The 72,089-nt window shown below is 40.0% G+C and overlaps 1 long non-coding RNA gene across 2 annotated transcripts; it reads left to right on the top strand.

Moving 5' to 3' along the window:
* The first annotated feature begins 65,688 nt into the window (after positions 1-65,688).
* LOC101732582 lies at positions 65,689-68,943 on the top strand. Of its 2 annotated transcripts, none has more exons than XR_004222759.1 (3): positions 65,689-65,775; positions 66,010-66,173; positions 68,084-68,943. It is a non-coding gene; the product is annotated as an uncharacterized LOC101732582 (long non-coding RNA). The 2 variants fall into 2 exon arrangements; XR_209021.4 differs by having other exon boundaries at positions 67,974-68,943.
* The last annotated feature ends 3,146 nt before the right edge of the window (positions 68,944-72,089 follow it).

Below are 72,089 nucleotides of genomic sequence, written 5' to 3'. Positions count from 1 at the left end.
TCCGGAAAGGATTATATGGTCAGGGGAAAAAATCTTTCGCCATGCGCGCAGCATACAATGATTTTTGACTCCTTCTGATCCTAATTGGCATATGTTAATTAGGATTCAGTTCGGGATTCGGCAGAATCCGTCAGGGTGGGTTCAGGGGTTCGGCCGAACCCAAAAAAGTGGGTTTGGTGCATTCCTACTAGTTATACCACTGACATAACAAAGTCTGTCTTCACAATTCCATGCAGAATCTTGTTTTGACCTGATCTCATATGCAGTTGATTCAGTCTGTATTGACAAACCCAGGATAAGACTGTATTGGAAAATTCCCTTTGGGTCTAAATGTAAAATTTTACCTATATTGTCATATGACAATTCCCAGCTGTCTGCAGAATGCTAGGGAATTGCAGGTACACAAGCTAATATGCCTCTTGTATTTTATCCTAAACACCCAAAGTATGGACCCAGAGGAAATGTGCTTATATTGTGGATATTAGGTCTGTTGTTTGCATTAGCTGCTGTGCTCATCCCATATTGTTGTAGGGAGCCATGAAGGTCAGGGCCTCATGACTAGCAAGGAAAATGTGCAAAGTAAAATTGCTTTTCCCGACTTCCTGATAAAAAGCCCTGATTCCACGTTTGGTTATGAATCTGGATAAGTGAATGTTTCAGCAGAATCTTTAATATTGGTTTTATCCTCCCATCAGTAGAAAATGTGTTTTTGTGCTGTGCCTGCTTCCAGTGTCAGTCTCCAACCAGGAGGCTCATTGTCACTCAGAGTTGCCTGTCACATCCGTCTTGGTAGGGCAAAGCCTTCCCTTCACAACACATATGGAAAGTAAGCACAGAAGGCACTTGCTTTCCTTTCAGGACATCAATCTTTCAGCTGCTGGAGACAGCTCAGGACAGTTGTGCACAGCTATGTGACTGGGGAGAGCCTTTCGAAAATAGGACTTTTCCTTTTATCTGTTCTTTGCAATTCTCAAGTGAGGCAAAGGCATGCAAACCATCCACTGGTATAATGAAAACCTGACTCTTTTTCTGACAACTTGCCTGTAAGTATAAGCTGTTGCCAGTAAATGACAATATGGGAAATTTAGAATAACTAACTCAGTTACAGGGGTGCACAGCCTTCCTATAACTGATTTGCCTGCCTGCCCAGAATATGCACTGCAGCTGTGTGTGCATTGTTCTTCATCCCCTCTGTACAGACAAATCTTCACCACTAGACAAGTAGTGATTTCCCTGCAGATTTACAGCAGAAATTATAGCACTTAATTGTAAATCTACCAGAAAACATCACTTTCTGTGTTTTAGGGCTCCAAGAGTGCCTGCATTTCAAATGCTGTGGTTGGACGGGTGGCTGGTGCTCAGCATATCATATTCCACTGGGCCCGTAAGTCACATGGGGGCATGTGATTTTGGGGTAATCAGATAGCAGATTAAAGCTCAGTACATTGGAAACCACCAAAGTACCTTTATTGTCCTTTTCCACTATTTGCTGCTGAGTACCACAATACTATCCAATCAGATTAATCAAAACCAGTGGAGGCAGCATTATATGCTTATTTTATTGGTCAGATAGACAGGTGTTGAATTTTAAGGTAAACAGATGACAGATTGAAGCTCACCACCTTTAAAAACCCCTAGGTACATACTTTTTCCTTTTCTACATTGCTCTGCTGAGTAGTTCTGCAATACTAATTTCGTTCTCATTGGTCAAATGGAAAGAGTGTGATCAGTGGGGTAAGTACAGAGCACTGGGGACCCCCTCAAAAAAGAGGTCCTGGCACACACAAGGAGAGCAGCAAAGGAGGGGGATTCTCTACAGCTCTAGAGAAAGCAGATCCTATGCCCCCTCTGTGCTGGACCCCCCTGTGACCGTGGGGTCTGTTCCTTTACAGTTATGCCACTGAGTGTGATTTTGGGGCAAAGAAGTGACAGAATATGCAGGGCCACTGCATGCAAAGGGTTTCTGAATTTAACGTATCTGCTTTGAGTCCTCATGGAAAGTTTCACAGCTTTCAGTCACATTTAATGCTTATAAGGAACAAACAAACTCTCTTGTTTATTTGTAATATATATTTATATATACAGTATATCAAACTCAACAGTAGAAAGCACTCACAGCTACAGCATCAATCAGGTCCGTGATTTATTTCAGCATACCATCTACGCGTTTCGATCACCACATGTGATATATATACAGTATATATATATATTTGTCACTTAGTGTGTTACAGGTCAGAACGGAAACACCATGTGGCCTCCCAGACATGCAGGAATACATTACCCATGTGATTAGACTATAAACCTTAAGCCTAACAGTTAATAGATCAGAAACTTCTATACCTCCTGCCCAAAAGGTGTTAATTTATATTCCAGAACAAATTTCATCTGAAGCTGTCACTCCTCGTAGCCCTGCGGTCTGTTGGGACAAAGGCATGGTGGATATTTTTATGAGAGCGTTGGTTTCCTGTTCCCCCTCTGCGTGTCTTTAAAGGGCAGGTGCATGTGTCTAACATGTTCCTGATTCATTTGCTCACATCTAGCTGTGAAATGTGGGTCTGGCCCATCTCGAGGGAAGCGCTCTATAGGGGCCGTACCTCACACATAAGGAGTAATCGCCTCACACTCTCGCTGTTTGATGTGAGATTTCTTTCGCCTGGCGCTGTGTGACTGCTAATGATTTCACATAAATAAGACATTCTTTAAAACCGAATTAGGGCCAGATCATGCTGTGTGGGAATTAAGGGAGCCCTCGCAGGACAGGTACTGGAAAGCTGATTAACAATTACTGCTTACAATTCATTCATTCATTTAGCTACTGAACTTTAGATACAGTATATAATCCTGCCTCTGCTTTTCTACAGGTTTGATTTCTCCTTTTTTTATACCTTACAAAAGCCGAGCAACTGAAATGTTTTGGGACAAAGCATAACCCCAGCGCAATGTAACCACTTTGTAATTACTTTCATATCTTTCTCATTGTTTTCCTTGCTTCAATGTTGTAACCAACAAAGACATTGGGTTATTTCTCTGCCGACACTGGATTGTTCCCAAGGATATACAATGCACTGTGTATGTTACTGATGTGAAACTGAGGGTGATTAAATAATGTCATTTAGCAAACATTAGGGCTGACTGTTGCGTGTACGGTCAGAGCATCCCCACAGGGGCCATATAGAAAAGGTCATAAAAGTTTTTGCATAAACACTGAAAAAACACATACATCTCTTATCCAGAAAGGATAAGAGATACAGGAAGGCCATCACCCATTGAGTCTATTTTAATCAAATAATTCACATTTTAAAAAATAATTTCCTTTTTCTCTGTAATAATAAATCAGTACCTTGTACTTAAGGTATAATTCATCCATATTGGAGGCAAAATAAACCTTTTGGGTTCATTTAATGTTTACATTATTTTTAAGTAGACTTAAGGTATTGATGTAAATGAATTTTAATATTAGCTCCCCATATTAGGGGGAGATACTGTAAGCATCATAGAGAGGAGGTGATAGGTAAATGGAGCATCACATTTTGCACACAGCTTTCCAATTGTCAGGTAACAACGGCACTGTTTTGCACAGGGTGCTATTTGCCCTAAGGCCAGTCCTATATAGATGTCTGTCAGCACAATGTTGGGAATGTAGTTCAACAAAGGGCTGATGATTACTTTCTGTAAAGCCCTGAGTAGCAATTTACACAACTTTGTGCCCTGTTTTCACAAGAGGAATGGGAGCAGCAGTGGTGTAACTACAGCCGACAATGTGACTGCAGTGGGGCCCAGAAAGCACACTAGTAGGGTTGCCATGTGGCCGGTATTTGACAGGCCCAGATGGTAAATACTAGAGTTGCCACCTTTTACTTCAGCCAGGTCTGGATTGGGATCCAAAATAGGCCCTGGCATTTCATGTACACAGAGGCCCAAACAGCCCCCACCAGCCCAATAAATGGTGACGGCCTATGGCATCTTAGAGCAGCCCCTCTAGCATTTGCCAGAAACAGCAGATTGCCAGTTCAGACCTTAGCAATGGACTGGTTGAGGGCCGATGATGTCACAGGCAGAGCAGTGACATCAGGGTGACATATGGGGGCAGGGTCATTACATGTGGGGCATATTCTTTTTGTGTGTGTTTGTGGGGGTGACATCAGAGGCAGCTATTACCCAGATTCTTGTTCAAATTTTACAATGCTGACAACCAGACAGCTTTAAACTACACAGCCTTAAGGAAAACTGAACTATTTGGTACTAAACCAAACAAGTGGCAACCTAAAAGGACCTGCACCCAACTGGCATTGTTCCTCCTGCCTGCAACCATGCATGTCAAATCAAATCACTCAATAGCACAGAAGGGTGGGGAGCACTTTAATGCGATGTGGAGCATAAAAAATCTTTTGCAGGGGGGCACAGAAAAAATGAAGTTAAGCCACTGGGGAGCAGATTTAGGTAGCCTCTGCTGCAGCTGCTGCCTATTTATATGTATTTTTATATTTATATGCCTCTTGTATTTATATAACCTCAATCTTAAAATCCCTATTTGTTGAAGCTCTCCCTTTTAATGGCTCCATCAGCTGCAAATATCTTTTGGCTATCAAGCAGACCTATACAATTTGCCTATATTTACAGTATATGGGCTATATATTGTGCTGTCTTATATATCCTTTATATATATATCTCATAGATCACATTTGTCAAACACAAGGTCCCACTTGGCTGTTTTATGTGGCCCGTTGTTATTGTGCCTGACCGATCAGCTGACCAATTGCCTGTCTGCTCCAGTCCCAGTGGCGCTGTGACTGTGCCTGACCATGCAGCACGACCAATTGCCTGACTGCGCCGCTCCAGGCTCTCCAAGCGGCTGCTCTTACGTTCTACCCAGCAGGGTGTGTGGTGTATATTACATCATTCCGCGCCACGCACCCTGCAGGGCAGAATGTAAGAGTCATGCAATTGGTCACCTGCATGGTCAGGCACAGTCACCACGGGCCAAATAATGAACCGCTGCTCATCTGTGGCCTAGGTTGGCCAGGCTCTCATCCAGTCTTGTCCAGTTTGCTTTGTGCTTATTATTTTCAAAGCATGATTGATGCATAAGTACATAAAGCTGACCAGCCCACCCCCAACAATGATTGCCTGCTGCTATGTGTTCGGAGACATTAAACACAAAGTGGGCACTGCATTCATACTGCTACCCCAGGGTATGCAAGTCTTTCACTGTGTATAGTGTGTGCGAGGGGCCAATAATCACTGTTTATAGTATGCTTGGTGTGTCAGTGCCCAGTGCTTGGGGGCCATATTGTGCCATGAAATGTTGGGCACCAACGGCACAAGAGAAAGAGAGGTGAAAAGACAAGATTACACCAACAGCAGTGTTTTAGTCCCTCCTCCTATGCCAGGATTTCAAATGATGGAGAATAAGAAGAACTGTTTTGCAGCTGGATTTCAGCATATAAAAATGGTATTTATTCATTCTTTTTAAAGGAGCAGGTTACAGTAATAGGTATATTAGGGGCTTCTGTGTTGATAGGGACTCTTCAACAAATGTTGGTTTTGAAGCTGGAGTTCCCCTTTAATATTTTTGTAAATGCTTGTAGAAAATGGGCACATGTTATTTAACACGACAGCCTATTTCTACACTTACACATGAGGGTTACAATGGTTCAAGGAAAGATACTTCATAGGCAAACAATAACAGTGCCCCCAGTGGCTATTCCCTTGTATAATGGGATTGCTCCCTTGCCTTTAGCAAGCAATGAGGTTTGAAGCATCTCTCAGACATGGGAGCACTTATTCCGCTCACTAAGAAACACTTATGTTCTTTTCAAAGTGATTGACTGCTCAGTACATTGTTCCTTTAAATTAAAGGAATGTGCTTCAACATGAGAAATCCACAGAAGAAAGTAATATTTTATCCGGCAGGCACTTTTTTTTCCATTGGAGCTTTTATTAATAGCCTCATTGTATCTTTATTAATCCATTTGGAAATGTACAAATTACTAATCAGAGACAGCCGCGATCCACAAAAGAATTCTTCAGAGGGAGATGGCACGCTCTGCGCATGTTAATATAATTAGTATTTCTTTCAAGTCCAGTTTTGAGTTAATTAATCTGTGTAGAACTCAAACTCTTCATTCGCCCATGTCAAGGTTATAACTTTATTAGTAACAACTCATTTTTTTCTCCTGTTTTGAGCATGGATATCTGCCTCAGGGAAGAAGAGAAAAAGAGATGTAGCAGTGCATCAATCACAAAAACAAGATGTGTGCATTGGTTCATTTTGTGCTACATAACTAAATCCTAACATACAGGTATATGAGATAAAACAATAAGGACCCACATACGAGGCAGCATGAAGACAATAGGGGCTAAAGGCACTAAAGGTTATACACGACCTGATGCTCATGGTATCTGACCCACTGGCCATATGGACAGATACTGTATGATGGGCTATACATGTGCATGTCCACCTGTTCATTGAGGCCAACCACCCCAACGATCGGGACAGCAGGAAGTGGAGTCACTGAAATGCAAGATCTGAGGGCATGGTGACTGGCCATACATGCCCACATGATTGGCCAGTATGGTCAAAATCACTTAAACTGCCCAACCAAATCTAAGCATGCGTGGCCAGCTTGAAGGATGTAAAAGTGCATCCCTAAGTGTTCACATTAAAGGACATGAATCCTGGGTCTGGCTGAGCTCTGCACTTGGCACTGGATCTCCAATTTGGTGCATGGCTTCAGCAGCCGCAAGTAAGGTTGCCACCTTTCTGTACATGGAGCTCCAGGCAAGGGGGCCAGCAGCGATCTTAATGAGGACAGGTAACATCTGGGGTGGGACTATAATGCATTGATCAGTGATTGGCTGACTGCCGTGTCAATAAAGGAGAGTCCTGTGCAAATAACCTTATGTAGAGACCCATAGGGTTAATATGCCCCTATGGCTTTAAACCCTACCATTTTCTGTATCTTCCTGTTACCGGGCAAAGACTAATGTATCTAGTTTGATATTAGCATTTTGTGCCTTATTGGTTTATAGGTAGAACACTCCCTTTAATATAGTGCTTAGCAAAGAGGTGGATCCTCCTCTTTGACTGCATCTGTTGACTCAAGTTCCACTGAACATGGGATCAACAGGCCCCAGTAAAACCGTCTACATTAGAGTCTGCACCTAGCTCTAGTGAAGTCAGGGAACAGGGACCCCATGAACGAGGATTAGCAAGAACAGCAGAACATCTTTAAAAGCACTTTCTAGGAAAGTGAGATAGTCTAGTTAAAAAGAGCAGTTTCTGGCTCCAACCAGGAGAGATTAGCTGGAAGTACTCTACCCTACAGGCACTGTTGCCGTAGAATAGGACCACGGTTAAGACGCAGGAATCAGGTTAGTTCCTATCCCTGATCTATAGTCGGCCCTTTGGGATCCTTAACTGCTAAGGTACACTTCCTAAGGACCTGAGATACTTATCCAGACTACTCTCGACAGTGGTGCCGTGTTGTTTGGCTGTCTTTGCCCTGCCATACTCTGTAGATGTGGGATAAACCAGTGGACACCATCCCTTTCTAACCTCTGTGCCTTTGTCTGCTAACTTCTCTGAGTGAGTATTGCAATAACCCTGTGGATCATTTGTCTTGGACAATAATCAAGTTAAGTTCTGTTTTACTACAAAAGAACCTTCTGGCGTCCATTCTTTCAATTACTTAGCACAAGTGAGTTGTAGCTGCACTACACCCCTTGGATATTTCCACATAGCGAAAGCCCATCTTGTGTGTTAGAGTCCTATGTACCCTATGTACTCTGAAGCCTATCTAGTTGGTCTGGTCTGTAAATACAGCCAAATAGGGGTTACACTGATTTATAAAGCTAGGCAGGCAGTTTTGACCTGGACAGCCCTTCCGAAAACCAGAGTGTCTGGATCAAAACTGGACAGGTGGCAACCCCAGCCCCAAGGCATCCTGGTCCTTACCATATGACATGCAAGGGGCATGTACTGGGCTCTATTGTTGCCTGTGCCTTCTCCCTAACTTGTCTGAATGACACACAGTATAGGAGACAGGTACGGGGCTGCCTATATCCCTCCCCCTATAGGGTGAATGCAGGTCTCTGTGGCCTGTCTTGGAGTGCAAAAAACACCCATGATGGATTCTGTCTGTTTTTGCACTTTACACCCTGTCCTGCACTAAATGACCCCTAATGCATCTGCCTTGATAAGATTTATCATATATATCCTGGTGAAACATAAAATATTTCAGCTGGGGACCAAGGGATTTAAATGGTGTAGTAGGGATCTGATCTATGAATATCTGTGAAATAACTCATCTTCTCTGAGTTTTCTGGTGCTCTTTGCTGTGGGGCCCAGGGACATGTAAGCAGTTTATATACAGATCTGGTGTCTACAAGCCAGCTGCACAGCTGCTCTCTATATGCACAGGCTCTGCTCAGTGTAGAATAACGGTCCATATAGTTTTTACTCGCAAATTAGATTTATTGTAACTGAAATTAAAAAACTGACCAAAAGATCCCTTACATCTTTAGCAAGAAAAGTATGATAGAGGCTTTTGGACTGAAACAAAGCTTTGAACACACTGGGCCTTTAAACCCCTGCCAATAAATAAACGCCCATTGTGCTGTTATTACTGCCAAGGGAAACGCAACATGTGAACTGACTCCAATGATTCCTTGTATCTATAGTAATATGCAGCAGCTCAGCTCTTATGGACTGAATACAACTTTAGTCATTCTGGCTAGTGGCTCCTGGAGAGTGTGTCATGGGGAAATAATTTTGAATCCATATTTTACATGCAGAACACCAGTAACTAAATAAACCTGGCCCATGCACTTTGATGTGATGTGAATGATAAATCAGAATTTTAGAGTATCTCACAAGTGGCCAAATCTTTATCTATATATTACAAACCGGATTCCAAAAAAGTTGGGACACTAAACAAATTGTGAATAAAAACTGAATGCAATGATGTGGAGGTGCCAACTTCTAATATTTTATTCAGAATAGAAAATAAATCACGGAACAAAAGTTTAAACTGAGAAAATGTACCATTTTAAGGGAAAAATATGTTGATTCAGAATTTCATGGTGTCAACAAATCCCAAAAAAGTTGGGACAAGGCCATTTTCACCACTGTGTGGCATCTCCCCTTCTTCTTACAACACTCAACAGACGTCTGGGGACCGAGGAGACCAGTCTCTCAAGTTTAGAAATAGGAATGCTCTCCCATTCTTGTCTAATACAGGCCTCTAACTGTTCAATCGTCTTGGGCCTTCTTTGTCGCACCTTCCTCTTTATGATGCACCAAATGTTCTCTATAGGTGAAAGATCTGGACTGCAGACTGGCCATTTCAGTACCCGGATCCTTCTCCTACGCAGCCATGATGTTGTGATTGATGCAGAATGTGGTCTGGCATTATCTTGTTGAAAAATGCAGGGTCTTCCCTGAAAGAGATGACGTCTGGATGGGAGCATATGTTGTTCTAGAACCTGAATATATTTTTCTGCATTGATGCTGCCTTTCCAGACATGCAAGCTGCCCATGCCACACGCACTCATGCAACCCCATACCATCAGAGATGCAGGCTTCTGAACTGAGCATTGATAACAACTTGGGTTGTCCTTGTCCTCTTTGGTCCGGATGACATGGCGTCCCAGATTTCCAAAAAGAACTTCGAATCGTGACTCGTCTGACCACAGAACAGTCTTCCATTTTGCCACACTCCATTTTAAATGATCCCTGGCCCAGTGAAAATGCCTGAGCTTGTGGATCTTGCTTAGAAATGGCTTCTTCTTTGCACTGTAGAGTTTCAGCTGGCAACGACGGATGGCACGGTGGATTGTGTTCACTGACAATGGTTTCTGGAAGTATTCCTGAGCCCATTCTGTGATTTCCTCTACAGTAGCATTCCTGTTTGTGGTGTAGTGTCGTTTAAGGGCCCGGAGATCACGGGCATCCAGTATGGTTTTACGGCCTTGACCCTTACGCACAGAGATTGTTCCAGATTCTCTGAATCTTCGGATGATGTTATGCACAGTTGATGATGATAGATGCAAAATCTTTGCAATTTTTCGCTGGGAAACAACTTTCTGATATTGCTCCACTATCTTTCTGCGCAACATTGTGGGAATTGGTGATCCTCTACCCATCATGGCTTCTGAGAGACACTGCAACTCTGAGAAGCTCTTTTTATACCCAATCATGTTGCCAATTGACCTAATTAGTGTTATTTGGTCTTCCAGCTCTTCGTTATGCTCAAATTTACTTTTTCCAGCCTCTTATTGCAACTTTTTTGGGATTTGTTGACACCATGAAATTCTGAATCAACATATTTTTCCCTTAAAATGGTACATTTTCTCAGTTTAAACTTTTGTTCCGTGATTTATGTTCTATTCTGAATAAAACATTAGAAGTTGGCACCTCCACATCATTGCGTTCAGTTTTTATTCACAATTTGTTTAGTGTCCCAACTTTTTTGGAATCCGGTTTGTATATACAGACGTCCCATGGACTTTGCAAAGCACCATTCAGACTGTATGTGACTGTGTATGTGAGTCAATCTTCAGCAGTTCTCATTACACGATAAAGCAAAGATTTAGAAATTTTTGAAAATCTCTGTCTGATAACCACAGGCACTAACCGGAGTTAAGGTGTACATACAGCACAGACCTTGCTGTTGATTTGGCCTTAAACTGGCCACACACGGCAAATTTAAGCTGCCAATTTGACGACTTATCTGCCAGTGTATGGGGCCTTCTGATAGACCTACCCAACTGAAAATCAGGCAGATGTTGATCGGGCAGGTTTGTTTTTCCTGTCGGGTAGAAGACTGCACCAGCTTGTATTAACTGTCCTTGTGATCCAATTGTTTGGCTCTCCCTCAGAATCTAACATGTATTAACACATTATTTCTTGTACTAATTCACTCATTGTGCTGCCTGAGTGCCTGAATTTTGCTCAATGTTCTATAAGTGCCTATTGCCAGTACTTCATTGCCAGTGCTTCAAGCACTGCATTTCCAATAAATGACTATGGAAAGTAGTGACAGGCGCATGGGGGTGTTGCAACAACTGCTGTTTTACACCCCAAGGCGGCAGCAGCGGTCAGTGACATCAGCCTTCGTCTGTGCTTCCTCCTTCCTTGGTTTACATGAGCTGGTTTATCTAAGGAAGGAGATGAGCAAGACCACAGTGCATTTCACACATCATTATTACATATTATAATAGAAAGGCAAGCCCCAGCTCCAGTGATTTGCTTCAGTGAAGCATGCAGGCGTAGCTTTCCATATCATCCTTTGTAGAATTCCAAAAGTACACATGGACGACTAGAAAAGAAAGTCCATTCTTGCATTGTTTTCATAAAACTACCCTTTTGTTTTTTTGGGCCGTCTGTAAATATACAGATTAAAATGCTTTCCCCCATATTGAATTGTCTGTATTACATCAGGCAAATGAGGACTTTAATTTCATGCTTTGCTGCACTAAGTTGACATACCTGGCTCAACTGTACCTGTAAAAACTCCCTTTCTGTTGTTAATGCACATTTATGTCCTATTTATCATTCAGCCTACATTATATTTAGTGCCACCAACAGATGTAAAGCTCAAATAACTTCAAAAACCATACGGAGCCTGTTAGTGTTGGTTTTGTCCAGGCTATTGTTAACCTGAGTGCTTGGCAATAAGCATGTCTGGAGGCATTGCATTCAAACATGACAGGCCTAGTAGGGTTTTTTAAAGCAAGAAACAAGTAGTCTCTTGGACAAAAAACTACATTCACCTTAATCTTTGACATAAACCTGGCGAAACCTGGCAACATTTTTACTTATCACTATTATAAAGTGAACTAGGAAGCTGTGCTTGGTTTTCATTGCCTCTGCTTTCCATGAGCTCCTCAATACTCCATCAAAAAGCCTTGTGTGATACTTCTCTTAAGGAGGCCATAACCAGGAAGATTTAAGCTGCTGATTCAGCCCCTTCAGACTTGGCAGCTTATCAGCTCATGTATAGATCCTTCCGAAGGGCCTACCTGACAGATATTTTGGCAAAAATTGGGCAGGTGACGATCAGGAAGGTTTGGTTTCCTGTCAAACTAGGGGCCACTGAATCTGCACGTTGATGCAGTCTTCAATCTGACTGCCTGCATAGCTCCAGTTATGATCCAATTATTGGCCCAAGGGCCAAACAGTGGGCATATTGGTGAAGATCCACTTATTTAGCAACTTCACCAAAACTGTATGGCTAGCTTTTGAATAGGAGGATTTAAGTTAGTTCTCTTACTCTCTATCTAATGCAGCTGGGGCAAATGACTTATAGGACTAAAAAAAGCAAAGAAATCTACACTAGGAAAATATCCCATGATGATCACCCAGGACTCTTAAAATCTTAAAATCATATGCTTTGAAGGGCAAAAGGTATTAATTACATTTCGATTAGTGCTATTATGTCCTACAGTTGTTCATACAGCAAGATGGCAGCCAATTCATTGCTTTTTAATTGTTGCCCAACCATTTGAATCAGTCTTTGTGCAATCCCAACCATCTGTATTTTAGAAAATGGGATTAGCCCCCAATAAATTCTCCCAGTATTTTTTTGGTTAGTATAAGGGAATCAATTCACAACCCAACTGAATTTTCCATGGAAAAATGATTAATGATAAACCTATGTAAATTGTTATGGATCATTTCTCGGCCAAGGAATGCCAATGGGGGTGTTTAGAGTGATAGTTATGTCCCGTTCCATACTGGTGCTTCATGTTGACTGTATTAAGAAGCAGTGGCAACAACTGGGAGAGTTTTTTTTATATACCAGTTGGTCTCTATAACTCCCCAAATAATATACAAATACATTATAAAAAAATAGATCTTTTTCTCTAAATATATCTCATTTATTTTAAAGTTTATAGCAAGGGAAGGAATTGTTTTTTTTCCAAAGGTGCAGGATTTTGATAAATTTCGCATGCCTTAGCTACACTATACATTTCGCAGTATTGTAAAAGGTCAGAGTAAAAACCATAAAACATAAATATATGACAACAATTGTTTTATTCTACTGGTGAAAAAAAAAAGCGACAACAACAAAAACCCTGATCCATTATGTTCTTAAATTAAAGCAAGAAGCTAGTGTCATCCTGAGAAATTAGGCACCTACTGGGTATTTTGTTAGCAGAGAGGGAATACAAATCCATTCTACCATTAAACAATGTGCCATTCTCCACTTCATTATTCTTGCCTTCTTTAGATCAATTATACACCTCTGTAGCTAAGGAAGATGGATGTTATGTGAAAGCTGTAAAACACTGTGTATTAAATGCAGCGCTGTGTTCCAAATCTGATTTACACCTTGTTCGCTGTGGCTTTTTTTTCTTCTAGAGAATGAAACAGCCTTTGAAATGCAAGAGTGACCCAGAGACTCCTTTTCCTGTTGCTTGCATCATTTTAAGGGCCTGTAATAATAATCCTGATTAAGTGTCCCAGGGACAATACACTCTCCGCCGGCTATCTAGGGGTTTAGGAATCAGTCCAATCAGTACTTGCCTTGAATACACACAGACCTAGAACAATAGTGTTTGCCTCTGTATAAAGATAACCACTAGCTGTGTAATTATACAAGGGATCAGGCTCAACAGTTCCCCAAGGTAAAACAAACAATTAATCTTCTCTTTATAGTTCAGTATGTTAAACAGAAAACATTAATACTCACATCCCTCAAACCCCAGGTATATGAAATGTTGTGTATTTGTTATTAATTTGCCCATGTGTTCTTTTCTTTCCAACAAATTCCCAGTTGTATAAAGGGAAGCCTGCCGTTGTTTGATATAATAAATCTTTATTCATTTTTAACAGGGTTAGATTTAGGCTGAAAAGCTTACAGAAATTATCAGCCTCAGCTGGGTTAGTTATGGTGGCTGGCACACATTATTATTTGTATCTTATATACTGCTAACATATTCCACAGTGCTTTATAGAAATGATCAGTTACACGAATCTATGCCCCAGTGGAGCTTACAATCTAAGGTCCCCATCACATTCACACACATTATGGTCAGCTTTATTAGGAAACAACCTGTTTGCATGTGAGAGGAAACCAAAGGACCTGCAGGAAACCCACACAAGCATGCAGTACAAATGGCACTGGACTACTATAAGCAGATCACATAACAAACAAATAAATACGCTGTTCATAATAAACTATTTATAAATTGGGTTTATCTTTTTCTCATACTTCTATGGCAGGGATCCCCAACCTTTTTTACTTGTGTGCAACATTCAACTGTAAAAAGAATTGGGGAGCAACACAAGCATGAAAACCGTTCCTGGGGTTACAAATAGGGGCTCTGATTGGCTATTTGGTAGCACCTATATGGGCTGGCAGCCTACATGAGGCTCTGTTTGGCAGTACACCTGTTTTTTATGCAACCAAAACTATCTCAAAAGCCAGGAATTTAAAAATAAGCACCTTCTTTGAGGCCACTGAGAGCAACATCCAAGGGGCTGGTGAGTAAAATGTTGCTCACGAGCCACTGGTTGGGGATGACTGTTCTATGGCACATACAGAGATACTGCAGTGTCTATGCTGTCAAAAGAAAAAATGAAAAGGTCATCCATAGAAGTCCCTCTAAAGGAAAGATTACCAAGAAACAATGCTAGAATATAGGTTGACCAAGCAATAACATGTGAACTAAACAGCTCCTGTGCCTGGTAGTACTGTATAGTTCTTATCCGTGCAACCCTTTCTCCCTTTCCTGTAGACCTGAAACATTTGTTCAACTAATTTCACCCATGACTCAGTACTGTTTCCTTGATTCCTCCACTGATGGGTGATCTTTCTGCTCTCCATGCCCTAGCCAGTATCACCTCTACCCTGCCCGCCCTAAAAGGAAGATAATGGCTGTTTTACCAATATTGCCTCCATTGTAGATAAGGAATCCTTCTCTAGAATGTCTCCTTTTCCTACATAAAAGCCCATTGGATGTCCTTTGTGTGTGCTTTATGTGGCTCCTGTTCTTGTGCAGCTATAAGAATCAATAAATGCATTTATATTGTAAATATACTCCTATTTATGAACACAACTAAGTTTTGCAATAATATATAAAATAAAATAAAAAAAATTTATATATATATATATATATATATATATATATATATATATATATATATATATATATATTTATATATATATATATAAATATAAAAAATGCATTATACCCTTTGGGGTACAGATTGGTGAACAGTGATTTTTCTGGATGGCAACATTCTGAATTGTGGACCAACAAAGTGTATGTTAAAATCTTGCAAGCAGGTATGTGCCAGTAAATCAATGCCCAGTTCGTTCGACATTTTCTGTGTTTAAATCAATTGCCTAGGGTGACAAGAAACTATAAGATATGGACTGCTGAGGCCCAAACTCTCTCTTGATGCAATGTTAGCACAACAACTATTTATTCAGAGTATGGATTTCTATCGGCAGGCACCTGCAAAAAAGCCCATAACATCACCATAAATAATGCCAAGACTTCCACAGTGCTGGGACCCTTGGAACTATGGTCTCCCAGCACTCCCAGAACAGTGCCTAGTGGCTAGTGAATACTGTATATAAAGCATCATCACACCTATTCAGTCTAGAGGTAGTGTTTTCAGTGAATCTTCTAATGATACATATTAATACATTGATATAGTGGACTTTACAGAAGTGATGAAGAGAACTTTAAACATGCATTCTGAAAATTATGCAGAATGTTTGATGTGTCATTATCTGTCGGGAAACTTTACTGTTTTCAAACAGTTTTTGAAACTGCATTATTTAAACAGTTACTTAAAATCATAGGGGTCGTTTATAAAGGTGACGTAATGTGCAAAGTCACATGAAATCCCCTAGCACTATGCACAGGTTTTGCCATCAGCCTGTTTAGAAATACCACACTATAAAGTCCTAGCACAGGCTACAATTTAACATGGTCATGATAAGCCTGGCACTGATGAAAGAAGGTGAAAATAGACATTATGTAGGAAGATACGGGTAAGATATGTGGAAAGTGCAAGGTGCCCAGTGCTATGGACTGAGCTGCTGGTTAGTAAGAACATACTGAAAGATAGCATTCACATAGCTGGGGCACAGCTATCATCAGCTAAAATATGCATACAACACAGCTCCTTGTGCACCTGCATAACACTTACATATTTATAAATATCTATATTTATCTAAATTTAAGTTGCTCTGTGATAGCTGTACCCAGCTGTGTGAATGCCATGTTTTCCTGCGATTTGCACTAACAGCTCTGTTACCTTACTTAGCATAAGGCACCTATTAGGGACACCCTGTGCTATCCAGATGTGTAACCCCCATACAGAAAGCCCAATGCCCCCTTATTTCATTAGTGCCAGATTTTGCACAGGGCACCTTTTGAAAAAGTCAGTAGTTTATTGACCTGTGTTTTGGTAAAAAATGATGGCTTGCCCAACAGGGTTGGCTTAATATCTCTTGGGCAGCTTTAAGCTGGCTATACACATAAATCTCTGCTTGTTTTACAATGCTACCAAATAAGTGTTACTTTCTTCAGTATACCCACATTGAGCTTTGATCACAACGCTTAAAATGCTGGAGGCTGGTGAGGACCATAACCACTGGTTGATGCAGGATTTTTAATCCTGTCCAATCAATAACTGGCTTATTGTTGAAAAAAAATTTGTTGGACAGGCCCCACCCATACGTGGAGCAATAAGCTGCCAACTTGGTCCTTTTGGACTGAGTCACCATTTTAATCGGTGCATGTATAGTCACATAGCTGTGGATACAGATCTCTCCTGTCCTGACTGACCTAATTAGGCCTTTATTATGATACAACCATTGGCCCTGGCACAAAACAATGAGATCAACCCACTCTAAAGGTGGCCATACACTTAAAGATCCGCTTGCCTGGCGAGGTCGCCAAGCGAGCGGATCTTCTTCCAATATCCCCATCTATGGGTGGGCGATATCGGGGGAATTTAGGCTAATTCGGATTCGAATTATAACTAATGGAATAGGCGCAGTCGGTTCGGGGACCGCATCCAACTGAACCTTAACCCCCAACTTGGGTGGCAAGCTAGGAGAAAGCTCACCAACCAAGCAGATCTTTTCATGTACGGCCTGCTCCATTAATTACAGCAAAAATAGGGAGTGTTTAGATCACAGTAACGCCCTAAAGTTTGCTTTTTCCATAAGCCTTATATAAAGGGAAATGTTGTGAGATAACATGTACATCAAAAAACACAAAGAATAAAGACAATAAATAAAGTAAATGATTGAATCATCTGATAAACACAATGAGTCACAAAGTGCAAGGTCCCGGTCTTTTTTCCCTATCAATAATTCTCTATTGGGTGCAGAAGAATAGAAGATCAGTGTCCTCATTGTCACCACTAGGAAGGTAAACAGTGAAGTGCATTCACAGCCTCTCCTCATTTGGCAATAGCAAAATTACTTCCTAATCCCCTTCATGATAGAAAAAGTAGAAGGTGACTGCCTCTCCAGCGGTGTATGTTTAGCTTACTTTACAGATTTGCAGTTATTTGGCCAAATTTCAAATCTTTTAAAACAAGTGTTCCATTTTGCTAATGGACAATCTCAGGGGCCTAGGCACATTTTACATCTGTAATCCTGTTATCATTGTATCCTCCTGGCTGCTGTACATACACTAGGGGCCTTGTTCAGATCAGCAATACCGGTAATTTGAGAAAAAGCACTTTGCGTTGGGTTTGAAGTGAGAAAGCCTGAGAATTGTTTGCACTGCAAATGGTGTAATTCAGTCTTATAAGCACTCACTCAGGTGTGGATGCACGAATGTAGGTATCCACGCACCCAGGTCAAAAGACCAATGTGTATCTCAATAATTAAATAAAATACTATTCTACAATTTGTGCCCCTACAAGGTGTTTTTATTGCCCAGGGGATGAACAGTTTTCTCTAAATGACATTATTGCATTAATATAATTTGGCACATGCATTGCATCATATAATTAGTCCTTTGCACTGAAGAAAAAAAAGTTGGACAGTAATTTGAAAGGGCACTCTGAACCTCAGCTAGTTGTTAAGAAGGTGTATGTATAAGGCAACTACCATGCGTGGCGGATTCCCTGCCTGCTGATAAATGCAGGCCAAGGATCTACCTGGAGCCATTGTGTCGGCCCAAGTGCAGGTAAATCTGATCTGTGTTCCTGCATCCAAACTGATGCAATGACTCTGGGTGCAGGCACATCAGTAAGGTATATATCAGAAAGTACAGCTGGCCATACATGCACAGATTAGGTTGGGCAGTTTGGCCAGTTTTGACCAACTATTAGGGCATGTATCCAAGTATTGGGGTTGGGTTCAACAGATCATCCTATGAGCCTATCAGACTGCATATCAACCACCCCTTATTATTAATCCCATCTGCCGATGCACTAAACTGGCAGCTCTTCTTCTCTCCCAATAGTTTCATCCATTCTGAATGCTATCTGTCTTTTCAGATGCCATGTAGGATCAGCCAAAGCAACTAGGAACTTACGCCTTAATCTTGCAGTGAGCTGGGTAGCAGAATACCTGAAAAACTGCACACACTTTGCTTAGGGACTTGAGTGATGGTGTAGGCCCATTTTCTGGAATAAAAAAAACAAAACACAGGCCAATAAGGTGTTAGCATCTTTTATTGGGCAGCATATGCCCACCTTGATGCTACACCCCTGCCCCCACCCCCCTAGTTTTAAGTAGGGTTCCAGGTTGGCTTCTCCAGTTCTAAACTTATAAATATTCCTACTATTTTATTTATGTGAGATTAAATATATAGTGTTATTGCATTTCAGAGAAGCCCCTTGAGCACCCAGTAATTAATGAATTAAGCAATTGCCCTCCTTACCAGAGCTGTGAGAACAAGTAAAATGCTACTTGTAGAAACTGCAATGGCAATCAGATTCTGAAATTGGACTGCTGTATAGAGGAAAAGATAGCAACTTATTAGTAATGCCCAACCTGGTGTGCTTCAGTTGAAATACAAGTCCCAAGGCCAAAGGCTGCAATGTATTTAATTGATGTGAGCAATACGTATGAATTGGTATTGATTGATAATGTATTGCACTCATTAACAAAACATATATTGTCTTATATCTTCAAGGACCGTGATGTATTTTTATTCTTATCTTTAATTATAGTACAGTTTCACTGAAACCCCTTAAGTTCCTTTGAAGAGCCAAACAATTGCCCTAACTACTGAGTAATAGCAGCTACATATCAGACAAAAGCTCTCCTTAACAGATATGTTTTTAAGGGGTCAAGGGTACTAAGTTCCTGCATAACTTGCTACAGGTAGGGGCACACAGGGTGGATGATCTGCTCCTAAATACTGACATTGTCATTTGGCCTGAAAATATATACTTACATTTGTTTCCGGGTGAGATCCACTCAGTGCAGCTGCATGTGTGCCTGTCTGGGGACATTTACTGGTGAGCTGTTAAAAAGAAAACAATGAGACTATTATGGGTAACTAGACCAGGGCCAAATATATGGCGTAATTACAAATAGCAAATAAAGGGGTTCCTTGAAGTTTATTTTGCTCAGGGCTTTGCAACTACCAAAGACAGCCCTGTTCCCCATGCTGCATAAGTGGCCAGTAATCTATGTTGTGTGATATATGAGCTCTGCTCTGTAAACATTGGAGAAAAATTGCATTCTAATATGTGCAAAATGTGTGCTTTATTCAGAGTTTTGTACATTACAAACATTAGGTGTCTCGAGTTTCTTTTTTTTTTACTCTTTTTCTTATCAGTTTGCTTCATCCATCAAAAACCTACAACCTACAACCATTCTTCATCTGTTCTGTGACAGTGAACTCAAACCAATGAGAGCAGCCATTGGTCATACCCTGATTGCAATGCTTTACATTGGGTCAGCCCTGCCTGACCTTGCTATAGATGCTTTGCATGGTTAATTAGAGCATTAAAAGCAGACGAGCAGGAAAAATTTAGTTTTAACAAAGAAGGAGAACTACACTCTTGAGATTAAAAACATATTATCAAAGCCAGAATTGCACCCTTGGTCACTCTGAGAAACCAAGCATAGATGGAGGAACTGCGTAGATGCTGAGGGCATGTCAATCTAATTCCAAAATCTGCAGAATTGTGAGGAGCCAATGTGACCCAGTTGCAGTTGCCATCAAATAAATCACGTATATCATATAATTAACATGTAAGGACCCCCTAATAGACCCTTAGTGTTCACGGAAGAAGCACTTGCACCCTGTGGTTTGCCCTCAACGTGAAGAACCACTTACACTGCTACAAATGAAAGTTCTGTTCCTCTAATCTAAAGGAGGGGCCTTTGCTGCGCTCATCTTTTCTATGGAAAAAAGATACAACGCTATTAATCCCCTCTAATGTACTTGTAAAGAGAAAATCCTCCTTGTATAGAGTTTAAATCCTCCATCCCCTTTACCAGTTTAGTTTCAGTCTCTGCACTCTCTCCAGCTCATTAATATCCTTCTTAAGACTGCACTGCATACTCAAGGTGAGGCCTTACCAGGGACCTATAAAGAGGCAAAGATTAAATTCATGTGCGAATGTCATGTAGAGCAATCTATTGGCTATGCCTCAAATCATTCAGTTTTTAAAAATCTATAAATCAACAAATAAGTCTTAGAACCCCAGCCTTCCTGAGTTGTCTGGGGCCTCATTTTATTTAACTATTGCCCTTTTGACAAATACAAAATGCGATTACACTGGATGCCAGTGTAAGAGCCCGAAATTGCCACTTACGGCATATGCATATAGAGGTTGAATCTGTGCAGGCTGCAATGTGCCCCTTGTTTGAATAAAAAATCTGGAGCAAGTTGCAGAGTACAGCACTGTCAGGCCCATTGCCACATTGCTGCATGTACTGTCTTCCTTCTACACCTGCTATCCTACAGTTGTTTAACAGAGGCTGTTATCACCATCTCTAGAGGGCTTGCTATGCTGCCTGCAGCCAATAGGAGAATATAGAGCATTTTTTGAGATCATATGACCATAATCTTATAATAATCATAAAGTTATATGTCTGTAGTATGTTCAGAAGCAAGAGCAGTCACTAGATGCTTGAACTGCAAACATTTCAGGGAGCCCAAAATATCAGGATGCATGGGTAGGATGTTGGCTCAGTGGTTGGCAAACCTGTATTTCAGGGCTTCTAAGTTCAGCTCTAAATTTTGCTCTTTAGGTTCTCCTAATGTCTGCATGGATTTTCTCTCCGATATTAGATTTTAAAACCTAGATTTTAGTTTTGTAGAGCTTAGATTTTAGGCTGCACTAGAACATTTCATAAGTAACTACTAACCCATTTCTGTAAAATGTTGTACCTATATAAATAATGAATACTACAATAACCTGTTTTGCAAATATAAATTGATATTCTTTATCAGTCTGCCACCCCCCCCCCCCCCCCCCCAGTTAATGTTATTACTTGTTGGGTCTCTAAAGACAGATCTGTAAGCACAACTAGTACAAATAAATTAACATTTTCAAAATGCTTTCTTGCACTTTGTGCATATTTAAAACTTCAGCCTCTGTCTCTTACAATTATGACAGTAACCTGAATAAACTAGCAATGAATTTGTTGCCAAAATAAGCAGATTCCCGGTACCTAGGGGGGAGCCGTGAGCCTTTCAACCAATGAGGTGAAAATGTCAGGTTGATTCCACTGCTGTGTTTATTTTAGGCCTGATAAACAGTGCCTGCACCATAACCAAGTTAGCCAAGTTACTATTCATCCCTGCTATCAAAGGTAGATATGGAAGATATGGAAGGGAGTGCTGTTATTTTAGGTCATTCAATGGCAGATAGAGAAAGTGACCTAATAATATAGTAAGGCTTCTTGCTGCTGTGATTGAATACAAGGAAATTACGAGTCATGGTTAAGTGGCTCACACTCACTTCTATAAGTCCATCACCTCATTCTTCATCTTCATCGGACAGTCAATAATATAATTGGTGATGGATTTAAATGGAGAAGGTTTTGTGAATGCCCTAGGAGCCAGCAGGAATCGCTGACCCATAAATCAATGGCTCTTGTCAACCACAACAGAAACCTATTTCTCAAGTCTTTATTGCTTTCTCATTATAACACGCACACCGCAGTCCCAGTAACTGAGAACAGAACTTTGAACTGAATTTTAGCCCTTTTAAAGGTAAAATATGTCAAAATATGGTTATTTAGATCTAAACTATTACAAAGTCTTTATTTAATTCTGTACACTGACAGACCAGGAACGCACGGTGCATTTTCTGCCCTGTTTTATTAATTAAGGAAACCTCTTCATTTGTCCAAAACGAGACTTTATTTTAATTTGTATGGTTAATATTATTCTAAACGATCATAGAGAAAGAATGAGAGAAATAGGGAGAGCAATTTTTAGGCAGATATATTTATTCAATAGAGACATCAAGCTTTCTGATTAAATGGATAGACTAGTAGTAAATTCTATTAATAAGAGCTGAAATTCAATTCCCAGTGAATTGGTCACATATTTTTTTTTATATAATTTTTAAACCACAGCCTATTCCCAGGGTGAATGCCTTCAGGTTTGTAAATGAACATGTCAGCCTCCACTGGCCCCAGACCTTGGCAAGCATATAATATAAGGTAATAGTTAATATAAACCATTCTGGAGGCATCTCCAATTAGTGCACACATTCTTACTAAAATAACATTGCCCTGTAGACCTTCCCCCTGACCTATAGGATTATGTCCCAGATATAAACGTAAGGCAGAGGGAGGGACAAAGACTTTAATTCTTTTATAGAATTCATACCTAATCAATTTGAGGAGGATGGTGGGACCAAGACCTCCCTCCAGTGTAATTAACCTTTCCTCACCAGAGTGCAGGGTCTTATACAGAATATAGGACACTATCTGTGATGGGTTTGTACCAGAGGCATTGCAGGGGTCCTTGCCACCCCTGGTTTGTATGTTCTCCTAAGTTCATGAGTTTTCACTGAGTGATCTGATTTCCTCACACACATTTCCAAAAGATACAAGCAGGCGAATGTTCTTCTGATGAAATTGACCTATGTGTGTGCCTATGCTAGGAAAACAGACTGTAAGCTCCCGTGGGGCAGGGACTGATGTGAATGATTAAACATTTTCTGTAAAAAGCTGCATTATGCATTTCTTCGATTAAAAACAAAAGATAATAATGTGGGGTTTGTGATTATATAGGGATACTGTCAGCACATAATTACTCCTTGTTGTGTTATTTTTTGTTACAGAAAAAGTTCAGATTTCATTTATTTATACAGATTTTTAGTGCAATATATCTGTTTATGTGGCCCAATCTTAAACTAGCCATAGATGTAAAAAACACTAGTTTTCAGTGGTCAGCACTCGCATGCTGGACAAAATCGAAGTGATCAGATCATTTGAACCTTAGGCAGGGCTGTATTTACCATAAAGGCACTCTAGGGTCTGTGCCCTTCGAAAGCCTATATGGTAAGAAAAAACTTTCCACTGCCATGAAATGCTTTCTTATAAAATCCAGTGGCAGAGGTGGGGGGTATGGGTCACCTGTCCAGCACCGCATTGGAAGTGACATCATGCACGTGGAAGTGATGTCACATAAAGCACGTTGCATGATGATGTCCCTTTTGCCTTTGGGCACAGCAGCAGTCCGAGGCCTAGGGCAGCACAGAACTGGAATGCAACCTTGGCCTTAGGCCACTGATTGGATCTTATGCAGACCCATCAGGAGAGGATGTCAGTGTGGGCCTTTCCCCCAAGTGATTTTTTAACCTGCCTGGTAGAAATGACTAGTACACAGGCAAATAAGCTGCTGTCTCAATCTGGAGGGGCTGAATATGCAATGTATATCTTCAGTCACAGGCATTCCAAGAAGCAGTGTAATCCATGTTTCCGAGCCATTCAAATAATGGTTATTTGATCCTGCAAGTCTTTACAGCCCTAGTCAGGAGATACAAATACAAGACAAAAAGTTTACATGTACAAACATTTTACCAGAATAAATGTACAGTTACATATTTTTTAGGGGACTCTTCTCACAAGAACTTATAATCTTAAGGTGGCCATACACAGGCTGATAAAACACACTCAGTACCTCCAGACTAGTGGGCAAATAATTAGCCAGTGTATGGGGCCCACCAATGGGCCTGCTCAGTTGATATCTGGCTGAAAATAAAGGCACAGAAAGTGTATGACACGCTTCTCTCCACCTGCATTTTGTAGCCAGGCAGAAAGAAGTGGATCCGTTCCTATAAACTTCTGGGTTTAGCTGCATGGACGGGCACAGCTTTGGCCTGAGTGCAGCTACACCAAGCAGAAGAGATTGGCCCAGAAAACAAGAAAGCGTGTGTTTTTGGGCTGCAGCTGCAAGTCATTCATTAAAGATACTAGCACCCAAACACGCTCCTAAAGGTCCCCATACACTATAAGATCCGCTCGCTTGGCAATGTCGCCAAGCGAGCAGATCTTCACCCGATATCCCCACCTACGGGTGGGCGATATCAGGTAGCAAGTAGCTTAAAAAAAAAAAATTACATTTGCGGCCATGGGGCAGTCGGTTCGGGGACCGCATCAACGAGCCGATGCGGTCCCAATACGACTGGATTTTCTAACCTGGCCGATCGATATCTGGCCAATTTCAGGCCAGATATCGGTCGGCCAGGCCCCTTGTTTCTGCCCCTACACGGGCCGGTAAGCTGCCAAGTCGGTCCAAGGGACCGATATCGGCAGCTATAGTTGGCCCGTGTATGGGGGCCTTTACACTTTCATATAGTTGCCATTGTGTCTGTCTTGCCTCTTCAGCCGGATCATGTGCAAGTGCATCTGTTGATGTTGGGAAACCACACTGAAATTCTATGGTTTCCACAGTGGGTTGGGTCAACAGATGTGTCAAAAAGATCACACACTAATACATATTTAAATCCTTGTGTTGGAGTTAAAGCAGTATATTTTAAAAATATAGCATTTATATAATGTATTTATTTAACTCTGGGGTAGGGATACTATGGTACAGAACAGTAAACGATCGAGAGAGAAGCCATCTAGTGCATATACTTCGCCACTAAGATCCTGAATATTCATATATAAACTACACAAGTTAGCACTGAAATATCCAAACATTTAATGGTTATAGTTAACTACAAAAATCAGAAAATGAAACATTCTATAACAAAAAACATAAGGGTGCATCCCAGTGCCACAGGGTCCCAATACTCCACCCTCCTTACGCATTTTGCACCATTGGGTGCTTTATCAGTGCTGTATTAGTGAAAAGTGCTGTATTGGTGAAGTAAAAGTAAGTTTGGAGGAGGCACTCATGGCAGGCAGTAAGGACAGGGCTTTGCTTCCTGACACTGCACTCTACTCCTTTCGCCAGATCTTTCAATCAGGTCAATGCAGCCTTTTTTGCACACTGTGTTCTGCATAAACAATGTATTTATTATTAGATTTCAGGCGGGCAGCAAGTCTATGAATTTCATCTTTATTTCCCTCTGCATTGAATCTGGCTTCTGTTCTGCTGCCACTTTTATTTTGTCATCCATTTTATCTATTTTTTTGTCGCTTGTTTGGTGATTCATTTACATTCTAAAGCTGTGCCAGTACTTACGCGGTGAAGTTTAGGTGCTTATCATATAAAAGCTTATCGTGTTAAGCCAACACTAAACACATTTGGAGACTACATATAGTTTAAAAATTAAAACACAAATCTTCATGGGGTTACCATGGTAATGGACAGCAACACATTGCTAAAGCAGCATGTTCTTCAACCCCACGCCAAGCATCATTAAACCTCTCGGAAAACTAAAGTACAGCTTGGAGGAGGGAAGGTGGAGGGGGCGGAGGGGTATAACATAACATTTCAAATATGTTACAAAATTCAACAAAGAGAAATAGCATAATAAATATAACAGGGAGAATAGTAACAGGACAATTTTGATACGCTAGTTTGTTGAAAGTGTAGTGGATTTGGGGAGATGGCACCAGTACCAGTATTTCTGATCACCTGTGCCGACCTGTCTGAAGGCAACCCTATCCCTGCCTCCGTAATCTTTCAGCGATACCCACATGTGTCAGTACCACACATCTCAATGTTACAAAGCAACAGCTACAAAGCAGCAAGTTTATGATCCTGGGTTTACGTAGTAATTAACAATGGCCTGTTTGTTAGTCATTTGTCTTCCACTTGTTGGACTTTGGCTCTTGTCTGCCAATGATTGATTCTACATACACTAATAGGATCCCGTTAAATACACAGACTCATTCGGAATGAAGTCAAGCAAATTTCAGCTTAAGGTTTGATAAGGAGCAAGATCAATATATATTTATACTACCTCATAACAGTGGGACAACAAGCATTTCCTGTTGTTAGTGCCTAAAAATGAGATAGCAGATATCCATTGGAGTGGTGCATTGCACGTTATCTATAACATGACATCCATAATATATTTTTCAAGGCGAATTTACAGTATTAAGGACAGTGGCACACAGGGGATTCATTGCCCGCTACCACTAAAGACTAATCTCCCTAAAATGCCTTTCAACTGGCAACTCACTTTATTGCCGATGGGAAGGCATTTCAGGGAAATTAGACCCTTGCTATAGATGAGAAATAGTGCCTTGCTATAGCTAAGCTCCCTGTGTGCCCTTGCCCTTAAGAGTCACTATGCTAAAATGTTCTTTTAGGGGCAAAAGTATATTTGAAATGTGAAATAATGTCTAAAGGCTTATGATACATGTACTTAGCAAATTAGCACAATCTAACAGCTACTGCATGCCACAGGAGTCTAGGGGGGGCACATTAAAATGCCAGCACTCATGGCTTATGTTTTAATAAAAAAAAATCCAACATGATTTTAAAGGACAAGCAACAAAATAAAATATTTATATAGGGCTATTTTGGATTCACCGCAGGGAAATGCCTTCTTTTGAATTTCCCCACCATAGGCAGAATCACCACAGGCAATGCAGCCATTCAAATGGTAGCATAGGGGATGGCTTTTTTTTGTGAGATTTGTCTTTTGCGCTAGTGCATTTTAACTGTGGATGGCAAATCTTCCTGTATGCCATTGTCCTTACAGAGATGGTTCATCATTCACTGTCCTAGTGAATATGGCTAGAAATGCTATATTTTATATAGTAAAATGACTGCACTAGCCAAAAGTTTCAGAATCTCTATAGTCTCTACAGTTGTCACAGGATCTTTTTATATTGCATTCTGCTCTGAGCAGCTGCTGAGAAGATAAGCTTAGGGGTCGTCACAAATTATCAAGCTTAAAATAAGGTTGGCCTATCATATTAACTGATGCTACAGGGCTGGTTATTAAATTCTAATGCTAATTGCCCTGGTTTCAAAGCTGCCATGTAATGTGAATGCAAATGACGTATTAATCAGCCTTTTATTGTGACATTTATATTCTATGTTTTTCTGTATATTGTTAGTGGATCCCTAAGCTCAGGTAAGTGACAGCAGCACAGAGCATGTGCAGGGAATCAGCAGAAAGGAAAATGGGGGCCTACTGGGGCATCTTTGGGGGCACAGATCTTCCCTGCTAAAGGGCTGTGGTTGCCTTAAAGTCCAAAACATAATGTACAACATTTCTAACTTATTTCTTTAGTTAAGCTTTAGTTTTCCTTTTAGCTGGCCATACATGCACCAATATAATATATGATTTTCTGACCGTGTCCTGATAATTTTTGTACCATGGTGATTGGCCGTTTAGTCAATCAGACACTTTAGAAAATTTCGGTCGGATAAGCATAAAATCTGCACATGTATTGTGTACTGTGATATCCTTGGGGGACCTACAATGAAAGTTACTTTCATACGATTGGTGTCTGCCAACTATTTCATGTTCAATATATCCTCCAATTTGCTTTAGCCTACAATTTCAGTCTGAATCTTGTTTAAATGTATGATCGATATTTGAACATCAGAAAAAGACTAAAATCTGAACATGTATGGCCAGCTTTAGTGTAGAAACTGAGGTACCCAGAGAAAACCCACATAGATACAGGGAGAACTAGAAAAGTGAGAGTATGCGGAGAGCATATAGAAACCCAGAGACAACCATAAAACTATACATATTAAACCAGAAGCTCACAAAATAAATAAAGTAGCTGCAGGGTGCCCAGCCTAAATGCCAGTTTAGTTGAGATTTGGAATTGGATGTTATTGTGAGTACTCAAGCAATTAATAAGCAAAATGGCTGACCCTATTTTCATTTACCTCCAGCCTGAATTTTAATTGATTGCCCGGTGAAGGGGAGGTTAAAACAGAAAGTTTGATAACCTGTATTAAGCTGGTTAACGGCAACTAATTGCACCATGCATGCCCAACTGATATCTGTCTGTAAATTGGCTAGAAATATATCTGCATATTTTATTATCTTCTCATGCGAGGACCATCTCACCTGACGGGTCCCTGTATTTCTTACTGTTATAAATTCAAAATTTAGAAAATGTAAATTAGCAGAAGGTGGGAACAAACATAACACTGATAAGGATAACATAACACATAGTAGCAATGCAAGTTGCTTTGCACTAAAATCAGCCTGAACATTCCACACTCCCTTAATAAACAAACCCCTGGTGGTCTATCATTTAAAGCATACAAGCAGTTTTATATGCAGACAGAGCATTGCGGCACTAGGCTCTTCGGTTTAATTCCAGTGAGGGCCATATCTGCAAGAATAGTTGTCCATTGGAACAGGAATTTATGTATAATCTCTGTAAAATACTGCAGAATATGTTGGTGCTATAATAATAATAATATGCTCTTGCATTGCTAGACATGTACTGTAATTTCAATAAGCAACATCTTTTGTTTTCATCAGTTGAGAAAGTTCTATTGAGTGACAAATTTCCTGCCAATCCCTGTGCAACAGACACAGTATTCCTGGAGTCATTGCAAAGCCATGTGATGTCACTATTTGTCATTAGAAGTTTTTTTTTATCATTATGTGATAACAGTATGTACAAAGTATATATTTACTGTGTCTAAATATTTACATGGTAGAATAGAGCTGATAATAGAAAAATGACAATATATGAAGTATTTTTTTTAACCATATAACAGAACAGTGAGCCGTAGTATAAAGAGTTATAAGAACCAGCAAACATATCTAAATTAATTCCCCATTCATTAAACATATACAGTTATTCCATTCCATGACCAGTAATGTCTGATAATAGTCATTTTCTTTTAGGGCTCTGGCACACAGGGAGATTAGTCGCCCGCGACAGTTGCCTCGCGAGGCATTTTCGTCGATTTACCGAAATCGCCTGCGCAGCGTGTGCCATCCCACCAGCGACTTACATTTTCGCCAGTGGGATGGTAGTTCGGGGAGATAAGTCGCCAATGACAAGGGAGATTTGTCACGGGCGACTAATCTCCCCGTGTGCCAGAGCCCTTAGTCAGTTGAGAACGTTCTATTGAGTGACAAATTTCCTGCTAATCCCTGTGTAACAGACACAGTATTCCTGGAGTCGTTGCAAAGCCATGTGATGTCACTATTTGTCATTAGAAGTTTTTTCTTTTATCATTATGTGAAAACAGTATCTATATATTTACTGTATCTAAATATTTACATGGTAGAAGAGTGCTGATTAATAGAAAAATGACAATATATGAAGTTATATACTATAGCCCATTGTTCCATATAACAGAACAATGGGCTATAGTATAAAGCAGTGCTGTCCAACTGGCGGCCCACGGGCCGCATGCGGCCCGCGACCCCCCTCTGTGTGGCCCCCCACCTGTCTGGCTGCTTTGATGGCTTACTCTTGTGTAAGCTTTAAATGGTATCAGTACTGAGATTAACTGCCCCCCCTGCATGGTTCTCACCTCAGATTCAGGCTGCAATCAGGCTGTATTGTTTAAATATGTAATCCCCTGTGTTGTTCACACCTTTTAATCTCTGTATTGTTCACCCCCTGCAGTGTTCACACCTCAGGCTCAGGCTGTAATCACCCCCATTGTTCCCGTGTTCACACCTCAGGAGCTGTAGGAACCCACAAATAATCCCTGCATACTACAAAAAGAACATATACTGAGGTGGTACTGCAATTAAAAAGTTTTTTAATATATAGTTATTGTGCAGACTGTAGGAGCAGTGCCAGCATTGTGTCACTGTAGGCTGCCTGTGTGTGCCATACACACAGGCAGCATAGGGCAAGCAGAGTATGGCACACACAGGCAGGGTAGGGCAGGCAGAGTATGGCACACACAGGCCAAGTATGGCACAAACCAGCCAAGAATGGCACACACAGTGAAAGTATGGCACGCAGGCAGGGTAGGGCAGGCAGAGTATGGCACACACAAAGGCAGGGTAGGACAGGCAGAGTATGGCACACACAGGCAGGGTAGGGAAGGCAGAGTATGGCACACACAGGCAGGGTAGGGAAGGCAGAGTATGGCACACACAAGGGCAGGGTAGGACAGGCAGAGTATGGCACGCAGGCAGGGTAGGGCAGGCAGAGTATGGCACACACAAAGGCAGGGTAGGACAGGCAGAGTATGGCACACACAGGCAGGGTAGGGAAGGCAGAGTATGGCACACACAGGCAGGGTAGGGAAGGCAGAGTATGGCACACACAAAGGCAGGGTAGGACAGGCAGAGTATGGCACACAGGCAGGGTAGGGCAGGCAGAGTATGGCATGTTTTTGCTGTACTACAACCATTAATATGGGTATGGTCATGTGATAACATGGGTGTGGTTTCAAGTGGGTGCAGTTTCAAAAAGGGGAGTGGTCAAAACTGGCTTCCATTATCGGCCCTCCACCACGTAGGTTGGAAAAATTCCGGCCCTCGGTACAACAGAAGTTGGACAGCACTGGTATAAAGAGTTATTAGAACCAGCTAACATATTTGAATTCATTCAACATTCATTAAACATATACGATTATTCCCTTTCATGAACAGTAATGTCTGATAACAGTAATTTTGTAATCACTGGATCACTCCTGGTTGGTGTCTAGATAGGGTTCCTATTTGCTATAGTATCACCCATATGTTTGCAGACAAACAACACCTAAACTTTCAACTGCACCTAACAGGCCAGTGTCACAAATGTGTTCCTTACAGCCCTGCTGCACAACAGCTTTACAAATTAATCCTGTTTCACTTGCACCCAGCCAGTCAGGAATGTCCTGCCCCAGGTCGCACACAATGGTCCGACATTTAGGACCCATCTTCTGGTATTGAAACAGGTCAGGCAGCTGGTTGACAGCTTGTGAAAGAAAAAATTCTAAGCAGTAATAAGGAGAATATTCTCATGCTCCTTTGTTGAGTTTTGTACAAAAGCTTCATTGAAAAAACCTTGTATAGAAGTGCTGCAATTTAATGTTCATTTGTGCATGTTGTGCGAACAAAATTGTTTTATATTTAATTAATGCCCTTGTTAATAAATGTTTTATAAAAATCATTGAATGTTCGACAGGTCCAGACAGGGCCGGATTTGGATTTAAAATAGGTCCTGGCATTCCAAGTACACAGAGGCCCAAACAGCCCCCCACCAGCTTCATAAATAGTGCCTGTCTATGGCATCTTACAGCAGCCCCTCTGGCATTTGCCAGAACCCACATATTGCCAGTCTAGGCCTGATGCTTGACTACTCTGCCAGCAGCAGAACTATTTGCTTCTTGTTTTAAAACTTTGTGGTAGAAAATATTTTGGAGAGGGTAGAAAAGCATAAGACATTTAATGTGCACTACACCCTGCCAGACAAATTCAAATGCATTGGAGGACAAGGTTTACAAGCTGGGGATCACATGGAAGGCTCGGATGGGCACTTGTCTTTTTTGCAACTCAAATTAGTTATGTAACTATTTAACTATTTTATTTACATGGGATGATTAAATATTGAAATAATCCAAAGAGCACAGACAGATATTTGCATTTTGTTTGCAACTTAAGGTTAATAATTGTGAATAGACATGTTGGCTACAGGCAGTTTGTCATTTTCCTATTTACTATTGTGGGTGTTTTTGCTGTATATCACTCTCTTCCAGATATAAGGCCGGGCTGTAACCACACAGACAGCAGATCCAGTGGCAGGGGTTTTGGGGCCCTCCTGGTTGGGTTTCTAACTGACACCCAATATTGTGCTTAAAACAGAAGGTTTAGGGATGAGAGGCTTTTCTATTTTGCTGTGAGGCTCATCAAAACTAACTGAGAAGATAATTTTTCAGAATGATTGTTGTCCATAGTCAGATTGTTACACTGACAACAGAAGCAGAATCACACTCCGTAAAATGATTTTTTCTCTCTGATTTCATATCTAAAAAATGTGATTCCTCGTCTTAAATTCCAATGTTTAAACATTAACGGGACATATGATCTCCGGTAATGACTACACAGAGGAGTCCATTACAGTTGGCTGGACAGGAATGCGAACAGAATATGTGCCATCACTTGAAATAATAAAGGGATTATAAAATACAATTAATATGTCTTTCTTTTTGTTAACTATGACCCCATGCAAAACATTGTATTCTTCACGGCATGGTAATGAATAATACTGTCTTATAATTCAAGAAGAGATTAAATAAAGCATTGTTTATGTTACATTGGAATATTTGTGGACTTTGCAACCTTCCTTTTTTGAAGTCTAAAGTTTTCTTGACATGCAATACCCATTATACAAGGCTGGCATTTGGCCTTGGTTCCAGTTTTTATTGAACCGCAGCTCATAGATACCTCAGTTAAACCTTTTTCTTCAACTGCACAATTCAAGCTATGCATTGTTCTTTAAACAATATGTGCCAAGAGTAAAATAATCCAGTCTAGTAGAGTCTAACAACACAAGGCTCAGTGGTGTAACTGGACTTTTCTGGGTTGAGCAGCAACATTTTCTGGGCCCCTCAAACCTCGGGGAAGATGACCCATTTAACAGAGATATACTGAAGTTGGGCATCAATCATATTGGCCCTCTATACTCTTGGGCTCCCCAGCAGCTGTTGAACTGTAGCCTAATGCACCTGACAAGGCTGATGATTGAATTTGTGATGAGAAAACCATTCCGCTAGTTTAGAAATCCCCTATTCCCTATTTCTTTTATAAAAAAGAACTACATAATGCCAATGGGGAACATCATTATTCTGGTAAATATAGGTACTCTCCGGAGACAGAAGGAAAGGGAGGCACAAAGCTTTAGCAGAACAGGAGACTGGCAGAATAGAAACAATATTTTAAAAGACTGAGCAGCCGAGTATATTTAACATATTTGCACATTTCTGTGATTTTTGCCCCTGCCAGCTCAGCAGCTAGAGTGTGACTGCTTGTCTTTTCTTGAACAATCCAATGTATTCACTTATAAAGCAAAGCTATTACTCCTGCTTACAAATATTTAGCAAATTATACTTATAGGGAGATGAGACTAATACAAAAGAACAATCACAGACTCCAACCAAATGCTTTAGAAAGTTTTTCAATATGATTTCAGTATTGCTATAGAATATTGGGATGTTTGGTAAACAGTTTTAAAAGAAGAAATGCAAAGAACAGAAAACATGAATCCACAGATCCTACTTGAAAAAGGTTTATAAAAGACTCACAGTCGGAACATACAGTGGCAATTATAGCGTTATCTTAACTGTACTGTATGCACTGGATCAGTGCAGACAATATAATGACACTTTATAGGACACTTGGTTTGGGTTTGCATATGATCCCAAATATGAAGACACCAAGCTGCTTTATTAACCTATAGTGACCTATTTTTGGGCTCGGCACTCAAGGTAATAACAATACTTTTGGTGAAAGCTCCTGGTATATGTGATCTAACAATCAGAAGCATTACTGATCAGTTCCGCTCATTGATTCTACTAACAAGCTTGTCCACACTTCCTTCTGGTCTGCTGATTGCCAAAGAGCATTACTGTGCAACAATGTCCCCTTGGTCCTGAAAACAGACTCCTGTTCAGTTATAGATATTAGTCACAGCAGATGTTATTGTACCTTTTTCACTTTGCAGTTACTAAAAACCTAGATTTCTGACGTTTTCTGCAATTATGTATTTGTCTTTGATAAAGGTACAGTAACCTACTGTGAAAAGTCTTTATCACAGGAGGTTCGTATGTCCACTGCATGCCTTTCCAGCATCAAACTTCCCACACTTTTATAATCTAAAATGTGTTATAAATGTGCCTGTATATTTCTAGATAATTAATCATGGTCCAGAAGAAAAGAGTAAAAAGTGAGTGAGTGAGAATGTAAAAACCAAGACACTGACTGAGACATCAGAAACATGTTTGTTCCACTTAGGGGGTCAGTACAAAGACGTATTGGACCCCTGTGGCTAATCACTGTTTATTATAGCATTACTTGTCAGGCTGTGAGTAGATCCAAGTAGTTCAACGCTGCCTATACAAGACATGCATTCCATGTGTAAAAACAAAAATCAAATTCACATTAGCTTGAATCTGGGTCTAAACCCGTGCCTCTAAAAGGAAAACTATACCCCCAATATAAATACTTAACCAAGTATATATTTTATGTTACGTGATCTATCAAAGAATCTCACCAAACTGGAATTTATATATGTATGAGTAAATACTGCCATTTTACTTCCTTTCCCTTGATCCACCATTTAGTGATGGGCTGTGTGCTCCCTCAGAGATCATATGAAATAATGCAGCTCTGTAACAGGAAATAGTGTGGGAGCAAAAGGCACAACTCCATTAATTGGCTGATGGGACCTAGCATGTGTGTGTGCCTTGGCTTGTTTGTGTGCACTGTGAATCCTAATTTATATTTAGGATTACCCAATAACTAACTTGTCTACTAGTAATGGGTCAAAACTACCTTTGCACTACAGTTCAATGTGCACTACATATCTATGCAGAAATAGAAATGATACTGCAACTTGCAATGCTATCCAGAAACAGACTTTCTCTAATGTAACGGTCCCCATACACAAGCCGATCCGCTCACTTGGCGATGTCGCCAAGCGAGCGGATCTTCTCCCAATATCCCCACCTACGGGTGGGCGATATCGGGAGAATCCAGGGCCAAACAATCAAATTATAACGTAACCATATTGCTAGAGAATGTATGATCTTTATGGTACAGACTGTTCTTTATCACACATTAGAAAACTTTAGCCAAATGGAGCAGCCAAGACCACTTATCCCACTAGTATTATTAAGTGCAGCCAGTCCTAGAGTGACAGGCATTTGGAACCTTGTGTTTCACAAGGAATGTGGGAGAAACGAGCATGAATGGTTGCTTTATCTTCCTCAGCCTGAACTTATCTCCTCTTCACTTCAGAAGGTATCACTTAGTGACCCAATCAACTCATTAATATAGCAATTAGTCAACAGACTGCCTGGAACTCTTTGCTTTTATAAACCTATTATAAATCATAGCTGCACAGCTAACCAATACCAGCGCGGTATGATCCCCTAACTGAAATGCCTTATCAGTATTTACATAGCTTATCAGTATAAATGAACCCTCCTGCTATCAGCTGAATCAATCAACTATAAGAGTCAATACTCCAAAATGCCAAACTGGACTCTCCTTGCTGATTGATGGATATATATCCAGACAAATGAGGAATCTAGCCAGTCAGCTTTTGATGTCAAAGTTGTAAACTTTTATGAATATTAATTATGTCTCCATTACAAAAGAATAGAAACCGTGCCTATGGCTTATGCTACAAACATGTTATTGTTTAACAACAATGGAATTGAAAACCATATAACTTGGAGATGCTGAATATCTAACTATAAAGTAGAGTGCAGTCAGAGGGAATACATGAAGAACCCCTTATAGTGAAGCTGCTGAGAAAGGAACAGAACCAATAAGTTTGGTGTCTAGTGAATAAGATGAATAGGGACAGGGGATGGGGTGGCTCCAACGGGTTTGCAAAGAATGTTAGTGAGAGAATATAGAGGAGGAGTGAAAATGATGAAGCATGAAGAAGGAGTACAGAATAAGCTATTCCCTTTTGTTTACAAATGTAGTGGTTCCAGGAAGTATATAGGTATTTAGCAGGTAGTTTGAACCCCCAAATGAGGACCATAGCACCCCAGTGTAATTATTTCACCAGGACAGTGGGTTAGGTGCATCTGATATCAGGAAGAGTGGATAAGGTACCTTTAAATTTATCTCACATGTCTAAATAATTTCATTAAATACATTTCCTTACTTGCATGTGCCCTCTGTCTCCTCTCTGCCATTCCTGCCATGTTAGGTTCAGTATTGCCCAGTTATACCCCAAAATGCTGGTGGGAAAATATCAAGGGAAGAAAGAAATGAATGAAGAGTTTCACAAAACTGAACAAATGTCAATTTGTAGTGCAGTATATGGAAAAGGTCCCAGAGAATAAAGAAACACTTTCTGTTTTAGTTGGTGTGCAAAGCAGTAAAAACTGGAGAAAATAACTTTCACTTTTCAATGATATCTTTAGAAATATCAGGGGAATTCCCCTATGGCCGTGGCCTTATGGTGAGTGTCACTAGAGCCACTTGCTGAGGAATGCTGCAGGCAGTACCACACTTGTGTTAATCACCACAGACCTGTTCATTTATCTTTGGCCTTCCTATGATTTCAGCCATGAGCTAAATAAATTCCCAACATGCTACCTAGTCATAGCTGTAAAGTTGACACATACACTGTTCCATACACGTGCCACAACCTGTAGTGTATGGCTGTGTTGGAAGTGTAACAGAGACATTACATGGATTGATCACTTTTGGGCTTTTTTATCAATTTTCTAATTTTGTGAATTTGCGTTTGTTTTTCTAAATCGAATAAAACTTGCATATTGGATTAAAAAACTTGAATAACTCGAACTTTTCGCGTTTGCAAACTCAAAAAACTCGAAAAATTCAAGTTTGCAAATATGGTTTGACTTTGCCTAGGACAACTCCCATTGACTTCTATAGTAACTCACAAGCTTTTAGACGGCGAATTTTTACATTTAAGTTTTCATGTTTTTTGCACTAAATAAATACCAGACATTTGAGTTTTTAAAAGATCATTTGAATTCGACTTGAATTGTGAAAAAGAATCAAACTCAAATGTTGATAAATCACCCCTTTTGTCTTTTTGCATTGTGCTTTATGCTAAGGGTGGTCCTGCAAAGAGCTGGTCCTGTAGGGACCCTGTAGTTTTTGAATGGTCCAAGCTACCACTAATAAAATGGTTCCCTTTTGTGCCCTGTGTTTGCTGTCGGCAAGGCACCAAGGAATTTCCGCACAAAAAAGGGTTTTGCATAATAAAAAAAAAATTCTAAGCAACGTTCCAATATACACAAATGTAAAGGTTTTCATTGTTTTCAGTGTTATTTGTAAATGCAATGGCTATTAAACAGAATGTGTCTAACTATTTACATTCTCTGCATATCTGGTTATAAAGTTGGCCATACCCGAGTTAGCAGCTTATTGGTGTATGTGGCCATCCAGCATATTTGACAGGAAAATTCAGTTGGATGAGGACCACGTTGGTGTAAAGATGTAGTCCTTGCCAGGCCCGGATTTGTGGAAAGGCCACAAAGGCCCGGGCCTAGGGCGGCACAAGTTTAGGGGCGGCATACCGCTCCGCCGCAACAGAATTTTTAAATTTGGCTCCCATACGGAGCAGTCGGGACCTCTCCCCACTGCTCCGTATGGGAGTTTAAATGTGCGATTGCGCATGCGTGTTGATCGTGCATGCGCACTCGGGGGGAGAGGGCGCCGCGCGTTTGCGCATGTGCACTCGGGGGGGGGGCTGGGCGGGGGCGGCCTCGGGGCGCAGAGAACTTAAATCCGGCCCTGGTCCTTGCCTGGTGAAAGTCTGAACAGGGATACAAATTGGTCCTGCATTTCAATGCACAGAGGCCCAAACAGCCCCCCATAGGCCCAATAAATAGTAACTGCTGTCTTACAGTAGCCCCTTTGGCATTTGGCAGAATCTATAAGAAAGTTTTAACTGATGTTTTTAGAAAGTTTCATAGAATTACATATTTTTTATTATGAAGAATGGTTAGCATTGGGTTGTATTTTCCTGCACAATATACTGTACCTTCTTGCTAAGATGAAAAAAGTTTGCGATGTAATATAAAAACGACAATGTTTAGGCATTTAATTGCCTGATAATGTATTCCACCCTTAGGCACTATTCTGAATGAATTACTGAATCTGCTTCATCCCATTAATTCTCCACTTTCCATTCTTTTTAAATAAACCTTCAGATATCAAGTTATTTGTGGAATCCCTTGTTTCTTTTTAAAGTACAGGCAACAGCAACGATCTCTCTATTTTACATCACTGAATGAATTATTAAAAAACAATCTGATATATTGTTCTAATAAACCTATTTGTTTCTATGTGATCTGTAAGAGGAACAGCTAAAGTACTTCCCAGTAGACTTCAATTTATGTGGAACTGATACCGGCTGCAGATTATGGTCCAGCTTAAAGGAAGATGCCAGATGTCACTGTGAAATGGTGTAAATTGTTGAGCTTGCATCTAATGTCTCAGGGTAAGGTTCATTAAATGCACAGGTCATCAGCCGCAATGACAGCTGTCCTAGAGCCCAAAGGCTCAGTGCAATTAGTCTGACAAAGGCAGAAACCCAACATTCTAGGGGAGGGGTGACCAACTTGCAACCCCCAGATGCACTACAACATGTAGCATGCCAACTGTATTCAGTCAGGTATTTTGATGGTGGCAGAAATTAGAAATTTAAATCTCCCAATCATTTTGCCCTTGAGCCAATGATTTAATTGAGTGGGAGGCCCGTGCAGACTAGAAAAATCATATCCATGTCATGATGTGATCTGAAGGCAACAGGATTTTTTGTTTCCAGCCTGATCAATGTGTGACCAATCTTCAAGTAGACGCTTGCCTTAGGCAACACTGGGCATATTTGGCCCTGGGAAGCATCCCATAGCAATTGATCAGTAAATCAAAGATTCATTTGGTCAGCTGCAATGTGATTGGTTGCCATGGGTTACTGCACAGGTGCAAATGTGTCCACTATTTTTTTTGGCTAACACTTTGGCCAATGGCCTGCTATAATGTTCAAGAGAAGCCAAGTTGAAATTAAGTATCGGCCATTGTATGGGATGATCGTTTAAAACAGCTAGAATAATAGTCATGAAGTATAACAGTACTATTGTTGTGTTACTTATTTTAAAAGAGAATTAAACAAACTACTTACACAGTTGGAATACTCTAAAGGCCACATTAACAAAGTAAAGGTAAAAAATAGAGTGCATAAAAACTGGTACAAATTGCCACTCTTTTTTTCCCTCAGTGCTCCCCCCAAGGATCTCTAGGTGCAATACTTTACAACTCTTGTATGGAGCACAAAAGTTGAAGCAGATTGCTTTCCAGAAGGTGCAGCCAGTAGATATCAGAATAGCACTCAATAGTAAGAAATCCAAGTCCGGCTTGGGACTCCTCGCCTACACACCGATAGTACAATAAAAAAAAAAAAAATACATTTGTTGGTTCAAGCATAAAATTTTAAATAGTAGAGTGAATTATTTTCTATGTAAACAGTGTAATTTTGAAATAAAAAGTATACCATAGAAATCATGACACAATCCCTTTAAATTCTCACTGCTCTAATGGCAAAGGGCTCACTTGGCATTACTAGAAATTGTTTTATTTGTATAGTTGCAAGAGTGCAATCCCTTTCCCCCAGAAACGAAGGGCCATGATATCACAGTTGCAGCTCAGCAGTAAAGTGTGACTGAATTTTAACAGAGCACAGGTCACATGGCTGTGGCACCCTGGGAAATGAAGAATATGGATAGCCACATGTGAAGTTTCAAAATTAAATATAAAAAAATCTGTTTGCGTTTCTGAAAAATGGATTTCAATGCAGGATTCTGCTGGGGAAGCTCTACTGATGCGGTTTGAAAAAAAAACCATGTTTTCCCATGACAGTATTCCTTTAGGGCAATTGCACATGGGTAGATTACTCGCCCGCTATCTTTGCCACTGCAAAATGCCATCCTACCGGCAACAATGTAAATCATCCATGGGATGGCATACACGCCGCTCCAGTTTTGTGAAGGCCACTCCCTTAACCACTGGGAGGGATTTTGTCATTATAATCTGCGAAAAAGTTAACCTTGTCAGAGCAACCGTATCTGGACCCATTCTGATGAATAAGTGCAAAATATGAACCTTCAATGGGATCCCAATATGACGTTTTTTATTTACAAAATGTTATATATATACCTATGCTATATTGATACCGCTATATGAAGTATTGGATACGTAATCTTGTAGTCAGTTCCTACATTTATCTTCTTGCCTGTATTGCATTGTTAAAGTTGGATGGAAGTTAATATTAAGTTCTTACAAGACATTTACAGGACCTGTGTGTGTTGTGGGGGGGGGGAGGTCATGAATAAACATAACTTTATTCAGGGATCCCCAACCTTTTTTACCCAAGAACCACATTCAAATGTAAAAAGTCTTGGAGAGCCCCTCTGTGGACTGGCAGCTTACATGAGGCTCTGTTTGGCAGTACAACTGGTTTTTATGCAATCAAATCTTGCCCAAAAGCCAGGAGTTCAAAAATAAGCATCTGCTTTGAGGGCACTGGGAGCAACATCCAAGGGAGTGGTAAGCAACATAATGTTCACGAACCATTGGTTGGGGATCACTGTCTTAATTGATGTATAGAATATTAATAGTGTCAAATTTTGATCCATACGTGGAAAAGTGGAACAGCGTCTGGTTCGTCAATGCAGGAATGTTTTGCCCTTTGATATCACTTTTTGAGCACCGTTTGGGCATTACACCAATGCTAGAGCAACTTATGACAGTTTAAAGTTGGAATATGTTTTGGTATTATTAACTGCATTGTGCTTCTGCTCACAGATGGAATGAAAATTGTATTTGGCAAGGTAAGCTAAAGCTATTTGTGGAATATTTAGCCCTTTGTTCGAGAATATAATGTGTATAATGACTATAATGATGACATAAGGGGTGTCAGATCATGGCCCACAACGCAGAGAAGCCAAAGATTAGATTGTTCCATCCATCCAACAAGCATTTCAGCCAAAAGAGCATGCCTGAAAGGCTTTGCTGAAATAAATATGAATCCCCATGAATACCAGTGTTGCCATCCCTTGTATCTGCTTGCCATGATTCTATCATTTATGGGGCACCTGGCCACAATGTAATTTATCCTGCAAGCATGTATACTGTGCATACAGGGACATTTTTTTTATTGGTAGAAGTGCACTATTTCAAACAAACCTGCAACCTTATCTTAACTATTATAGCTGGCTCGTGCCCATGAGAGTCTGAAAATTCCAAGTGCTTTGGTTAGTCTTTAATTGGTCCTATGGTTTTCAAGTCTAATGACAAGATCTGCCTCCCAGTATAATTTTCATGCAATACCACACTGCAATTTATTTTATAAAAAGAATACTACCTCTTTCCAAATAGTTAATCCCAGCATATATCTTCTATAGATTTTATTTTTATTATCTTTCCTGAAAAGATTTAGTATCATGTACCTATATGTAGCATGGGTTCCTAAATATTCTCCAAATGCATCATGCATCTACAAAACACAAGGCTCAGAATATTATGTGGTGCCTTTCTTCACTTTTTTTTAGGACCATACTTTGATCACTGAACCATAGACATGTTCCCTGTATTACATTCCATACAATGGATTTTCTGCTGCTGGAAGTGAGGTGGGTGGATAGATTCAATTGGCAATTAATGCTCCCATCCTTAAGCCTCTGCCTTGGGCTATTGTGCAACCAACATCTCCAGCAGTGAGGCATCTACTGGAAAATAGGAGAAGTTTTCTCTGAAGAAGCCTTTGTGTGAGAGGTGAAGCAAGCTGGAGGTAGAATGACACGTGTGGGTGGAAGGGGCAAGGTTCAGAGGATTCAGCTGAAGTGAGATGGAACATTTCTAATCTGGCCTTACTTTTTCAGATGAATAGAATGGATCTTCTTGCAGCCCTGGGAAATACCTCAAATTCCCTCTAAAATAAAGAATGCAACAGAATTAGCAAAGTGTTCTGTTTTAAGAGTTCTACAATAGATTTTCTTTAGTCGGATCAGTAATGATATGCAGGACTGCTAACCGCATAACAAAAAGCCATAGCAGCTAACTTCAACTAGTGCTCTATTATAAAACCTTCTGGTCAGAGATGATCTGAAAGCAATATTTTATCTGTTAGGTAGGAAAATGAAGGCTGAATGTTAACAAATAATATAAATTGCTTTGTGTGGCTTTGACTTTCTTTATGTATCTAATCACTAGACCCCAGTCGCTCATATGCTAGCGTCTCAGATTTCTTACATCATATATCATTCAAAATGTATTTGACAGAGAAACATTGAAGTTGTTTTTATAAAATCTTCTGCAGCATGATATTAAGATGCATTTCCATAACTTTAATCTAATTATCAATGGGTAATACACTATCAATGATTTCTTCTTGCATTTGTCCATAAAAATTTCTTAGGAAAAAATGGTATTTAGCCAGGGCTTACCTGACCATTTCAGTGACATTTTGGTTGAAGACGTTGCTGAGATTTTTTTTTTTTTTTTTAAATGGGGAGAGGAGAGGAATATGGTTCCAGCTGAAGTTCTGTTGTGTCAGTTCATGGCAATTATGAAGTTTTACATAATGGTTGAGAAAAATTCTACTTTTTTTGTCACTTTATAAAAAGGTTCCACAATGTTTAACAGTGTCTGTCTGTCTGCCTATCCATCTCATCTATCATTCTTTTGGATCTCTATTTATTTATATTAGGACACCCACAATCATGTAGTATATAAATGGCCAAATATATGGAAACAGTTGGATACCAGGTTATATCATTGATAAATGGACTAACTTCTTCTTCTCCTCATGAAGTAAGTGATGTGTTTTCTCTGGTTGATAGTAACTAAAGTCCAAATAAATGCTACTACAAGCTGGTGCTGTTGGACAATCATTATTACCAGGGGAAGATGTATTTTATGCATCTAGGGCCGATGGGCAGCATGAGTGGGATTTGAAAGGAGGAGTCTTTTCTTTACAAATAATTAGCAGTATGGGGGATGGAATCTCGCTCCTGATGCTAAACCAGCAGAAGAGCCTGAGAACCTTTGCAATAAAGCCCAGAAGTATCCATTGCAACAACAAAGTAATCATGGAGTTTACGTGGGTGTAAATAAATCAATCTTTGTTAAATAACAGACAAACATCCTTCTGTGCACTGGCTCTGGCAGAGCAGGAGGCAAACAGAACTCTATGAAGTGACCTGGCCATTAGCTTAACAAAGCAACGGAACTATTTTTGGAATAGCTCAATGGAGAATTTTGTTTTCTCATTTTAGCAACTACTACCCATTGATCACTTGATTAACAGGAGGACAGAAATAAAACCAAAGTGCAAGGATGTTGCCTTCTGTAAAAAATTACTATTACTGTATATGGGTTATTTTCTCACTTCTGCAAAAAAGTTAGGCCTGTGAGCAAGTGCCACCTAGGCACGAAATGCGTTAAGCTATTTGCTATGTCCTATGTCCCCAAAATGCCTTCCCATTGGCAATAAAGTAAATCACTGGTGGAAAGGCATACGCTTTGCTTCATTTTATGAAGTTGTGCAAAATTTCCTGCATTAGGAAACTTCACCTGACTGGAAAATGAAGCAACGCATACGCCTTCCCACCAACGATTTACAGGAAGGTATTTTGAGGAGGTGACTTGCCCGCGGTAGCTAAGTTTGTTCTCTGCTACGTTATTAATGTCCCATTAAATTGTATTTTGCACATGTATGGATGTTTATTCAGCTCCCTAGGTATAGTGTTTCAGAGAGATATCATTAAGACTGTAAACGGTAAATATCATAGTATAGTTTTATTGGGGAAGTTGCTTTAATATGCCATTTAAGTGATTATATCAATTTCCATGTTTTAGCCCATGCTCAAAATCTAAGTCAAGCACAATGTGCCACATGTTCAATTAAAGAATTTGAATTTAATCTAATGTTAAAAAAAATCATTTCCCCAGAGTCTGAATACATAAATTACCCGCAAGTAAAAGAAAAAAGGAATAAGCAACAGTAATGAAATTGAAGGCTTGACCAGCATGCTTCCAAGAATGTGGCCTCTTTCAGTAGAACCTCGACACAATGGGAATGTGTGGGCAGATACCATCTGCAGCTGGAGGTGATGTCCCAAGACATAGGCAGACTTGGAAGAAGGGTAATTCTCAAAGATATGGAATAATGGGATTTATCTGAAAGCCATTTATCACCAGACTGACATAAATGACAAGTACAACAGCCATGAGACCATAAGGCGTTAACACCGCCCGCACACTGTCAATCCAGTTGGCATTGGCGCTTTGTTTGCTCTGGCACCACTGTTTTGCTGTTCATTACATCCGCGGGCTGGCGCGTTTTAACAATGATGGCCTACCTCCCTCCGGTCATTCTGTTCGAGTCTTTGTTAATGCGCATCCAAACGTATACGCTAGACACATTAGGGCCCCTTATACGCCTTTGACAATAATGCAATAATTCCCCCTTTCTCTCTCAGTTGCCTGGTTGACCATATGTTGAATGATATCATTAAGTTAGCGAAACTGAGGCTAAACAATTTGTGGGGCCCGATATTGCCTAACTCGATCCCCTGGCTTCGTTCTCACGATTTTGGCTTGAGAGGTTAAAGAAGGCTTTGTGCTGCTCTGAACAACACGCTTTATATTTAGTTTCCTAATGCATTTTATGAAAAGGCAGAAGAATTGGAAAACCGACTTTCTAAATTTCTTTGTCATGCTTGGATGGGAAACAAAACTGTGACTGAGTCATGTGCCACCACTTTGAAATTTACTACGTACGGATGCCAAAAATCTATGTTGTTGAGTTTACAGCATGTACTGTGTGAATGGCCTTGGTAAAACAGCACTGAGATGAGAAACATATTTTCCTTCCAGAAGAGGTTTAGAGCTGAGCACCAGGAGTAACAGAATATGCAGCTAGTTAATTTATAGAATTGATGCTACATTCCAAGTTAAATCTCTTGCTTTATACAGGCCCATGCCCATGTATATCCATACGCACCTTTATTAGCACTTTATAGAGCTAAACTACATGAAAGAAAAAAAATAAAATGTGCAGGTATGGGATCTCTTATGGCAATGGGACATGCTGGCACTCGCGATATATATCAGACACAGTATATAAACAGCCCAAAGATGTCTCACGAGGAAATCTGGGCTACTTTTTGACTCGTATGTTTTCCCACTAGCAATCCACACTACTGCCAGTGGGAAGAAAACGAGGCACGTTTTGTCATCCTGGGTAATGCACATTTATCGCTGCCGGCAAAACATCCCTTGTGCCATTGCAGTCATCTGGAAAACCAGATATCCAGAAAGCTCTAAATTACAGGGAGACCATCTCCCACAGACTCCATTTTAAGCATATACTTCTACTACCTTCACTAAAAATATATTTTGCATAGTGAAAGAAAATTTAAATCTAAGCAACCATGTAATATACATGAATATCACATTTTCAATGGTTGTTTGGAAAGTTCAAAGTTGTTTGGAAATGTAATTGTTGTTGGATGCTTTATCTGTCTGGCTGGTCACATTTTCTGCACTCATGAAACAATGTTGCAAGCCAACTGATGATTAAAATACATGAAGGAGACCTGACTCCTGTTACATTTCTCTAAGGCTAAGAGGCACATGGGGCGCAGTGGAGGCTTCTCTCCACATGCATTTTCTCCATAGGCGGAGCTCCCCATCTTCTGTTCTGCTGATTCCCTGCACATGCTCTGTGCGGCTGTCACTTACCTGAGCTTAGGAACCCACTCACAATATATTGTATATATAGAATATATATGTCACAATATAAGGCTGGTTAGTAATTAATACAGATAATTATTATATAGAAAGCTCAGCCATATTCATTTCTAGGGTTTCGCTCGCCTTTAAAACCAGTTTTTGGATGGTGGACCCCTTTAAGTGATTTCTTTGATAGTACTAAGCTGCATAAATCCATATTGGTAGCAAAACAATCTTAATGGGTTTGTTTAATGTTTACATGTATATTAGTAGATGGGCTATGGTAAAGAAAAAATCTTTTATCCAGTCCAGATCCCAGACATTCCATGAAATAGCCCCCATACCTGTACTGCTATATTAATGAATATTGCACAAAAGAATCATAAAAAAATAATAAACCCTTGCCCTAGGACATTAAAAAGTTATTCATACAGATTTGGTTGGGCAGTATCAATGGTAAATACAATTAATGGGGGACACTCAATAGCAGAGATATATTTCTGCCATATAATGGAAAAGCAACACTTAAAAATGTGCTGGAGTATATACCAACTTCCTCCACCCAAAGATAAGGCAGAAAAAATATACACAATTTGCTCTGCATACTTAATCAAACAAATAGTGTTATGTTTTTGGAATCAAAAATGGTTTTTAATAGCAGCAGTACAATAAAGTGACAGTACACACCTACCAGCTTTTTGAAAAATATTTTTTCTATGTCCCTTTATTGTACTGCTGCTGTTACAAGTACAAACAATACAAACTTATACAAAGGGTGGTAGAAGTATGAGGACTGTCATATTTATATAGTAATGCTTTCCAAATTAACCTGCGAATCAAGGTCAAGACTTACTTCTTTATTTGGATCTAAAAGCCAGTGGTCTTTATGCCACCCCAATATAATTCATGATGTGCACCTACCTTCTACTTTGATGGCCAACAGGTAGCCCAGTGCGTTATGTGGCCCCTATATCTTTATGATCTGCTGTGGCCCCCTGGAAATGGTCCCACTGGGAAACCTTTGCCTGCCACCTGCATGGATAAGTAATGCTCATATGTTGCACACATTATGCACATTTCAAAAAAGGAAAAAAAAACACAGAAAAAAATCTTCTGTCCAGAACAATATGTGGTGCATTATTTGTTTTCAGTTGAACTTATGACTTCCTTAATGGGTTTTCTGGTTGTGCCTTGTGCCCTAGACCTAAAATGAATCCCTGGTTGATTTGGTTGGTAGCATTCTAATGTGCTCATGGACTCAATTTTTCACTTTATCTTTGCTTGCAGTTCTACCATGCCTTGTTTTGCGTCACCTTTATTTCCGAGTTAGGACCCCACTGCAGGCCCCCCCTCTCATTTAACTCCAGCATTGGAAATAGGGAGTCCAGCCGCCTTTCCCTCAGTATGTGCTTAGCACAAATCAATTTCTGCAACAGTGGGGTTAATCTCCCTATTCCTTGCAATGGGTACCCTGCTCAGCCATCTCACTGAAAAGTATCATTATCACCTCATTCTTCTGACAGGCTTCTGTCAAACAAAGCCTTTGTTAACTTGCCTGGATCTGTCGGTAAATCGCAGAACCGTCTTTCTCTATCTTACATCCCACTGTTCCACCATCCATCACATTTTAATTTGCAAATTAGACCCTATTGTGCTGTAAAACAATAACAGAGAGGAAGAACTGAAGTGCCCTTTAAAACTCAAAAGAAACTGTATGGTAAATAACATTGTGAGAATAGTTAATTATTTTATATAATGTATTCCAGCTAAGAATACGTCTAATATGCTACTCTAATATGCTACCTAATCTAGTATACCCTTAGCATATTGGGCTAACTCATGAATTTGACACAAATACTGATGCCCACACTGGAAGTAACGCCATTTGGGCACTAGTGCAGTAAGAAAAAAATGTGCACTGAAACGTGCAATTTATTCACCAAAGTGGGAGCTTAACTGCAGCGCTGGCCAACCCCCACCCACCGCACCAGCAACTAGTAGCACCAATTGCTGCCCCACTCCCCTATTGCAGCCTGCTCCTTTCTAAACATAGGGCAAGTCAGGGCAGACAGGTGCAGAGAAGCAGAGAGACTATACTGTCATTTCCGCCCTAATTGCAACCCCCTCCCCTCAGTTGTGCCCTAGGCAGCTGCCCACTCTTTCTATCCCAATTTTCAGTCCTGCTTAATTGCTTCCGCATTGGTGAATTGTGCATGTTGCAGACACATGCTATTTAGCAGGCTCAAACAATGGCACTGGAATTCTGGGGAAAACATTGAATTGTGGGAACACAATGATAGTGTAGTTCTGTGTTGCCCTTTGCATGGTGTGTTGCTTTGGTAAATGAGCCCTAATGACCAGTCAAACATATATGTAAAATGTATATACATTATATCACACAGAATACCACCTAAGTTCAATAAGAACATCTGCTGTATACAAAAATAAATAAAGGGAGATAAAAAATCACGATCAAGTCAACGCAAGTCTGCATCTACAGTGGATATAAAAAGTCTACACACCCATGATAAAATGTCAGGTTCCTGTGCTGTACAAAAATGAGACAAAGATAAATAATTTCAGAACTTTTTCCACCTTTAATGTGACCTATAAACTGTACCACAAAACAAACTGAAATCTTTTAGGCGGAGGGAAGAAAACCAAAAAAACTAAAATAATGTGGTTGCATAAGTGTGCACCCCCTTAAACTAATACTTTGTTGAAGCACCTTTTGATTTTATTATATTGATTTTTATTACTTTTTGGGTATGAGTCTATCAGCTTGGCACATTTTGACTTTGCAAGATTTGCCCACTCTTCTTTGCAGAAACACTCCAAATCTGTCAGATTGCGAGGGCATCTCCTGGGCACAGCCCTCTTCAGATCACCCCACAGATTTTCAATCGGATTCAGGTCTGGGCTCTGGCTGGGCCATACCAAAACTTTAATCTTCTTCCGGTGAAGCCATTCCTTTGTTGATTTGGATGTATGCTTTGGGTTGTTGTCATGCTGAAAGATGAAGTTCCTCCTCATGTTCAGCTTTCTAGCAGAAGCCTGAAGGTTTTGTGCCAATATTGACTGGTATTTGGAACTGTTCATAATTCCCTCTATCTTAACTAAGGCCCCAGTTCCAGTTGAAGAAAAACAGCCCCAAAGCATGATGCTGCCACCACCATGCTTCACTGTGGGTATGGGGTTCTTTTGGTGATGTGCAGTATTGTTTTGGCGCCAAACATATTTTTTGGAATTATGGCCAAAAAGTTCAACCTTGGTTTCATCAGACCATAATACCTTTTCCCACATGCTTTTGGGAGACTTCAGATGAAGATGAAAACGCGTGAGAATGCAAAGTCTTGCGTTTTCATGCGTATATCGGCTACATGTGCCTGCACTCGAGCGTATTCCATTCATTCGGGTGCAGGCACAAGTAGCAGGCGTAGGGCTGAATTTTCGGCCAGCGTTTTTCCGCTTCCGGAAAAATTAGCCCTACGCCACGTGTGGCATCAACCTAAGGTTCCATAGACATTTACTATTTAGTGGGCTGCTGGGGGCTGTTTGGGCCTCTGTGTACTTGAAATGCAAGGGTCGATTTTGAATCCCAGTGGGATAGGTACATGACATTCTGTATAAGATTTCTTCCACACCTCTAGATTGTACTCTTTTTGACCTAATTTTTTATTCATAGAAGTTATCTTTTCAAGCTGATTTGCACTGCACAGTGAACTCCAATGGACCAATTAATATAGGACCTAGGTGCAAAGTTCAAAGGACAGACTCAAAGTACCTTGTTTTTTGCACTTTTTCACCAGCAGAAGAGCCCAAGGTCGCAACTCTTTCCCTGGTGGTAACCAGCACTAGTGGAAAAAAATGACCAATAAAAACAATGTTTCCCTTGCTCAAATATTTTCTTTGTATTCAACACCGACAAAAAAAAGATTTCCCATTTTTTGTGTTAGTGTTCAGTCAATGTAATAAACTGTCTTACTGGAATATTTTGTACAAATAATACATCAATAATAAATGACACTTTCAAGCAGGTACTGAAAATACACACTGCTCAATCAGAGTTCAATACCTGCAGAATTTATATTACTACATTTTGAAATGCAAATTTTTATTCTTATTTTTGCAAAGTTCAATCCCAGTTACTGTTTGTACTTGGCAGTGCTGAACATATAAGTGGCAGAGCATGGATATTGCCTGTTTATTGTAGACATTAAATGAACAGTAACACCAAAAAAATGAAAGATTTTTAAAGTAATTAAAATATAATGTACTGTTGCCCTGCATTGGTAAAACTGGTGTGTTTACAGGTTTGCTACTATAGTTTTTATAAATAAGCAGCTCTGTAGCCATGGGGGCAGCTATTCAAGTTGGAAAAGGCACAGGTCATAGCAGATAACAGATAAAGCCCCATTATATTCTACACAGCTTATTAATTATGTGCTATGTAACCTTTTTTTCCAGCTTGAATGGCTGCCCCCATGGCTACACAGCAGCTTATTATATAAACCAAGGATCCCCAACCTTTCTTACTTGTGAGCCACAGCCAAATGTAAAAAGACTTGGAGAGCAACACAAGCACCATAAAAGATCATGGAGGTGCCAAATAAGGGCTAAGATTGGCTATTAGGGAGACTCTATGCACTCTATCTGCTTACAGGGACTTTATTTGGTAGTAAATCTTGTTTTTAATCAACCAAAACTTGCCCCCAAGTCAGGAATTCACAAATAAATATCTGGTTTGGGGGCACTGAGAGCAACATCCAAGGGGTTGGTGAGCAACTGCTCACGAGCCACTGCTTGGGGATCACTGATATAAACTATAGTAGTCTTTCTGAGGCAAACACACCAGTTGTACCAATACAGGACAACAGCGCATTATGTTGTAATTACTTTTATACACTCATTTTATAATGTTACTGTCCTTTAAGTCAGTGATCCCCAACCAGTGGCTTGCGAGCAACATGTTGCTCACCAACCCCTTGGATGTTGCTCCCAGTGGCTTCAAAGCAGGTGCTTATTTTTGAATTCTTTGCTTGGAGGCAAGTTTTGGATGCATAAAAACCAGATGAATTGACAGAGCCTCGTGTAGGCTGCCAGCCCAAATAGGACTGAACTACCAAATAGTCAATCAAGGCTCTTATTTGGCACCCCCCTTTTCATGCTTGTATTTCTCCCCAACACTTTTTCCATTTGAATGTTGCTCACAGGTTTAGGACCCCTGCTTTAAGTACATCTCTCACACAAGCTTTGCACTACAATCTGGTGCAAGATATAGAACCTGTACTGCAAGTCACAGTGTAAGGAGAAGTGCCTTACCGGCACGGCGGGGACGCCCGCCGCGCTGCCATCGGCGGGGACGCCCGCCGCGCCGTCTGCTCCCTATGCCTGCTCCTTCATAGTGTGCGCGCGCGCGCACTTCCGCATATTTAAAGGCGCAGGCACGCTGACGAATGACGTCATGACGCATGGCGCATGACGTCAGCGTGCAATGGCGCCAAATTTGAAATATTTAAAGGGCCTTTCTATTGTTACTCATTGCCCGTGATAGGATTTGATTCCTGGTGCCTTTCTGAGCCTTGTGTATTTTGTTCCTGTATCCTGCTTGTTGCCTTCCTGTGTTTTTGACCCGGCTTGCTCCTGACTATCCTGATTATCCATATCTGACCTCGGCTTGTACTTCGATTACGATTTCGTCTCATCCTGCTGTATTGATTATTCCGGTTTGACCCTTGCCTGTCTGACTATCCTTGATTGCTGCCCGCCCCGACCTAGCCTGCCTGACGACGACCTTGTTTAACCCTATTTGTACCGTGATCTTCGGCCTAACTGACTTTATCTACAGTCGTGCCCCTTTGCTTGCCAGAACTCCTGCCTCGTTCCCCTCGTTAAGTCCAGGTGGCATCTGAGTAGCTGAGGGCTCCTCCCGAAGCCAAAGGCGGTCACAATACTGGTGAAGCCGAGCCGAGACAAGGGAACTTGGCATCTGTTCTGGTTTAGGGTGCCGACCGTGACACACAGAAGCCAGACAAAAGTGTTTTGTGTAGTGGGCTGAGCCAGGCCCAGACTGGGATACAAAATAGGCCCTGGCATTTCAAGTACACAGAGGCCCAAACAGCTCCCCACAGGCCCACTAAATAGTGACTGTCTATGGCATCTTACAGCAGCCGCTCTGGCATTTGCCAGATTCTACAGAGCCAAACATCAAAGGCAAATTTACATATTGGATTTTCAGTATTTTGATAACCTATTAAGGTGTCAATATTTGTATGGCTTCTCTGGTTCAGTAACACCTAGAGAACCAAAGGCTGGAGATTCCTCCATTCACTGTTTTCAGTAGAGATGGAGATTCCCGCTTTGAGTATAACGGCAATGTCAGCACGTCCTATTTATGGTACAGCTGAGTGTGGGAAGATCAAACGCTAAACTGTCCAGGAGAGAAAAGGGGATATTAACTACATTACTTATTGACATGAACTATCCTGTAATGTTTAACTGTTTCCCATTTCTCATTCCTTTGCCTCTGCAACAAGTTGTTTTCCTTTGGTCAGTGTGGGGTATCTTAGAGCAGCCTGGATAAAATGAGCCGGTACCGCTTCACTGCCTCGGTGTCCTCTGATTCTGGGTTAACCTTGTGACATCAAAACACCAAAGAGTCTCAGCACCAAGATAGCAGAACGCAGAGGAGACAAGTTATTAACCTATTAACTGAAGGTATCAATGATTATTTCCCTACAAATTTGCTGATGGTAATTCCTTTTTGTGGATTTAATGAAGTCAGATGGGCCATTGTGCATTTTGTTAGCAGTTAATTTTATCAAGGTTCATGCTTGGGATCTGGAGTTTTCTTGATAAGGGATCTTTCCATAATTTTGATCACCATACTTTAAGGGGCACATTTACTAACCCACGAACGGGTCGAAATGAGTCCGATTGCGTTTTTTTCGTAATGATCGGTATTTTGCGATTTTTTCGTATTTTTTGCGATTTTTTCGGCGTCTTTACGAATTTTTCGTTACCAATACGATTTTTGCGTAAAAACGCGAGTTTTTCGTAACCATTACGAAAGTTGCGTAAAATCTGGCGATTTTTCGTAGCGTTAAAACTTGCGCAAAAAGTTGCGCTTTTTTCGTAGCGTTAAAACTTACACGAAACTTCGCACCTTTTAAGTTTTAACGCTACGAAATAGGCGCAACTTTTCGCGTAAGTTTTAACGCTACGAAAAAAAACGGGCGATTTTACGCAACTTTACGCAAAAATCGTATTGGTAACGAAAAATTCGTAAAGACGCCGAAAAAATCGCAAAAAATACGAAAAAGTCGCAAAATGTTCGTTTTCAAGTCGGAACTTTTCCAATTCGGGTCGGATTCGTGGGTTAGCCCCTAAGTCTACTAAAAAATCATTTAACCAAACAGATTATTTTGCCTCCAATAAGGATTGTTTATAGTTTAGTTGGGATCAAGTACAAGGTACTGTTTTATTATTACAGAGAAAAAGGAAATCATTTTTAAAATGTGAATTATTTGATTAAAATGGAGTCTATAGGAGATGGCCTCTCTGTAATCCAAAGTAATAAAAGTGGATAATGGGTTACTGGATAACAGATCTCATACCTGTTTTATAATTATTAACACAAATGTATAAAATGCAAACATATTCTGCAGCACTGTGCAATAAATTTGCGTCTACGTTGTATATACAAAGTTCATACACATATTGATCGATATAGTTAAAAATGGCCCTGCTCAATAACTAGGTTTTTTTTGTGGCTCATTTGACATGCAGGTTTAGTGTTGCCTGTTGCCTCCAGATTCAGTTACATTTTTGTTACATGTAGATGCCTGCATATATCCAATAAGATAAAAAAATCCTTTTAAACATATAAACAATTCAACATATGTGGCATGCATGGTGTGAAAGGCGTATAATCTCAGCAAAGCAGTGTGGAATATGTTGTCACTATATAAATAAAGAGTAATAATAATTAACAATAGCAACTTGGAAGGAAAAGGGTCCTACAATAAAAAAATGCGTATTGCTCCATTGTTCAATGCCTGTTCATTTCCCATTGTCTACTGCTCAGTAATAGTACTAAAGGCAAGAGGACTGGAACCTTTCCTGTTTATTCACCTGAATACGCAACTTTATTATTAAAATAGTACAAAAAGGAAAAATCAAACTATATTATCACTAAGTTTCTTATTTTGTAGCATTCTAACACAACCGGAACACTTTGGACTTCACATCCCCAGTCATTTCAGCTTGTCTGATGTTGTCTGGGTATTTTTTAGGCCAATCCACACTCACCAGCACACCCTGGCCTTTCCACTCTGTTCTGCCTGGTGCACAGTATTTGGAGAGACATCGGCACTCTCCACCATATTCCAAATAGCACAAAAATATTGGCACAACAAGACTTATTTAAGCGGGATAAACCCTGCTAGTTTTTAATAGTAGCAAACCATATTTGGGTATTTTTTAGGGGCATGCTCACTGGCCTGAACCTCCCTCCCTTTGGGGGGGGGGGGAATGTTGATAAAAGTACAAAGTGCATATACTGTATAAGCTATTATTACATTTATATAATAGACACATTAGTAGTGTTCAACATGTCACCCCCCCATATGTTGCATTATTCCTCTCTTAGGAGGCACAACATCCCTAAATTCACATTTCCCCTGTCGATTCAGAGCCTAGACTTCCTCTAAAGCCCATGACCCCCACATCTCTATCTCAGGCCCATACACTGCATGTGCTTGGTTGGCAAGGTCGCCAAGCGAGCAGATCCTCTCCTGATATGCCCACCTACGAATGGGTGGCCCTAGGGCCAAATGATCAAATTAAAACAGTGGGCATAGGCAACATCGGTTCGGGGACTACATCAACGAGCCAATGCAGTCCCTGATCCACCAGAAAAATCAAACCTGTCTGATCGAGATCTGACAAATTTAAGGCCAGATGTCAGTCAGACAGGCCTATCGTTAGTGCCCATACATGGGCAGAAAAGCTGCTGATTCTGTCTAAAGGACAGATATCGGCAGCTGAAATCATCCCGTGTATGGGCACCTTAATTCTCTCTCCCAGGTGCCATAAGAAGTGTATTTTTAATTAATGGAAAATGATTTGCAAAACTCCTCAAGAATTCTCAGTAAAATAAGTTACAAAAATGCCCATGAACTATTTCTCCAAACACAAGATACTATATTAATCCATGAGTGCATTATTTCATTAAAAGTGTTGTTTTTTTTAAAAAATAGAGTGGGGCAACTCTTTTTCTCCATAGGGCTGGCCAAATATACAATATCATGTAAATGGGGCAGATTCCTAGAAAAATAATAATGCCATGCAATTGGACAGCGCTTTTTTCACAATTATCATTTGTATCAACACAGGATCTTTATAATGTATAAACCCAGGAAATTAAGACACAAAAGAATGCAATCAGCTCTAACAGCAGGGAGGGTTTACCAATATCTTTAATTTAATACTCCCACTGAAAGTAAGGCTTTGACATTTCCTGTAAGGGATTTCTTCTCTGAAGCAGTTAAACTATAGTAAATTTAAATAAAAGGTACCCAGCATCTAATATGGAATCACCATAGCAACTTTTACAAGTAAAGGGGCAGCACTTACAATTCTCAGTCACTTACATTTTACATAGAACAAAAGAAAGCAGCAATAATTATAAGCATTTGCCAATTTGTGTGGGAGAAATTCAAAATTATCCTTCATTTATAAAGTACACTGAGCACAAATAACAAATCCATATATAAATGGATATGCGGGACTTGTCTGTCAATCAGTCTGTCCATGTTATCTACGTATCCATTTGGGTGTAAAGGATGGTTATAGGCTATAGGCATTTCTTCTGTATAACCTTATACAGATATAGGCTCCATCTCCCATAGACTCCATTTTAAGCAAATAATTCTAATTTTTAAAAGTGATTTCCTTTTTCTCTGTAATAATAAAACAGTACCTTGCACTTGAAACAAACTAAGCTGCAAGAATCCATATAGGTGACAAAGCAATTCTATTGGGTTTTTTTAATGTTAAATTGATTTTTAGCAGACTTAAGGTCTGGTGATCCAAATTATGGAAAGATCATTTATCCAAAAAAAACCTAGGTCCCGAGCATTCTGGATAACAGGTCCTATACCTTTACCTTATTTGTACTGGGGCTTATTCCCTTTTGTAATAGGAAGTAACTGCTAAAATGTGACATAGCAGCACACACCAAGGGGAATACTTTTAGTGTCATAATTGGTAGTTTTTGAATACTCCAATGTTGGCCACAGTGTGATGTTTTCTGAAAAATAAAAACTTAATTTTTTTCACAAGATTTTCCATACTAGAATTTCTTTGTTGCCTGAATTTATCACATGCTAATAGGTTGAGCAATGCCTGAGCAATAATATAACAAATTACATAAGGACAACAGTGGCACCACGTTTTGGTTCAACAGTTTGGCCAGTTGTGATCATAGTGCCCAGCAATCTGGCCATGTTTAGCAAAACTAGGGCAGTTTGAACAGATGACTTCTGTTAGTTGGCTGCAAGGTGTCATTATGTATTTGCAAGGCTAATGGTACACTGGTATATTTTCTGTTGACATATTTCAGATGACATAGAAGATGCTGGTACCACCACAGATACCTTCTATGTACTTGAACGGCTAATAAGTGGGGCAGGCCTTTCAGATTATATACTTGAGCCATTGGCCAAAACATGGCTAATGGCACACATAGCGGATTTCAGATGGCAGCTTAATTACAGGCAGCAGGAGGCGACTTTGGGTTCTTTTGCGCCAACTGAAGAACTTTGGCTCTAATCCGCTCAGTGTGCTATTAGGCTGAATTCACAACTTTACCTGTGCCTGAGGCAGACGGGGGTGGGCTGCTAGACATGTCCAAGGCATTCTTATTGTAATTAGTTGGTTGTAATGTAAATCTGTAAAGTAAACTGTAGGTATTCAATTGTTCATATGACTTTATTCCTTGGGTCTGAAAAGCCACAAGCCAAAAACATTTTCTCTGACTTATTTTTAACTGCTAGGTTTGCACTGACATTCCCTGCTGAGCCTTACATAACAGAGAGTTATTTCTTGCACTTGGGAGAATTTACCTGTCCAATTAATTGACTAATAATTGAAAAGGGAAATAAATAGACAAACTAAGTTTTATATTTATTTATTTAGAAATAAATTGTTGTAATTTTTCACAATTAAGTAACTTATTTTCGGCGAAGATAGGCACATATATTAAGATTTTAATCATTCTATTAGATGGGGTTCATTAAAGCTTAATTGCAAGTCATAAAATAACTGCAGGAAAAGTAAAGCTGCTAAATAAAACTGACAGAATCATTGCACTAAAAATGCAGAATGTATATAACATAGTCCTGATTCAGAAAATACCACACTAATAAAGCTTTACCGCTTTAAACATAATTTTGTACAGTTCTAAAAAAAAAAAAAAAAATTATAAAATGAATTTTGAGTTTAATTTCCTGAAAAATATATTTACAATATATATATACAATATAACAAAACATGTTGTGGGTACCATCCAAACTGTGTAGCCACAGAAAAGCCTGTAACCAATGGGATATGTGGAGAGTGTGGCCATGGACAGCTACATTCTTCACACAATAATAGCCTGGCCTGCAATTCCACTGCATTGTACAGTATTTTACCATTCCTGAGATAGAAATGATGCAAGTGGCATAATATACCTTGTGACATTGCCCTTATAGCCAGTGACATCCAGGATTGTTACTGTGACTGTACAATGGAGAACAGGACTAGTAGTATGTTAATGGGGATACCGGAATGTATGATTAAAAGGTATAGTTAGTTTATTAAAAGGTTTATTTTATTATTGTGTTATCACCAGTATGAATTATAAAACTTATATGGGTCCAGTAGTGTAGTATTGGCAACTACAGTGCGCTGTGATTGCAGTCATAAGAAAGCCATTTGGCCCTCTTCGATTATGGATGTCCTGGGAGTCTCCCTGTCACACATTGAATGTTACTAAATGTAATATTACAGGGCACTAGGAATGATGGTTTACGCTTGTGCACTTTGATGGCTTCTTTGACTGCAACAATGGAGTATTCCTATGCTATGCATAATTGAAAATGCCTATTCTAGCAATAGATTATACACACCCTACAGAAGTACATACTGCACAGACGTGAGTATTAACTAGTAATCTAAGGTGACCACTCGCAGGCCTATGATCTAAGTATATACAAATAAGTGGGTCCATTTATTTCTAGCCAGTCACCATTTGTATCATCATTATTTATTTATTTATATGGTGCCAGCAACTATTGTAGTCCTATATGATGATATTATAACTAATAAGGGACTTACCATACTGTAGAAAACAAGAATTACAGAATGTACCATAGAATTAGAGTGTCCTGATTTTAAAAGTTTATGGTTATAGGATTTTCAGTCATCATGTTCAATGTATTAGGTTTTTGATAGCTCAAAATGATCCACTGGTGGCTTTGGCCAACAGCAATGTCCAGACAAATTGTTTGAAATCTGCTGAACTTGCCACGTACATCCCTAAAGTGCAGAACTTTGTACCTCTTGCAGGGAATTCGGAAGCACCAGGTGATACCACTAACAATCTGCAGTTAGTAGATAACCCTTACACTTGAAGGTTATGTTGTCACACTCTTTCATTCTTTAACCATTAATGTAATACAGTTTTGTGTAAATTTAGTGCTACGAAACCCCGTGCTAGTGCTAAGCAACATACATCACATTTCCTGTGCCTCAGACTATTTTGTTTCTGGGAGCAGTACAGTCTTAAACATCCTTAAAAAAAAAAAAAAGTGTATAAACAAAGGCTGAAATGTACTGCAAAATGCCCCCTCAGGATGAACACTTTATGTATATTCTACAATGTGTGATCTTAAATTATCTCCCCTGAAATGTTGTTACATCCTACTCAGAGGTTACCTCCTACCCTATTGTCTGTGCTTTTAGGCTTTCAGTAGGAGGTCGAACGAAAGGTGTTATCATCAAACACAATAAGGATAATCAGGAAGGCTGCTGGGTGCCAAGTGTACCTTCTTCCTTAAATTTGCTATGAATTTCTCACACCGCATGAAACGGCAGGCAATGTATAATTATGTTATCAGTGTATAATAAGTTACTGCGTGAGTCAAGGAGCAATCAGTTGGGAAAGCCTTTAGGAGGCTGCTGTGTTGCACTTCTTCCCTTGTTATCACAATTATGTTCTATGAAGACAAGTCACATTCCAAAAGCACCAGAGCATGCAGATGTACCGAGTGTCATGTTTGCATGGGGGGGAGATACTTTTATAAAGAGTAAAATATGCCATAAGGGTTTTGTGTAAACAGCATTGCTTCTCTCAGCATATTTGGATACATACCTATGAATGGAAGCTGGCTACCATAATGTTTGTCTCTTGCAAGGCCTCTTTTGAGGTAACAAATATGGTTGGCACGCAATATGTTATATTCTACAATTAACTTTCTCTAAGCAAAGCTATTAAAGAGATTAAAAAACACCTTTATTAATAATGTATTATACTGTTTATTCAATTACATTGGTTGGGAAGGTATAATACTTGGAATATTGAGATGGTTCCTTATTTCAATGACTATTAAACTTGTCTACAGTCATTTCTTTGGTTGGTAAATATATTCCCCTATAAACTTGGCTGATTATGATAATATTAACAAACCAACAATCATAGAAATTTATGTCTTTATGTTGTAATATCATTTTTTTCTAATTTTCTTCACAAAACTGTTATTTATTTGTATTGAACTACAAATGTATGCAGTAATTTACAATTCATAAACATAAACAGAGTTACAAATTATAAATTAAACAGACAAAATATATATTTACATGCTTGGAGTTTAAATACACAGTTGGAGTAAGGTTCCGGTGCCGAAGAGCTTACAATCTAATAAACCAACTAGTGTCAGAGATACTTTTATATTTGAAATACTTAATATTGGTAAAAACATTCCATAACGTTCTCTTTATGGTAAAATCAAGTATTACTGTAATTTACTGGTAAAATTATTTATATAATCCTGTATAATGGGAACAAAGAGAAACTAAGGGACCCTACTACAACTGAGAATCTATAAATTAGAAATGATAGATTTCTTTGTTTACAACAGGGATGTTGCTTAGATCAGGGATGTCCAATAACAGACCCATGGGCCACATGTGGACTTTCAAAGGATTTTTATGGCCCCCAGTCTGCTAAAAGGCTCCATAGACTTCATTGTATCATCATTTTAATTTAATCGGGCCCTTGACCATGCTATATGACAAATAATCGTCCCACGACATGTAAATAAATCTTCCTCTCAAGGCAACTTTGGCGGCGCGTATGCGATCCCACCGACGATTTACATTCTCGCCGGTGGGATGGTATTTCGGGGCATCACCCTGTCTGCCATGGCCCTAAAAGCTCTAAATAATTACAGGTCTAAAAGTAATAAATAAACCCATTAGGACTGTTGTACTACCAATATGGATTCTTAGTCAGGATCAAGTATAAATTATTGTTTTATCAATACATTTAAAAAAAAAAATGAATTATTTGCCTAAATGGTTTTCAGAGGGAGGGTTCCCATATCTGTAGTTTAGAAGTTTCTCTACTATACTGTATGATATCCTCTCGCATAATGCTTTCTGTGCAAGTATATAAAGGATTCTGCCTTGGCTCTGGCAATACACATTGTCCCAGCCACTGAAGGAATGTGATAAGAGCAGCTTTTTTCATTAGCATACGAACAATACAGATAATCAAGGTAAATACAGATTGTCAGAGGAAATGATGTGATAGCTCTTGTCTGTGTGTCACAGTAGTACCCTGGCAAAATATCCAGTAATGCACTGGGTGGATTTAGTTATTTCCCATTCTCTTTTGAATGTTTGTGTATACTACATGTGAAAATACATACCTTTCAAGATCAAGCACAATTATAGAGGAACTTTGGAACAACACTTATCAGTAAGCCCAGCCTTGTTTACAAGTTCATCATTTGTGCTGCAAAATATGAATCTCATAAATACAGTTAGAGAAAGGGACAGACAAACACTTGCAGAAATGAATTATTATGAGACAAAGCTGAGTCAGAAAGACAAAATACATAGGTATGAAGATGTAAGGGAAGAAACATCCAAAGTATTAATTTGGAATCAGAATTTCCTATAGATCCCTGAGCTTTGGACCACTCTGCAGCAAGGCACAAATATTTTTAATAGTACTGGGGCCACTACAGCACTAAATAACTCTATATCTAAACACATATTTCCCTATACTAACATTATTGTAATGTGCATTAAATGTTGCAGGGGCTACTCTATTTACTTAAACTTAACACCCGTTTAATACTATGGGATCTGACTGTCTGATATAGTCACCTAAAGGTGGCCATATTAAGATCGTCAAGTGAGCGGATCTTCTCCCGATATCCCCACCTACGGGTGGGAGATATCGGGTGAATTTAGGCTAATCCAGTCGTTTGCCCCTGGGGTCAATCAATTGAATTAGAACGCTGGTAATGGGTGCAGTCGGTTCGGGGACCACATCAATGAGCCGATCTGACTAAATTTAACCTGCCCGACCAGTGTGCTAACTAGTGATGGGGGCTTTTATAGGTTTATAAGAGAAAACAAATGTTTCAAGCAGACAAGGAAATCTCAAAAAATAGGCAGGAACTCCTCAGTAGTGGGGAAACCACATATGTTCCAAATATGCAATCAACATCACCTCAAACCAGTGGGAGCTGTCTCTTGAAATGGTTGGTCAAACCTAAGCCAACAGTATCTATGAACAAATCAGAAAGAAGGACATGCTTCCCTTTCTTTCTGATCTAATTGCCCAAACAATATTCTAAGTTTTGCTATGTATGGTCTTGTCCCTAGCAAACTGTAATTGTGGAAAAGTGAAGACAATTTACGTTTATAGGTTACATTGTCATCATAAACCTTCCCCCATTGCCCCCATGCTGTGCAGCTCTAAGTGAAAAATACCTGCTTGTATTTGCTGTTTTTCATTAAGGTACTGCATCCATAAGCATTACTTCCTGGCATTCATTCCTGAAGATAGGTGTGTTCCCAGGTTCTAAGAAAGTTACATTGTTTGATTTTTTCCAGCAACATTTTTAGACAATTCCACTAATCCCTGAAGGTAGTTATTACACGTTGCCAACTGAGTTAACCACTACATTACAAATCACAAATAAATAGTACATCTGGGGCACAGAGAGCTTAGTGCTTTGGACAGAAAGCTTTGGTAGTTTCAGGGGGGTATTGTGATGCCCTAAAGAACCCTGCTGGGTCACTCTATTATGCCAGGGCTCTGTCACACTTTAATCTCTTTGGGAAAATCCTCAGTCCTTTTGTTGTGAAGGGGTCTGCAAATATATGCAATGTTCTTGAAAGAAGGAAGGGTTAAGTCAACACTAGTGATTGTCTTGTAGGGGGTGTACCAAGCTGTGCGTCTGGTAAAAATGAACTGTGTAGGGACCAAGCTACTCTTTAATCCACACACCTTTATTAGTGAGATTAATAGTTACTGATGAGCTAAATCTACATCCACTGTAATCTCTAATAACTACCTATTATAGTCATAGTAGCTTGTGGCTATAACTCATTTCAGATTTTTTAAGTGGCCTCAGGGTGTTTAGGTACACACAGAGGAAGAGTATTGTTTTCTTTCCAGGTTGTGTTGCATTTGGCATTTCTATCCAGTTCTGTAATCTAGGACTGGGTTAGGGCAGGGTATAGCATTATCAAAAGACCACAGGGACCAGCTACAGAGGAAATCACTTGCCCAGAAAATGCATTGATAAATGTACAAATACCACACTGACATTATCTGTGCATTAAATGTAAATTAATGCCATGTACTATAAAAGCCAATTAATGAGAGCCCTCATAAACTCCTCTAGGCTTCTGGATCCACAGGAGCTCCAAGTTCTACTGTCCCTAAATCTTGCCCTTTGCAGTTTCTAGGCTAAATGAGACCCCCATTAAATTTGTGTACATTTTATATTTTTCGGACATGTGAAGAAGCAATAATAACTCCTATTTATATTAAAAAACAAACATGAATATAATTATGGTTCTGTGCACAGAATAACCTGTTACTGTATTCCTTGCTATACTGCAGCATAAAGTGAAAATAATTGTGACTCATAAATCAGCTATTGTTTCACCTTTCATACTAGAAAAAATAGAAAAAAATATTGGCTTTCTATAAAACAGCAAATCATGTAAGATGACTACATGCTAGTTATAGTACATAGTAAGCATATATCAGATATACAATGTTTCCTTTTATTGTCCAGTCTGCAAAACATCCCACTCTGCATATAGGTTTGATAAGGATGGGATACGGCTATAAGTTATTATATACTGCAACTTTGTGTACATAGAATAAATGTATGCATATTTACAAGCTGGAGAACATGAAACATTGGTTATATCCAGTACAATATCATGAGAAAACAAAATGATTCCTACTTACTCCATGTTAAAAATGTGCATGTTATTTCGAATCTTAAAGAAAACAGTAGGCAAAACATGAGTTCAGCGCAAGTCCTATTCATTGACCCAATGTTAGAAGAGGCTATACAGGCACTTTGACATACAGTCATTTATTGAATGCAGAATATCTAAGTCAGTGTATGCAACCAGGAGTATAACTGTGATCAATGACCGAATGTTTGTCAGTTGCCAACTTCTGATTCATGATGGAATCATCTAGTCAAGTCAGGCGAATTCTGCTTCTGTTTTCCAGTATGGTGTTCTATTTGCAGCTTGAAAAAAAAAAAACTCAAGTAAAAATGTTAAATATATATAAGAAAATCAGTACAGACAATTTGCAAAACAGATTGATTACAGTTTAGTGAATATTGTATAATAGTTTTCCCTTTGATGTTATGTAATACTGCAAACTTTGTGGAAGGGAAAGTGCTTACTCAGCAAAGCACAGAGAACTATAGCTCCCGAAGATTGGCCCTTGAATGATCCCAGTCAATCATTAAATTCACACAGTGTTCATATAGAGGAACCTATATAGATCTCTATAGATCTTGCCATGTACCAAGCCTTGGATCAATTGTGCATAACCCTTGATAGTGGAAGAGTAAAAGATCTATACAATTTATTAAACTGCAAAGCAGGTTGTATGTTTTACTTCTGTATCAGGAACCCCAATGTACATAGGAAAAATAGGAATAATGTCCATATCCAAGGCCCAAGTTGCACTATATATTGGTAAAGACGCTTCTGTTACTTTAACAACAAAAAACACTTTATACAGCAGGACTCAACAGGGGCAACTAGTACCCATTCATATTCTTTGGAACAGCTGTCTACCCTTTAATACACAAGCCATTTTCAGGAAGAAATAACATCCTATTATTGCTTTGTGATTCATCACTGCAGGCTCCTCTGGCTGTAAAGGTGTCAAATACAAACACTGGGTGCTGAGGAAATGACAGGGCTGAAGATAACTGCATGAGGGGAGTGCCAGGGAGAGGCCTAACTGTTGCTAACACACAAAGACTACAAATCCATATAAGCAGGCTATGTTTGCACCATCACAAGTCCCACATAAAGGTCAATCAGTTATAAATCTACTATTTTGGAAAAGTAAATAAATGACTCAAGCTGGCCATACACGCACATCGGGTTTCGTACGATATTCGGTGCATGTATGGCAAGTCGGCGAGTCGACTGGAGGCTGCTGATATCGGTCGACTCACCGATCGGCGCAGGTTAAAAGATTTTGATCGGGCGCCATAGAAGGCGCCTGAGCAAAATCTGCCGTCAGGGCTGAATCGGCAGAAGGAGGTAGAAATCCTATTGTGTCTACCTCCTTATCTGCCTTTTCAGCCCTGAACAGTTAAGCTGGCCATACACGTGGCGATCTCACGATGTTTCGTACGACCGTCGGTCGCACGAAACATCGTCAGATCCGCCACACACCATTCAGGGCTGAATCGGCAGGTAAGGAGGTAGAAACAATAGGATTTCTACCTCCTTCTGCCGATTCAGCTCTGAAGGGAGAATTTTGGTCAGGCGCCTTCTATGGCGCCCGATCAAAATTTTCTAACCTGGCCGATCGGCGAGTCGACCGATATCAGCAGCTTCCTGCGATATCGGTCGGCTCGCTGACATGCCATACACGCACCGATTATCGTACGAAACGAGGTTTCGTACGATAATATCGGTGCGTGTATGGCCACCTTTAGTGGCTGATTGTACGATCTTTCGTGCGACCAATGGTCGCACAAAAGATCGGAAATCGCCACGTGTGTGGCCACCTTCAGACTCAGATTCTGTTGATAGTTGCCCAGTGTATGGCCACCATTGTGGATCTCAGCCTGAGTTATCCAGTGTCTCCAATTCTTCAACCTAACCCTGCTATTAGGCATGCAAATCAGCACTGGTTTGGCAGATGAAGCTACATGAGAGTCATACAAATCATATGAAATTAGCCAATGTAGAATCCATTTAGTAGATCTATTAAGCAGATATGTTTGTCATCAAGCTAGAACTAAATGTATGAGCTAATCCTTCAGCCATCCCCCAGTGGCTATGACTCTAGTGCACACACAATGAAACCACATGCCAGGCTTCTGGGTGGCAGTCATAGTTCCCTTCTAATCATAATATTAGCATAGAATGGTTCTTAATGGTTCTTAGAGAGGTAAAAGTTAGGTAAAAATAATTGGGGGACTGGGGGATGCAGGGCCCACCAGGGAGTCTGCCTCAGGGGACCATGCACCCCCCAATGGCCCCCGCCGTGGCCTTCACACGCCTTCTTGCCGGGCCCCCCACCTGTCCGCCCCCCTCCCCCGAGCATGCATAAATGAAGCTTACCTGCATCGTGTTGGGGGAGACTATGGAGACGTATTCCCTCTCTTCATGAAACTTAAATCGTTGTACCAAGATTCAAGAAAGAACACGAAGACGTAGATATTTGGGTGCAGGTCAGCCACAGCTTTATTAGAAAAATACCTCATCATTAGTCCTTGCCATCTGTTTTCACATGTACCAAAACAAACTTATAGCTGTTTCATAACCGAATGCCGGGCATGTAACAGACATCAAATAACACCAGAAATTTAATGGCCAAGGACTATCACCCGCCATATGCTGTGATAACTTTTTACAACAAAACAAGAAACAATGGCCTATAAACATTTTTTTTTTAATGTTTACAGGTATTGCCAAGGTGAGTCCAAAACAAAGTGGGAGGGAGATGCAGCTCCGGTCACAAAGCAGAGGAGAGGGAGTGCTGCGTGGGAGACGCCAGGCGGAAAAAGAGTGGAAGATGGAAGCACAGGGGGCCCCTTGCTATAGGCTGCTATGTGCGGGAAAGGATCGGGTAAGTTAACCCTTTTGTGTGTGGAGGGAATTTGCATGCCACTTAGCTCCACAGTCCCTCTGCACTTTCATTAAGCTTTTAAGCGCTTGCCAGGGAGACCGGAGGATCAGTGGAGCGCCCTGCGGGGATCAGGTCTGGGCCACCAGGGCCCACCGGGTTTTTTCCCGTTGCCCCGGCGGCACAGTCTGACCCTGATTACATATAATACCAGCCTTACTGTGTAATAGGCCTGTGTGGGCCTGTTTGGGCCTTTGTGCACTTGAAACATCATTGTCAAGGCATGGTACAGCTCTTCTAGCTCTTCTACTACATGCATGGGATCTTTTAAGCTGAAGTGCTGAGAATGTGGTCTGATGCAGCCCTGGGGCAGGAAGCCCATTTCCCCTTCTCACACTATTTAGGAAACTTTTTTCATTTAACTTTTCCAGTGAGTTGGATAAAATTACTATACTATAGTTGTCAGACTTTATGATAATAAAGGACAATGGCAGACAAGATTTGTCACACCCACCCTCCCATATATATATATGTATATATATATATATAATACACAACGGAAGCTGGCACTCACGTATAAAACGAATTGATATGCCTGGGTGCAGTCCAAAACAGATGTATACGACCTCCTGGAGAAAGGTACCGCGCACACAGGACTTAAGGTTCCATTTAGAAGCTTTATTGTAGAAACACGACAACTGGCGTTTTGGTTGTACCACCAGCCTTTGTCAAAGTTGAGCGGTACCTTTCTCCAGGAGGTTATATATATATATGTATATGTGGTGGCACACAGATGCATTTTGTGATACATGCGAGGTTCACAGGGAAGGGAACTGTGTAGTGACCAATAGCTGTTGTAATGTACAGGCTTTCCTTCCATCTTTTGCCTCATTTACATTACGTCATGCAATGAGCATATTAGCAATAAGCAAACTCCTTTTTGCACCTACTGTATATTTGTGAATAAGGCCCAAAATGTCATAACATGAAAATGGTGTCTCAAAAGAAATATTATTCCCACACTTTAAAATGACCTGTATAAAATCATTTGCCTGGTCTAGTTGTCTTCTCTCTCACGAATATTTTACTTTATTGAACACAGTTCGCACTGTAAGCTCTTTTGGGCAGGACCCTCTTTACCTCATGTATCAGTTATAAGTTGTATCTTTGTATGTAACCTATATGTTTAATGTATACAACAATTTATTTTACAGTGCAGCAGAAAATGTTGGTGCTTTATAACTAATAATAAATACCCATCAAACTAAAACAGCACATTAGTTTCTTGTAAGCTTAATTGCTACTTGCCTAATTTCCTTTGTACTTAATAAACTTCTGGTGCAAAAATCAGAAACATTTATAGCGCAGAAGTTTACACACTGAATGTAGATGCCTCCCTTTGCATCTTTCTATGGTTAAGATGAATTGCATGTACTATGTTTTACTTGCGGTGATCCTAATACGATGGCTAGAAATTTTCTAAATGTATCTTTTATTAGTTTATTGCAGTGGAGAATATCTGGTTGTGATTGGTTATGGCAAATACTGTCTAATATATACCCTAATATTTCAGAAATTAAAAAAGACTGGTATGACTGGCTATTGTTACTTTATTAAAAGTGGACATCCTTACATGCATTTCTCCCTACATCATATATTTAGAAAATATAGTAGGTGATACCTTTTATTGGTTAATTTAGTTGACTACAACATGCAAGTAAGGTTGCCACTATGCCGGTATTTTACTCACCTGGCCAGTGAAAATGATCTCTAATGCCAATATTTTCTGTTCTTGATCTCTAGCTAACACGGTACAACACTCTGCTACTCATTTATTTAATCTGTGTGTTTCGCCTCATAAAGGCACAGCAAAGCCGAGGCAAGAAATCAAAAGACCTCTAATTCCATTTCAGGACCCCAAGCCTCATCCATCAACAGCAACCCAAGAAGAAAAGCAAGTAAGCAGCTCCCGCCCAGTAATAACACCATATTTAACAGGATTAAAAGCTCAACATGTTACAGCTACTGATTGGCACCTCATTTGAATTTTGCATGTGAACAAATCCGTGCCTCTATATGAAGACTATTTCCTGCTGGCACTGTGAATAAAGAAGAATGGCAGATTTCTTTTATAGAGCTTTAGTAACATTTCCAGGATTGTCGTCTGACTCAGTACCATTATTATGGTTTAATCCTGTATATTCTAACACAGACAGCTTAGTACACAATTGCCGGGACCTTCTTTAGACAAAATTATAATGGCAGCAGATATTATTCTTCTTGGGCATCGAATACCTAATAAATGTTACAGCAAAAAGGCTTTATTTACCAATCTAAATGAAATGCACTGCTGAAATTTGCCTAAATAATCACAAACATAGACATTGTCTGGCGTAAGGTTTTTGTGCTAATGGAGAAATGCATGTGAATGCCAGGCATGAGTGCTTTTCCACCCAAAAGTCCTCTGGTGACCCTGGCAGATAATAGCCCAAATGAATAGTAGTAAAATCTGCTAGAAATAGCATTAAGATATTATATACAGGCACAGGGCAGTCATGCAGTGGTAATCCTTACAGTTACAGTTAGGATAACTATTCATCCAGTGGATTGTAAGCTCTTGTGAGCAGGGCCCTTAAAAGCTATTTTAATTATTGTAAAACCCTGGTTGTAATACATTACTGTTAAATACTCAATAACTTGCTGTATAAATGATGATGATAATGATGAGGTACACTCATCAACAGTGCAATCGCTTAGGGCTCTGGTACACGGGGAGATTAGTCGCCCGCGGCAAAACTCCCTGCTCGCGGGCGACTAATCTCCCCGTGTACCAGAGCCCTTAGACACTGGTGCTAATTCCTTAAGACATGATCTTGTTGCATTTGATCTGTACTATAGAGTTTATTGGCTAGCCAGTCTTTTTTCTTACATTATTATCACCTACACCTATCGCCTGTGGGTGTATAGTCCTTGCCCAGCCCCAAGTCAGAGTCTGGATTCACCATAATTTCTAATCAAAGAGATAAAAAAGCACTCTGAGGCAATAATTTGGTTAGTTAACAGTAAATTTAAATGTACATAGTGTGATGGTTGCACAAGCTTTAGGAGTAAAAGTATTATTCTGTACCTGAGGAAGAGGATTAGCACCCAAGTATTGTGCAAATAGCACTTTATGAAGATGATGTGACATTAATTCTCCTAACCTGGTGCCCACAAGCTCTTTAGCGCTTAAAGTGACATTTCCTACAACTCCTGTCCTCACCTCATTCTATCTCTTGTTATTATTGTGGGCTTGGGCTTTTGAAATGCTTATGACAGATACAGTCTGATTAACACCAATGATAATTATAAAAATTCTTACTGTTATAGAAGTTACTGGTTTCCACTCAGGAAAAACACCAATACAAACATAAAGGTGGTCATACACAGGCCAATTGTAGCTTATTGCAACTTATTGGGCCGTGTAGGGGCAGGAACGAGGGGCACGCCCGACATCTGGCTTGAAATTGGGCAGATATCGATTGGGCAGGTTAAAAGATTTAGTCGGGGACTGCATCGGCTCGTTGATGTGGTCCCTGAACCGACTGCGCCAATAGCTCCCATTATAATTTGATAATTTGGCCCCAGAGCCAAACAAACAAATTAGCCTACATTTTCCCGATATCGCCCCCCCCGTAGGTGGGCATATCGGGAGAAGATCCGCTCGCTTGGTGACCTCGCCAAGCGAGCGGATCTTAACGTATATGGCCACCTTAACTCTCATTTTTTCCAGAAATGGCCCTTATATAGTATACAGTAAACACCTTAAGCCTCTGGGAAAAGGATGTATATGTGTCTGTGTTTCTATTTATATGATATTAAAGGGAGAATATGACAGCAACAACTTTTTTTAGTGCAAAAAATGAAGGGCTAGAAAGTCTTATTTATTTTATTATATATATATATATATATATATATATATATATATATATATATATATATGGAACGTATGCGGTGGTGGTGCAAAGGGGACCCTCACTATTGTCACATGCTGAGCAGATGTGCAAGAATAGGTGTGGGAGGTTAGTGTAGGTTGGGTGCCTTCCTTCAAATTTAGGAGTCAGCTGGTTCTCATTGTATGGCTCCAGTCCTGGGAGGAATTGCAGAGTAAAGGGACACGATTCAGCACCTTGTCTGCTCTTCCATCAGCAGTGCAGTGTGCTAAGCCTCTTGCACAGGGAAGGCGCCCCACTGGCTCTCAATTCTTCCCTGACACCAAAGGTCTTGTGGATAGATGGATGGGCATGAGTGGGTGGGCATGACAATGGGAAGGAAAGAAAGGAAACAGACTCTGAGCTTTAGGCCAGGCCATGTGGATGCTAAGTCAAGGCGTGGGAGTAAATTGTTAGTAATATGCCCAGCTAAGCACAAGGCTCCCGGGTGTTCCACAGATGTATGCGGTTTGTCCTGTGGCTCACATATTTAACAAATCTAATTCACACCTAAATAAACACATATTGAGTGTGCATCACATCAGCAATGGGAACAAACAATACAAACTACATAGCAGTGAAAGTATGTTATAATTACCCTATAAATTAGTACACCTCCTAAACCAAGTGTAATACCTCATTAGTATCCCCTAAGGCGGAGCAAATTGGGCTTTGCCATGCCCCATTAGTTGCAGTTCAGCAACAAGGGTTGCCACCTGGGTGGCAATTAAATTTACTTCTTCTGTAAAAATAATACTCAATGCCAATGTTAGTGATAGGGCAGAAGAATAATGTAGGTATTTTGTAGGAACAATGTAAATATGTCTTTCCAGAAAAGGCAACACTTGTACATCAGAGATCAAAGTGTTAGGAGGGTGAAAATATGGCAGCAGCAACACTTTCATTAGTGTTGTGCAAGCTGTGTCCTCCAGTTCCAGCATACACTGACAACAAAAGACAGGCATAGCTCACCAGTTTAGCAACTTTATCATCATACACTTGATGTGAAACAGTGGGCAGGGAATGTGGATCCATCAGCCCCTTTCTTCTATGCTAAATGGTACAGTGGTGTTTTGTTTTCTGTTTTGTAGAGGTTTTATAATTGTTTAAGGTTAAAATACTATTTTTAATCCGAATGCATATCTGTGCAAAACAAATGATTTGTTTTTGCCCAGTGGTTCTATTCCTGCTATTCTCCACCTTTTAAATTACAATTTCAAATGACATAGCTGTAGTTCTCTAACAGTTCTAGGGCTGCAACTTGCACACCCCAGTCCCAGTCAAAGCCTGTAGCCAAATGAACATGATCCCACTGATATTTTCAAAGGTCTATAACTGAAGATATGTTTAACTGCATTTCTTTAAAAAAAGACCAAAATGTCAAGCTGTGATCAACACTATGTTTTTTAGTAAAAGGAATAAAAGCAAGGCTGGTTGCCATGTCCAGCTAACATTAAATTGTGAGTGAATTTTGGTGATATGAAGAAGTATGGGTCATTGTTTGCTTATTGTCTAGGGAAGTAGTTTAACAGATATTTGTTGTTATGGATGGTGTTTTGGTACAATTTTGAGAGCCCCCTAATGCACTGAGCTTCAGGGTAATACTGTATTCCTGTGCACATGATTGTAGATAAATGCACTTATTTAGATAAGCATATCTAACACCAAGTAACTCAGTCCCTACCGAACTCTGAAAGCCTTTCCAGAAAAGTCTCAACTCATTGATTCCCTATTAAAATCAACAATTGTAACAACATTTACTTTGTTGTTACATCCATTGAAACTGCATAGTTATTATAATACATTCCTTAGTTTGAATGTACCATGCCTTAAGCAAACATGCTTCTCTTTAATGACTTTGAGTTGTTGCTCACTAGGTGGAGCTGTTGATTCATAGGAGGTTAAACTCCATTTATGGAAAGTCCCATGGCACTGTTTAAATCATTGT

Source organism: Xenopus tropicalis, chromosome 5 (assembly GCF_000004195.4).
Source record: "Xenopus tropicalis strain Nigerian chromosome 5, UCB_Xtro_10.0, whole genome shotgun sequence".
NCBI lineage: Eukaryota > Metazoa > Chordata > Amphibia > Anura > Pipidae > Xenopus > Xenopus tropicalis.
Note: the sequence above shows the minus strand (reverse complement) of the source record. Positions and strands in the feature narration are given on the sequence as shown.